The sequence below is a fragment of the Lolium perenne genome, chromosome 4 (assembly GCF_019359855.2).
Source record: "Lolium perenne isolate Kyuss_39 chromosome 4, Kyuss_2.0, whole genome shotgun sequence".
NCBI lineage: Eukaryota > Viridiplantae > Streptophyta > Magnoliopsida > Poales > Poaceae > Lolium > Lolium perenne.
Genome location: NC_067247.2, coordinates 176,917,990 through 176,989,092, shown reverse-complemented (window position 1 = coordinate 176,989,092; position 71,103 = coordinate 176,917,990). Strand labels below are relative to the sequence as shown.

The 71,103-nt window shown below is 48.0% G+C and overlaps 4 protein-coding genes across 4 annotated transcripts; 2 read left to right on the top strand and 2 right to left on the bottom strand.

Annotated features, from left to right (window-relative positions):
* Positions 1 to 10,326: 10,326 nt before the first annotated feature.
* On the bottom strand, positions 10,327 to 16,400 carry LOC139839207 (uncharacterized). Its single transcript, XM_071829258.1, has 2 exons — positions 16,367 to 16,400; positions 10,327 to 11,210 (listed from the first exon to the last, which is right to left on the bottom strand). The coding sequence occupies exons 1-2, from the start codon at positions 16,398 to 16,400 to the stop codon at positions 10,327 to 10,329; spliced, it is 918 nt and encodes a 305-aa protein (XP_071685359.1).
* Positions 16,401 to 26,837: 10,437 nt separating this feature from the next.
* On the bottom strand, positions 26,838 to 30,435 carry LOC127294593 (protein NPG1). The gene is made up of 5 exons (XM_051324444.2): positions 30,104 to 30,435; positions 29,159 to 29,384; positions 27,843 to 29,035; positions 27,610 to 27,754; positions 26,838 to 27,506 (listed from the first exon to the last, which is right to left on the bottom strand). Exons 1-5 carry the CDS (start codon positions 30,278 to 30,280, stop codon positions 27,187 to 27,189), a joined length of 2,061 nt encoding a protein of 686 aa, XP_051180404.1. The 5' UTR covers positions 30,281 to 30,435; the 3' UTR covers positions 26,838 to 27,186.
* Positions 30,436 to 47,524: 17,089 nt separating this feature from the next.
* Positions 47,525 to 49,300, top strand: LOC139839206 (uncharacterized). Its single transcript, XM_071829257.1, has 3 exons — positions 47,525 to 47,587; positions 47,659 to 48,221; positions 49,262 to 49,300. The coding sequence occupies exons 2-3, from the start codon at positions 47,661 to 47,663 to the stop codon at positions 49,298 to 49,300; spliced, it is 600 nt and encodes a 199-aa protein (XP_071685358.1). The 5' UTR covers positions 47,525 to 47,587; positions 47,659 to 47,660.
* A 638-nt stretch (positions 49,301 to 49,938) lies between these two features.
* Positions 49,939 to 55,410, top strand: LOC127294594 (uncharacterized). Its single transcript, XM_051324445.1, has 6 exons — positions 49,939 to 49,983; positions 50,289 to 50,604; positions 50,677 to 50,767; positions 51,065 to 51,145; positions 51,321 to 52,396; positions 53,024 to 55,410. Exons 2-6 carry the CDS (start codon positions 50,398 to 50,400, stop codon positions 55,043 to 55,045), a joined length of 3,477 nt encoding a protein of 1,158 aa, XP_051180405.1. The 5' UTR covers positions 49,939 to 49,983; positions 50,289 to 50,397; the 3' UTR covers positions 55,046 to 55,410.
* Positions 55,411 to 71,103: the final 15,693 nt, after the last annotated feature.

The window sequence follows — 71,103 nt, the reverse complement described above, 5'->3', positions numbered from 1 at the left end:
TAACAAACTTGATGTTGTTAGAAAGCTACTGAAAAGATCTACAACATGGCACTGGTCTCACTGTGAGATCTGTTGTAGAATTAAAGTGACAAAAAGATTAAGTCAGGGACTTTTGCACATTCAAATAAATCTTAAAAATCAACCAAAACTGATATTTAGTTAATTCCAACTCTAATAGCTCATATTTAACTTACACTAATTGTTTCTGCAAACATATTCCATGCTTACTTTCAATGATCATGGCCCAGCTTAATTAAAGGACTATATGGCTATTTCTAGTCAAAGATATTGTCCAAAACTATTAATAAATCACATGGGAGTTTTTCTCTCACTTAAATCTTGTCACAAACATTTCAAAATGAGGTAGAGACTCTGGTTATTTAGGTCTCATATGAATTGTTTGATGATATTAAATCTTTACCATATTAGGATTAAATTGTATGAGATGCTTCACCTCATTTAAATCATTTTCTTAAATGATAAGTATGAAGAGGTTGACTTTGGTCAACCTAGGTCATATATTATTCATGAGAGAAATTAAATCTTAATAATATAATGAGAGGAAATTATTTCTCTAAGTAATTAAAAGTAACACCTTAATTAGTATGAGAGGAACTTATTTTTCTTGAATAAGAAAAAAAAACACATCTACCCACTCCATAGTAATGTGTGATGCTAGTTTAAGTTGTGTAAATTGTATGAAGTGTTTCACTTCATTTAAATCTTTTCCCAAGTACCTCCATATGAAGTTTGGACCCCTGGTCAAAAACTCTCACATGAAATACTTGGAGATTTTAAATCATAATAGGCATTATTAAATTGTATGAGGTATTATATCTCTTTTAAATTATTTTCTCAAATGATGATGATGAATGGTTGACTTAGGTCAACATGATTTCATGTATGATTGTTTGGGGAAGTTAAATCTTAAGAAGATTCAATGAGAGGAAATTATTCCTCAAAAACTAAATGGAAACTATCATTTACAAATTATAATGAGAGGAAATTATTTTTCTTTAAAATAAAACAAAGTAAATCACCATGTTAATGAGATGTGATGCTAGCATAGGCTTGTGTGAATCTTTGGTGTGTTTAGTCTAGCATGCAAGTTTTGTGTGGTGATTGTATCCTCGTATTCGTTTATAGACGCTAGTACCGAAGGAGACGACGAGAACATCTACGGAGAAGAAGGAGGAACATTTTGATCCATACACCAACCAAGGCAAGATAATAGTCTTGCAAAGTGCAAAGCTCGCCATGAGCAAGGCATTACCCATTTACTTTATGTTCATGATCCTATTGCCCAGTTTTACTTTACCAGTTTTACTTACTTTTGTTTTATCAAAGTACTTTTTGATTCATGATTCACTTGGTTAGTATTGGATTAGTACAAAAGTATCAATGTTAGCCTAGAAGCAAAGCAAATTACTTAGCACCCCTCATACTTAGATGCTAGTGCTAAATTAAAATTGACTACTCTAGATGGGAACAGGTGAAATAAAATGACTTTGAAAACCTTGGAATGATGATTCATTCTATTGAAAGATTTTGAAGGTGAATATGACTGGTGAATGACATGGTGAACTTTACAAAAACTGATGGTTGGGTTCGGATGCGATACCATTCCAATTTACAAGTACCCCCACAATACCTGATTATGGGTAGGGCTTAACTAGAAGTTTATGTATCTTAGTATGGGTTCCCTCTAAACAAGCGTCATCGGGGTTATGCCGAAAGCTGCCTCTACAACAAAAGAAATGATGAGAAATGACGTAAAACGAGGTGAATGTCCGGCCCAAGCCCTGTGCAGTTCCCAGGTTGACAGTTGGTCTTCACTGGGAGGCCAAGCTCATGGGGAGAGGTGCCTATACTAGGATATGTAAATGAAAGGTTATGGTTGATGATCCGCGTACTGAGTTACGATTATTCAGGGTTATTCCTGACGGATGTAATCAAATGTTGTGGCACAAGTGTGCAACCTCTGCAGAGTGTAGAACTATTCGAATAGCCGCGTCCACGGTTATGGACGGTTGGAAAGGCCATACTGTTCCGTCATCAGACCATTTTCAAAAATGTGACATATGATTTGTGACTTGAACTTGAAAGGTGAATGGTGAATTTGACTGGGATTACAACAAATGTTGTGGGAATGACACTAATGTTCCCACTTGATTTAATTAGCACAGGAAAGGTATTTATTTCAAATACTTGTGAACTAAAATTGGCTTTATGCAAAATAAACTAGAGCTTAGCAACCCCTTACCAGAAATATTAGTACTTACATTAGTATTAGTTTGCGAGTACTTTAAAGTACTCACGGCTGTGTCCCTGGCTATTCAAATGGCCAGACTATGAAGAGGAGCAGCAGTATGAAGAGGATGGACAGCAGGACGTCTACGACAACTAGGACTACTCCTGACGTCAAGCGTTGGCCTGTGGACTATAGAGTCCCCTTCTATCTACGCTTCCGCTATGTATTTGTGATGTGTGTTGAAACAATAGTTCAACTATTACTGTAATATTGGATCATGTGATCTATTTGTAAGACGACTATGGCATGTAATGAATGATGACTTATGATATTCAACTGTTATGTCTCGCAACAACAATATTCCTGGGATTGCGATGTATGGCATAACAGGCATCTGGACTTAAAAATCCGGGTGTTGACAATATCCTAGTATAGGCACCTCTCCCCATGAGCTTGGCCTCCCAGTGAAGACAAACGGTCAGCCTGGGAACTGCACAGGGCTTGGGCCGGACATTCACCTCATTTCACGTCATTTCACATCATTTCTTTTGTTGTAGAGGCAGCTTTCGGCATAACCCCGATGACGCTTGTTTAGGGGAACCCATACTAAGACACATAAACTTCTAGTTAAGCCCTTACCCATAATCAGGTATTGTGGGGGTACTTGCAAAATTGGAATGGTATCGCATCCGAACCCAACCATCAGTTTTTGTAAAGTTCACCATGTCATTCACAAGTCCTTCAAAATCTTTCAATAGAATGACATGCTCCCATCTAGAGTAGTCAATTTTATTTGTTAGCACTAGCAACTAGTCATGAGGGGTGCTAACTAGCTTATAGCTTTCTAGGCTAGGTTTGATGCCCTTGTTCTACTCTATATCTAGACCAAGTAAATCATGAATCAAAAAGTAACTTTGATAAATTAAAATCAATAAAGCTTGTAAAATAAAAATTTGGGATAGGACCATTAAGCATAAAATAAATTGTGATGAGGCCTTGCTCTTGTAGAGCTTTGCCTAGGGCAACTTGCAAGAATATTAGCTTGCCTTGGTTGGTGTTGTGATCAAAGTTCTATTCTTCTTCCTCTTGGTAGAAAACCTCCTCCTCTTGATAGTCTCCGGTACTAGCGTCTATAAACGAATACGAGGATACAATCGCCAAACAAAACTTAAAAGCTAGACTAAGCACACACATGAGTCACACAAGTTAGGCTAGCATCACAACATTATTATTATGTTGGTTGACTTTGTTTTCTTCTTAAGAAAAATAATTTCCTTTCATTACAAATATTAATTTAGGTTTCTATTTTAATTCTTTGGAGAAATAATTTCCTCTCATTGAATATTGTTAAGATTTAATTTCCTCATATGATAATATATGAACTCATGTTGACCAAGGTCAACACTTCATAATCATCATTTGGGAAAATGATTTAAATGAGGTGAGGTACCTCATGCAATTTAATCCTAACATGGTAATGATTTAATGTCCTCAAATATTTCAATATGAGATAAATTAGACCATAGTCACTACCTCATGTTGGGTTACTTGATACAAGATTTAAATGAGAAGAATACCTCTCTTATGATTTAATACATAGTGTTGAATAATTTAAATATTTCTATTGAAATGATTTAATATTCTCAAGAAGAACATATGGGGTCATGAATACAAATATTATCACCTCCCCTTGAATCACTTGAGAATGTGATTTAAATGGGGTGCTACACCTCATAGATTTAAAATCCTAAATTTAGAAATAATTTACATAGGCTAGTATTGACTACATAGCCAATTTTTGGTTCTAGCCCATGATCATATGAAGCAACCCTATCATATTTTTGCATAAACAATTAGAGTATTTGAAATGTGAATTATGAGAATTTGAATCACCCCAAAAGTCATCATGGTTGATTTTATAAATTTATTTGAATTCTGAAAACTCTTTGTCTTATTATTTTTACTATTTAAATTCTATAATAGATCTTGATGTGAATCCAGTGGGGTTGGATAGAACATTTCATGAGCTTTCCAAAAATATAAAGTTTGTCAAATTTGGTTTAGTAGATTTGAAGTTATTTGATTTTGAACAAAGCATCTGTCAGAAAAATGAATTAAATCAAAATATTCGGATTTGAAATCTTGGGCTAGCGCGGGAAAAAGAAATGGGCCGGAGAGGGTTAAACGGGCCAGCCCAGCTGAGCTGCCACGCGGGAAGAGTGGGGCCTGACGGTGGGGTCCACTGTCAGCCAGTGTTTCCCCAGCCCGAAGCGGTACGCGGTGAGGGCCGTCGGATTAAAAGGAGGATCGACGGCTGAGGGTCGTCCCCTTCCTCAACAGGGCTCGCCGGAGACCTAACCCTACCGGCGACTAGGGGGTTGCGATAGGAGGCTCACCGGCATCCAGCGAGGTCGGCGAGGCGGGCAATCGACATTGTTGAAGAAGGCGAGTCGAATGAGGGTTGCGACGGCTCCAGGGGTGCTCAGGATCGTCGGATTCGTCGAGCTGCTGCAGCGGTGGACACCGGCCAAATTGCGGTGGCGTGGTGGCTAAGGTGGTGTAGCAAGAGGTCGAGGAGAGCGAGTGAGAAGAGGGGAGGCCGATGGTGTGCTCGGATAGCTCGGGGGCGGAGGCGGCGCGGGGGCGGCCGGTCGCGGGAGGCGGTGGGGCACGGAGACGGCGCGACGGCGGAGGAGGCGGCGCGACCGGGAAGGGGCGGAGGCGGCGCGGGGCGGCCGGGCGCGGGAGGCGGCGGGGCCGGGAATGGGCGGGGCGCGGGAGTGCCGGGGGGGTTGGAGGCGTGAGAGACGCGGGAGGCAGCGGTGGGAGGGCGCGGACGGTCGGAGGGGAGGGAGGCGGCGCGGCGGCCGGAGGGGAGGGAGGCGGCTGTGGGAGGGTGCTGCGTCGAGCTGAAAAATCTCTCCCGCGTTCGTTCGCGAAGGGAAACGAGAGGAGTAGGGGTTGTGGCAAAAATGCCTCTCCAACCCCCACTTCTACAGGTTGGAACGGGGAGTAGGGGTTGGACCTGGGATTTTTTTTAGGGGTTTAGGGATTCTAATCTACGCGTTTTTGTCGCTCAAAATTGTAAAAAAACAGTTATTTTTGAGAGTTTGAGAGTTTAGGGATACTACTAGTGATGCTCTTACACTGGCCAGTAACAGGCATATTGGGTCTCAGTTTGTTCTGCTCAGTAGTTAGGCAATTAGAAGCCGCCTTCCACGCAAAGATTTTAACTTTGGAGGTACCAAAAACTGCTAAAAAAAATTCCACCATGAATCATCACCCTCCGGACATCCGCTAGAGGCAGCAAAATTTTGTTGATCAGCCAAAACTTGTATGCACTGCATATAGTAAACATCCCGGATTTTTCAGGTTGCTAAGGCAGTACATCTTCGTCTAAACGTTGCGACGGTTTCATCCGCAATATGGCATCAACATCTATCGGCAGAAAATTTGATCGAACCATATTATTTTTCCACCGCCCAACCTCATCTATCAGTTCAGAAACACGTCGTAGGCGACGATTACGATGGGGAGACGAGGGGGTCCCTATAAAAATAGTGTTAATGAGCTCACCATTTGGGTAGTATCTTGCTTTCTAAACACGAACGACGAGGCTATCTGGAAATGCTAGCAGCCGCCAAGTGCTAGTAATGCTTGATTAAAAACCATCATGTCTCTAAACCCCCAAGTTTTGTACGATGTAGCTTGGCCCAACTCAGCTAATGCATCTTGCGCTTCCCATCCTCTACACCCCACCAATAATCCCGGATGGGTTACGTAAGATCATCACAAAGATCAAAGGGGAGTTTGAATACACCTATGACATATTGATCGCTTGATTGCTTTGATAAGAACTTCTCTTGCACTTTGGGTCATAAGACCCTCTTCCCATTCTATGATTAACTTACTTAGCCGTGATTGTAATTAATAAATTTACCCTTGTTCATACGGCCATCAGGAGTGGGTAGACCAAGATACTTAGCTTCCAAAACTTGTTTCTCAACATGAAGGATGTTTCTGATCCCCACTTGAACACCTGGCAGGTAAGAGTTACTAAACAAGATTGAGCACTTTTCGGGATTTATGAGTTGACCTGTACTCGCTGCATAAGTATCCAAGGTACTTTTCACAACCAGTGCATCCACTTCATGTCTTAGGAGTGTAGATAAACCATCTGCCACAAACAAGAAAATAAAAGTGGAAAGGTGATCCCCTTGCCAAAGACCGCGAGTTGGAGAAATGCTTCCAGAAGAGTTCCGTTAAACTTGATTGAATATCTCACCGTGGTAACACACATAACCTCATTTTATACATTGGACTCTCCAAAAAATGCCAGTCGACCCTGTCATAAGCTTTAGATAGATCCAACTTTTATGAACAAAAGGAGGAGTCAGGGGAAGAACCATGGTCCATATAGTGCATGCACTCAAACGCAAGTAGTGCGTTATCAGTAATCATCCGAGGGATAAAGGCACTCTGATTTTCCCCCGAGAATAGGACGAAGTCTGTTTACAAGACATTTAGAAAATATCTTGTACAAAACATTGTATAAACCAATAGGACGGAAATCCTTCAACTCCATAGAGTTGTCAATTTTTGGAATTAAAACATCTGAAGTGTCGTTAATACCTTCTGGCATAAACCCCGGGTCAAAGAAGCGTTTAACCGCATGAATCACATCGCCACGCATAAGCTCACAGTGTAAGCACCAATCAATCAATCTATCTCTCCTCTTCACGAACCCTAGCGCCGATCGCGTTGCTATCGATGGGTAGACGAACTGAGAAGGAAGACAAAGGTAGTTTTTGGCGCAGCGTTCAACTTGCCGCTTTTCTGTTTCTCCTTCTTATTCATGACGAGCTACAACGAGCTGCCGATAATTGCGCCACGTCCAGGACTGGATCTTGCCATCCCATGATCGAACATGGCGCTCACAGCGATCCTACAAACCAGGTCAAAACACATAGGCGCGTCGACCGGGAGCTGGGCTAAAACCCCAACAGAAACTTAACTGAAAGTGTTTAACGAGACTAACACCTAACTGACTGAAACTGACATCTAACCAACAGCTAGAATTATTCAACATACTCCCCCTAAGGCTAGCTGTCGATACTTACTTGACGTCCATGACGCCAATGCGGGCGCGCAGGTCCTGAAACTTTACACGCCCAAGTGATTTGGTGAGAACATCCGCGAGTTGATCTTCAGTCTTGATGTGCTCAATGTTGATCTTTCCTTGCTCAATGCTCTCGCGGATGAAGTGAAATCGCACCTCAATGTGCTTGCTCCTGTCGTGGAAGACAGGGTTCTTGCTCAGCTGTATTGTGGATTTATTGTCCACAAAAACAGTGGCAGGAACGCCATTGTTCTTCTCCAGCAGCTCGGACAGCAAACTGTCGAGCCAAACTCCCTGGCACGCCGCCGTGGTCGCGGCGATGTACTCAGCTTCGCAGGAAGAGAGAGTCACCACCTTCTGCTTCCCTGATTGCCAAGTGATAGGGCACCCGCCGAGCGTGAACAGGACGCCTGTCGTCGACGTCTCCGGCCAGGTCGGAGTCGCTGAAGCCCTTCAGCTGCAGGTCACCGGAGCTCGAGTAGAAACACCCGTAGCTTCGCGTACCCGCAATGTAGCGCAACAGGTGCTTGACCGCTGCATAGTGCTCAGTCGTGGGAGCCTCCATGTACCGGCTGACATACCCGACGGTGAACGCTATGTCCGGCCTGGTGTTGACGAGGTACCTCAATCCACCCACCATGCTCCGATAGTGCGATGCGTCCGTGGGTTCTTGAGTGCTTGTCTTGCTCAGCTTCAGGCGCAGTTCCATGGGCAAAGCTGCAGAATTGCAGTCTGACATGCTCGCCCTGTCTAGGAGCTTTTCAGCATATGCGCCTTGGCTAATGGTGATGCCGTCGTCACGTTGCTTCACTTCGATGCCCAGGTAGAAGCTGAGAAAACCGAGGTCGCTCATCTTGAAGCGCTCGGTCATCTCCTCTTTGAAACGCTGCACCTCGCCGGCGTCCACTCCCGTCACGATCAGGTCGTCGACGTAGACTCCTAGAAGCAGGCGTGTGTCCCCCGTTCCCCGTGCGTACACGGAGTGATCAGAGGGACAGCTGGTGAAGCCGAGTGAGAGCAATGTCGTGTCAAGCCATGCTCGAGGAGCTTGACGCAGGCCATACAACGCCTTGTGTAGACGCAGAACCCTGTGCTCTTCTCCTTCCTGAGCGAAACCAGTTGGCTGGCTAACGTAGACCTCCTCGGCAAGCTCCCCATTCAGCAAAGCCGATTTGACATCGAGGTGGTGCAGCTTCCACTTGAGCTGGGTGGCAATGGCGATGAGCAGGCGCACCGAGTCCAGGCGGGCTACGGGTGCGAAGACCTCATCGAAGTCCACCCCTTCGCGCTGCACGTACCCCTTTTCCACGAGTCGCGCCTTGTGCTTGATCACTGCACCGCTAGCATCCTTCTTGACCTTGAAGATCCACTTGAGACCTATTGGTCGACGCCCTGCAGGTAACTCAGTTAGAGTCCAAGTCTTGTTGTCCTCGATCGCCGTCATCTCCTCGAGCATGGCGCGGCGCCAGGACTCGTGCGGTTCAGCGTCAGAGAACGACGCCGGTTCGTCCGCGATCAGCAGCTGCTCACCACGGCCTGGTGGTGCTGCAGCCGTGTTGATCAAGTCGGAGACGAGGCGGAAGCGGTGAGGCAGGTCCGCGTCGTCACCGGCGTCCAGCGTGTCCTCGTATGCCGATGGTGGTGAGATGAAGCCCACAGGGCTCGCGCTGCACTCCATAGCGGACCCAGTTGAGGGAGGGCTCGACGTAGCGTTCCCGACAGGTGTGAACCGCTCCTGCTCGACGCCCTGCTCGCTCGGTGGAGAGGGTGCAGGTGTAGGTGAAGGAGCGACAGGTGCAGCCGCTGCTCCCCCGTACATTGTGTACTCGACGGTGAACTCTCCAGGTGGCAGCTCGTCGCCGTCACCAGTCCACGACCATGGTTTGCCCTCGTCGAACACCACGTCACGAGACACGACCATCCGCTTGGCAACTGGATCATAGCAATGGTATGCCTTGCCGCCGGGCTCGTAGCCCAGGAAGACCACCGGTACACTCCGATCGTCCAGCTTCTTCAAGTGTGGGCGAGTGATCTTGGCGTGAGCCCTGCAACCAAAAACGCGCAGAAAGTGCACATCTGGCTTTCTTCCATACCAGGCTTCGAACGGAGTCTTTCCCTCCACGCTGCGAGTGTATGAGCGGTTCAACACAAACGCTGCAGCAGTGACGGCCTCACCCCAGAACCTGCCAGGCACTCCCATGCCCTTGAGCATGCTCCTCGCCATGGCGACGACGGTTTGATTCCGCCGCTCGACAACTCCGTTCTGTTGAGGAGAGTACGGAGCTGTCACGTGACAGGCGGTGCCGCGCTCCGCGCAGAACGCCGCGAAGTCCTTCGAGGTGAACTCGCCGCCCCGGTCTGTCCGAAGTGTGCGAAGTCTCCGCCCTGATTCCATCTCCACGCCAGCAGTGTACTGACGGAGGACATCAGCAACCTCATCCTTCGTCTTCAGGAGGAAGATCCACATGTATCGACTTAGGTCGTCTACCAGTAGAAGAAAGTAGTTCTTCCCTCCCGGAGTTGCAGGCGTGATGGGCCCGCAGATGTCGCCGTGCACCAGTTCGAGCTGGTCAGTAGCTCTGAACTTCGCCGTCTGTGGGAACGGCGACCGCTTGTGTTTGTCGATGAGACGGGCGTCGCAGATCTGCTCCGGATGGCTGATGCGAGGGAGGCCGCGCACCATGCCCTGGCTCGCGAGGCGCTCCAAGCCCTGGAAGTGGAGGTGTCCGAACCGCGAGTGCCACAGCCATGCAATGTCATCGATGTGAGCCAAGAGACAGACAGGCTTGGCGATCTTCAGCGTGGCGGGGTAGAGGGGGTTCCGTGCGCGTGGCACTCGGACGATCAGCTTCTGTGCCCGATCTCGCACAGTCATGTACCCGCCCTCGATGTGAGCTGGGCAGCCGATCTCATCGAGTTGCCCAACGTTGATCACGTTGCTGCGCAGCCTCGGGATCTAGTAGACGTTGGTGAGCGCCCGATGCCGCCCTCCAGCCACGGCGAAGAGGACGGTGCCCCTGCCCTGGATGTCGACCAAGGAGTCGTCGCCGAACTTGACCTTGCCGGTGATCTTGGTGTCGAGTTCGGCGAACGCCGTGGCATCGCCGGTCATGTGGTTGGACGCTCCGGTGTCCGGGAACCACACGGAGTCTGTGTCGTCGACGGCGCGATGGAACTCCACCCGCGCGCACTCCTCGTTGAGGAAGATGCGTAGTCCAGCGGTGGCAGCTGCGTCGAATTCCTCGTCAGGAACGCGCACGGCCATCAGCATGGCTGGATCGGGGTCCTCCTCCCCCTGAACGAGGTGGGCTTGCGCCTTTTCATCACGCTTCTTCTTGCGACATTCTCGGGCCCAATGGCCCTTCTTGCCGCAGTAGCGACACTTGTCATCCTTGGATGCGCCGCTGCCGCCGCATGTGGCGTCTTTCGAGCCGCTTGGACGATCCCGTTGCTGCTTGCCACCGGAGCCCGAGCCTCCGGAGTCATCCGAGTTGCGACCCTTTTGACGGGATCGCCACTCGTCCTCGGTCAGCAGCAGTTTGCCGACGCCGTCCGTAGCATCGTCGAGGTCGTACCCTTGTTCCACCGTGAGCAGGCGCCCGCAAAGGTCCTCGATGGTGAGCTGCTTCAAATCGACGGTCTGCTCAATATCCATAACCATAGGACGATACTTACGCGGCACAATGCGGAGGAATTTGAGGACGGCCTTGTACTCGTCCACCGGATCACCGAGGAGCTCGAGGTCGCTGAGAAGGTTCGTCAGCCGGATCGCGAAGTCCTCGATCGATTCCCCTCGACGGAAGGCGAGGTTCTCGTACTCCCGATGGCGCGTCTGCGCCTCTATTAGTTACCGAGGAGAAAGGGGGCTCAGCAGGAAGAGGATTGTACCATGAGAGAAGCACGGAGGTCAACCCGCTTCAAATATCGAACATGGATTCTGGCAATGCAAGGGCGTTGGGTCCTCATATCTATCTGATCCGAATGAATCAGTCTTTCTACAGAGGTAAATTTGTGCCTATTAGGCAAGAGGATAGCAAGTTCTAAATTCTGTCTCGGTAGGACATAGATTTCTATTACTATGAAATTCATAAATAAAATGAAGTAATTAATGGGAGGGCTACCATTATCCTTTTTCTTGTATGTGTTCCTAAGAGAAGTAATTTGTCCTGATGTTTCGAGGTCTCAAAAAAAGGGCGTGGAAACTGTTATCACCAGATTTTGGCCAAATCAGGAGATGGGCCGTAAGGGAGATGGGCTTAGAAGATTACACGTGGAAGATCTCTGAAGCGGCCTTGCACGAAGAGTTTGGGCTAGTTGCCCCTTGTATCTGTAATATAGTAGATCGCATCTTAGATTAGAAGATAGAGTTTGACCCGTGCACGGTTAGGTGCACGCCTAAATTAGAAAGTCCCCTGGACTATAAATATGTATCTAGGCTTTATGAAATAAACAACAACCAACGTTCACCCCAAATCAATCTCGGCGCATCGCCAACTCCTTCGTCTCGAGGGTTTCTACCGGTAAGCATCATGCTGCCTAGATCGCATCTTGCGATCTAGGCAGCACAAGCTTATGTCGTTGTTCATGCGTTGCTCGTACTGAAGCCTTTTTGATGGTGAGCAACGTAGTTATCTTAGATGTGTTAGGGTTAGCATTGTTCTTCGTATCATATGCTATCGTAGTGCAACCCTTATACATCTAGCCGCCCTTACACCTATCTTAGGTGTAGGGGCGACACCCCACTTGATCATTATTTAGTAGATCCGATCCGTTACGGTTGCTCCTTGTTCTTCAAGGATTAGTTTAATATCTGCAATAGTTAGGCCTTACAAAGGGTTGGAGGATCCAGCGATGCGTAGGGTGTCGTTTGCTAGTACTAGACAGGATGTTCCGAGGGTCAACCTCGTGTTGGTTTTTAGGCCTTGTCTAGGACCGGCTTACGATCACCGTACGTGACCGCGAGGCCCAATCGTGAGTAGGATGATCCGATTATGCGGTGAAAACCCTAAATCGTCGTAGATCGCTTTAGCTTTATCTTGATCAAGCAGGACCACCATATATTCGTGCACCTTGTACGAATCATGGGTGGATCGGCTCCTTGAGCCGATTCACAGGATAACCTGAGAGCCGATCGAGGCTCGTATTTAATGTTTACGTGTATGCCATGCAGGAAACTAAGCGAGGCATCTCCATCACCTTCCTGACCAGGTATAGGTCAGGTGGCATGCCCTTGCACCAGCATCGGACGTGCGTACCAGAGGCTTTGCGGGCCGTCGCTCGGAGGGACCAGGGCCAGCCGCAGCCCTAAGTTGTTCCCGGCTCTACTGTGTTGCCCGTCGCTGCCCGCCGGTGGGTTTCTGACCGCAACACATTCTGGCACGCCTGGTGGGACAAGCTTCGACATCAACCACATCGTCATCTACATCTGAGATGGCGGACGGCACTCCAGTCACGTACGAGGATCTGACCGACGAGCTCAAGAAGAAGTATGACGAGGTTAAAGCTATCCTCGAGGCCGATCTCATCGGCTCTTTTCACAGAACCCGTTCACATGGCATCAGGTGGAAGGGGTTCTAGCCTGATGGTGCGCTCGATGGGATAGACCTCTCTGCCCCGTCAGAAGAACGCACCAGGTCCCTACGTCAGGAGATTAACTACATGGTGGCTCACTCGTTACACCGCCACTCTGAGAACCTGGTGAACACTTTGGAGCGTGTCGCTCTTCGGGTGATCCAGGAGATCATGAGGCACCAGTACTCTCCGTCAGGACCAGCTCTCGGGACACATCAAGGAGAGATGCCACTCCAGTCCCGTCCACCGCTGCCATTTGCATTGGCAGCACCAGAAATGCCGAGCTCACCAGCATTCGTCGTCTACAAGATCGGCGGTGACCCTAGTGACTGCCAGTTCTTGCATGAGGCGCCTAAGGAGATCCCTCACGGGTACATGTGCACATACGTGCCAGACTGCGGTAACTGGGCGCTCACAAACCAGGCCGCAACATCAGGGACTTCTGGGAAAGCAGGAGGAACGTCAGCGACAGATCTTGAGAAGCAGACGTGGCTAGCTAAATATGCCACCCCGACGAACCTCCAGAGCTCAGCTCCTGCAGTTGGCTCAGAGCTGGAAAAGCAAGCATGGCTGGCTAAGTACGCCAACCCGGCGAATCTTCAGAGTTCGACTCCTACAGCCAGCACCGTGGATCAGATCAGTACGATCCTGAGGGACCAGTTCGGCATGGTGCCGAAAAGGAGGACAATCGGCTATTCCAAGCCGTACCCCGATGAATACGAGTTGGTCCCGCTACCACCCAAGTATCGGCTCCCTGACTTCTCCAAGTTCAGTGGATCAGATGGTTCCAGCTCCATCGAGCATGTGAGCCGATATTTGGCACAGCTAGGAACGGCCTCAGCGTCGGATCCACTACCCGTGAGGTTCTTCGCACAGTCCCTCACGGGATCGGCTTTCGGGTGGTACACTTCGTTGCCACCGGACTCGATCCGGACTTGGAAGCAGTTGGAAGAGCAGTTCCATATGCAGTTCCACTCAGAAGCTTCCGAGGCCGGCATTGCCGATCTAGCACAGATACGTCAGAAGCGTGGAGAAACTGTGGCAGAATACATCCAGCGCTTCAGAAATCTAAGGAACCGATGCTATTCGGCTCGTGTGACTGAAAAAGAAGCAGTCGAGTTGGCAGTGGTGGGCCTTGCCTCACAAATCAAGGATATGGCTTCCCAAGCAGACTACCCTTCACTGGCGCACATGGTTCAGAAATTGTCAGCATATGAACAGCGCCATCCGGACTTGTACCAGGACAAATTCAAGCGTGCGGTAGTCCTGGTTGAGGCAGATGAAGATGAAGGCTCTGCCGGAGATCAAGAGGTAGCAGTGGCTGAATGGACTCGGGGGGCAACCCCCGTGTCCTGCAAATGGGTTAAGCCACCAGGTCCGCCCAGAGGGTTTGATTTTGACGTGACCAAAACTGAGCAAATCTTCGACCTTTTACTCAAGGAGAAGCAGTTGAAGATACCCGAAGGCCTCAAATTCCCCACGGTACAGGAGCTGAACGGAAAGCCATACTGCAAATGGCATAACTCGCTCTCCCATGCCACCAACGACTGCAGGGTGTGGCGTCATCAGATCCAAATGGCGATAGAACAAGGACGTCTGATTTTCAACCAGTACGCCATGAAGGTCGACACTCACCCCTTCCCCGCCGTTAACATGGTGGGGTGCACTTACCCTGAAGGTTGCCAGCCAGGATCCTCGTTCAGTATCAACATGGTAGGACTTGGACACCACGCTGGCAAGGATGGAGACGAGGGCAGCTGCTCTCGTAGCAAGGACACAGAGGAGGCCGCTCCACGCGATCGGCTCCGTCACGATGGCAAGCGCTACGTCACAGAGGGAGAAGTGAAGAACATAAGATATCAGCGACCCCTCTCTGATCACCTCCTCAACAAGTATGTGAGTCAGTATGACCAACGCCGACGATCCAGCGATGATGATGAAAGAGATCGTCTGGCTAGAGAAGCCAGAAGACATCGTCGGCAAGATCGCAATGAGGAGGAGTACGAGCGCCGTGCCAAGGAAGAATCGCGGGAGCGAGATGACGAAGATAGGCACTGGGACTGTCCCTTCTTCAGACACTGCTGGGATTCAGGAATGAGCTGATTGCCTACAATCGGCAGTTGCCCAGAATGTAACCAGAAGAAGAAGGAGGCAGCCAACGTGTCCGTGTTCCAACGCTTAGGGCCTCTCCCGCCTCGAAGCAAACACGCTGAGTCCCCTCGGATGGAAGATCTCGAGGATCTGGAAGACGACGAAGAAGAAGAAGAGGACAGGTACCACCGGCCAAGGTGGTGCCCTGGTGGACTCAGCCGTTCCCAAAAGCGTAGGGTTCAGCGATTGCGCGGCTTGGAGGAAGCCGAAAGGTTATATCTGCACACGCTAAGGAAGGCGCGGCCTGATCTGGCCGCGAAAATTCAGCGAACCCTGGACGAAGAGGGTCGGCCACAAAAAATGGAGTGGCGCCCCAAGCAAAGGAAAGCCGATGATGAAACATCGGCTGGCACAAACATGGTGCTCGTCCTTCCGACGAAGTTTAGTGCTCCAGGATTACACGAGGCACCCAATTTTGACGTCTGCGAGCACATCAACGCGACACAGGATGGGGTTAGGTTGGTCTTCCCCACTGGCCTGACTATGTAGCAAGAACCAACCGATGAGCAAACGTGGCGAGGCCGATCCTTGGGATCGGCCCCAGAGATCTATGAAGGAACATTACAAAACCTTCATTTGAGCGCTTCGATCAATATGGAGGCCGATTCCAGCAATCGGCCAAAATTATCCTCACCACATGTTCTGCTTGTGTTCAACATCAATCTACTTGGCAGCGGTTTTACGTCGGCTGATGAGTTAGGAAGAATCAACATTGGTCCTACCAGAGCCGACGTACAAATACATTGCCTTGGCTAAACTACAGAGCCAATATCTGCAGTTACCTGACAGATTCGGCTAGGGGGGCACCTAAACCAGATGAACATGTGAACATGTACAGGTGAACATGTGTGCAGTGAAATATTGGGGGCCGATAGAAAAAATCGGCCAGTAAAAAAAAAATTTCATGACATACAGCCGATGCGGACATCGACTTTAGAACTAAGAGAGAAAGCCGATGCACAGCCATCGACTCTAGTACATCCAAGTCCAGTTCAGCTGTGAGACCTTCTGCGTCCTCGAGGGAGTGAACAACGAGAGCTTCTTCAGCTGCGATGAGCCGATGTCGGTGCCTGAGTCTTCTCGTCGAGGGTTCCCGAACCCTTTGCACTAGTTCAGCAATACTAGCAGAAACGTCAGTTTTGGCACAAAGCAGCTCTTGCTCATTAAACTGTTGATACTTCATCTACAACATCGGCGTTCAGTGGAAGAAAGCTGATCAATGGGGGCAAATTTGGCTGACTCTTCATGGTGGCTATCTCGGATTACCAGATTACCTGAGGTCAGAGCCTTTTTGTTCGACCAGTGCATCTTCGCCGGTATTCTCGCCTGGATTAAGGCTCGGGGGGCAGCTAACTTGTAGGTGCTCTGTTTTTTGGGGAGCCGATTGAAGGTGCATCGGCTGACCCTGCATCGTAACCTTCTCCGAGAGCAGTGAGTTGTTGCAGAAGAAGGCTGCTAAAGCTACGGGGAGAAGCCGAAAAGGGGAGCCGTCGTCTCTTACAGGGTTTGGACCGTCCTGTTGCTGCAAGAAAAGGAAAGGGACTGGATTCTCAAAATAGCCGAGGAATAGTCATCGGCTATAGGATTGCGAAATATTATGGTCAGGTATCAAATCACAGTCTGAATTTGAGAAGTGCTTGACTGACGGTCTAATCGATATTTGAGTCCGGCTTCATGGGCGTCTAAGGGGAAAAAATCCTATACGTTGCTATCGGTCTTGGTGTGGCAAGCGGAAGGATTGAAATTGGATTAATTGAAAGATAAATTGGAAGAACAATTCTCATTAATTCAAAGGAGCAGCTTTACAAGAAAGAGCCGATGGCTCTCAAAAGGAGGATCTGGTGCCTAGTGCACTGCTACTACTAGTCCTACTCTACTAGTCGTCGCTGTCCTCATCGTCACCATTGTCGATGCCGTCGGCGCTGCTCCCAGGAAGTTCCTCGTCGTTGCTGCCCCAGCCCTCGGCCGGAGCTTCGTCCTCCTCGTCATCATCATCGTCTTCGCTGTCCGCCCAAGCGCGGAATCGCTTTGCCGGCGGATGCTTAGCGGGGGAGGAGGGATCATCCTCCTCCTTTTCCTCTTCTTCCTCTACTTCTTCTTCTTCCTCCTTCCCGTCGGAGGAGGTGGGTTTCACCCAGGGATGGAGGTCGTCCTCGCTTTCACTCATCAGCTCCCTTTCGATGAGGAACTTGAGGTCGTCTTCCCCATCGGTCAGAGGCAGGTCACCATCTGACCCGACGAATGCTTCGGGTGGACCGTCTGGCACATGGTCGAAGTTCCACTCCGGCTCGCTTGAGGAGAAAGACTGGAGGGAGAGGCCGGAGGAGACGGAGGAAGAGGAAGACATTGCTACAGGGGAAGAGGGTTTTTTGGTGCTAGAACAGAGGAAGGGGATAAAGAGGGCTAATCAATCGGCATGGTTAAATAATGAGGAGCCTAGTGGGGATTTAATGCCATTGCAGTTTCCAAGGAAGTGATGCTAAAGCTATCGAATTTTGCAGAGGAGTTGAGAAGACAAGGCATCATGATACTGCGACGGTTCTGCTCTGCCACGACATGACCCTTCGAAGGAAAAACAGTGTGGTTTTGAAATTATCATTACCAAAACCAGGGGGGCATGTGTTATCACCAGATTTTGGCCAAATCAGGAGATGGGCCGTAAGGGAGATGGGCTTAGAAGATTACACGTGGAAGATCTCTGAAGCGGCCTTGCACGAAGAGTTTGGGCTAGTTGCCCCTTGTATCTGTAATATAGTAGATCGCATCTTTGATTAGAAGATAGAGTTTGACCCGTGCATGGTTAGGTGCACGCCTAAATTAGAAAGTCCCCTGGACTATAAATATGTATCTAGGGTTTATGAAATAAACAACAACCAACGTTCACCCCAAATCAATCTCGGCGCATCGCCAACTCCTTCGTCTCGAGGGTTTCTACCGGTAAGCATCATGCTGCCTAGATCGCATCTTGCGATCTAGGCAGCACAAGCTTATGTCGTTGTTCATGCGTTGCTCGTACTGAAGCCTTTTTGATGGCGAGCAACGTAGTTATCTTAGATGTGTTAGGGTTAGCATTGTTCTTCGTATCATATGCTATCGTAGTGCAACCCTTATACATCTAGCCGCCCTTACACCTATCTTAGGTGTAGGGGCGGCACCCCGCTTGATCATTATTTAGTAGATCCGATCCGTTACGGTTGCTCCTTGTTCTTCAAGGATTAGTTTAATATCTGCAATAGTTAGGCCTTACAAAGGGTTGGAGGATCCAGCGACGCGTAGGGTGTCGTTTGCTAGTCCTAGACAGGATGTTCCGAGGGTCAACCTCGTGTTGGTTTTTAGGCCTTGTCTAGGACCGGCTTACGATCACCGTACGTGACCGCGAGGCCCAATCGTGAGTAGGATGATCCGATTATGCGGTGAAAACCCTAAATCGTCGTAGATCGCTTTAGCTTTATCTTGATCAAGCAGGACCACCATATATTCGTGCACCTTGTACGAATCATGGGTGGATCGGCTCCTTGAGCCGATTCACAGGATAACCTGAGAGCCGATCGAGGCTCGTATTTAATGTTTACGTGTATGCCATGCAGGAAACTAAGCGAGGCATCTCCATCACCTTCCTGACCAGGTATAGGTCAGGTGGCACGCCCTTGCACCAGCATCGGACGTGCGTACCAGAGGCTTTGCGGGCCGTCGCTCTGAGGGACCAGGGCCAGCCGCAGCCCTAAGTTGTTCCCGGCTCTACTGTGTTGCCCGTCGCTGCCCGCCGGTGGGTTTCTGACCGCAACACATTCTGGCACGCCTGGTGGGACAAGCTTCGACATCAACCACATCGCCATCTACATCTGAGATGGCGGACGGCACTCCAGTCACGTACGAGGATCTGACCGACGAGCTGAAGAAGAAGTATGACGAGGTCAAAGCTATCCTCGAGGCCGATCTCATCGGCTCTTTTCACAGAACCTGTTCACATGGCATCAGGTGGAAGGGGTTCTCGCCTGATGGTGCGCTCGATGGGATAGACCTCTCTGCCCCGTCAGAAGAACGCACCAGGTCCCTACGTCAGGAGATTAACTACATGGTGGCTCACTCGTTACACCGCCACTCTGAGAACCTGGTGAACACTTTGGAGCGTGTCGCTCTTCGGGTGATCCAGGAGATCATGAGGCACCAGTACTCTCCGTCAGGACCAGCTCTCGGGACACATCAAGGAGAGATGCCACTCCAGTCCCGTCCACCGCTGCCATTTGCGTTGGCAGCACCAGAAGTGCCGAGCTCACCAGCATTCGTCGTCTACAAGATCGGCGGTGACCCTAGTGACTGCCAGTTCTTGCATGAGGCGCATAAGGAGATCCCTCACGGGTACATGTGCACATACGTGCCAGACTGCGGTAACTGGGCGCTCACAAACCAGGCCGCAACATCAGGGACTTCTGGGAAAGCAGGAGGAACGTCGCCGGCATCTTGAGAAGCGTACGTGGCTAGCTAAATATGCCACCCCGACGAACCTCTGCAGGCTCAGCTCCTGCAGCTTGGCTCAGAGCTGGAAAAGCAAGCATGGCTGGCTAAGTACGCCACCCCGGCGAATCTTCGTAGTTCGACTCCTACAGCCAGCACCGTGGATCAGATCAGTACTATCCTGAGGGACCAGTTCGGCATGGTGCCGAAAAGGAGGACAATCGGCTATTCCAAGCCGTACCCCGATGAATACGAGTTGGTCCCGCTACCACCCAAGTATCGGCTCCCTGACTTCTCCAAGTTCAGTGGATCAGATGGTTCCAGCTCCATCGAGCATGTGAGCCGATATTTGGCACAGCTAGGAACGGCCTCAGCGTCGGATCCACTACCGGTGAGGTTCTTTGCACAGTCCCTCACGGGATCGGCTTTCGGGTGGTACACTTCGTTGCCACCGGACTCGATCTGGACTTGGAAGCAGTTGGAAGAGCAGTTCCATATGCAGTTCCACTCAGAAGCTTCCGAGGCCGGCATTGCCGATCTAGCACAGATACATCAGAAGCGTGGAGAAACTGTGGCAGAATACATCCAGCGCTTCAGAAATCTAAGGAACCGATGCTATTCGGCTCGTGTGACTGAAAAAGAAGCAGTCGAGTTGGCAGTGGTGGGCCTTGCCTCACAAATCAAGGATATGGCTTCCCAAGCAGACTACCCTTCACTGGCGCACATGGTTCAGAAATTGTCAGCATATGAACAGCGCCATCCGGACTTGTACCAGGACAAATTCAAGCGTGCAGTAGTCCTGGTTGAGGCAGATGAAGATGAAGGCTCTGCGGGAGATCAAGAGGTAGCAGTGGCTGAATGGACTCGGGGGGCAACCCCCGTGTCCTGCAAATGGGTTAAGCCACCAGGTCCGCCCAGAGGGTTTGATTTTGACGTGACCAAAACTGAGCAAATCTTCGACCTTTTACTCAAGGAGAAGCAGTTGAAGATACCCGAAGGCCTCAAATTCCCCACGGTACAGGAGCTGAACGGAAAGCCATACTGCAAATGGCATAACTCGCTCTCCCATGCCACCAACGAGTGCCGGGTGTGGCGTCAGCAGATCCAAATGGCGATAGAACAAGGACGTCTGATTTTCAACCAGTACGCCATGAAGGTCGACACTCACCCCTTCCCCGCCGTTAACATGGTGGGGTGCACTTACCCTGAAGGTTGCCAGCCAGGATCCTCGTTCAGTATCAACATGGTAGGACTTGGACACCACGCTGGCAAGGATGGAGACGAGGGCAGCTGCTCTCGTAGCAAGGACACAGAGGAGGCCGCTCCACGCGATCGGCTCCGTCACGATGGCAAGCGCTATGTCACAGAGGGAGAAGTGAAGAACATAAGATATCAGCGACCCCTCTCTGATCACCTCCTCAACAAGTATGTGAGTCAGTATGACCAACGCCGACGATCCAGCGATGATGATGAAAGAGATCGTCTAGCTAGAGAAGCCAGAAGACGTCGTCGGCATGATCGCAATGAGGAGGAGTACGAGCGTCGTGCCAAGGAAGAATCGCGGGAGCGAGACGACGAATATAGGCACTGGGACTGTCCCTTCTTCAGACACTGCTGGGATTCAGGAATGAGCCGATTGCCTACAATCGGCAGTTGCCCAGAATGTAACCAAAAGAAGAAGGAGGCAGCCAACGTGTCCGTGTTCCAACGCTTAGGGCCTCTCCCGCCTCGAAGCAAACACGCTGAGTCCCCTCGGATGGAAGATCTCGAGGATCTGGAAGACGAAGAAGAAGAAGAAGAAGAACAGGACAGGTACCACCGGCCAAGGTGGTGCCCTGGTGGACTCAGCCGTTCCCAAAAGCGTAGGGTTCAGCGATTGCGCGGCTTGGAGGAAGCCGAAAGGTTATATCTGCACACGCTAAGGAAGGCGCGGCCTGATCTGGCCGCGAAAATTCAGCGAACCCTGGACGAAGAGGGTCGGCCACAAAAAATGGAGTGGCGCCCCAAGCAAAGGAAAGCCGATGATGAAACATCGGCTGGCACAAACATGGTGCTCGTCCTTCCGACGAAGTTTAGTGCTCCAGGATTACACGAGGCACCCAATTTTGACGTCTGCGAGCACATCAACGCGACACATGATGGGGTTAGGTTGGTCTTCCCCACTGGCCTGACTATGTAGCAAGAACCAACCGATGAGCAAACGTGGCGAGGCCGATCCTTGGGATCGGCCCCAGCGATCTATGAAGGAACATTACAAAACCTTCATTTGAGCGCTTCGATCAATATGGAGGCCGATTCCAGCAATCGGCCAAAATTATCCTCACCACATGTTCTGCTTGTGTTCAACATCAATCTACTTGGCAGCGGTTTTACGTCGGCTGATGAGTTAGGAAGAATCAACATTGGTCCTACCAGAGCCGACGTGCAAATACATTGCCTTGGCTAAACTACAGAGCCGATATCTGCAGTTACCTGACAGATTCGGCTCGGGGGGCACCTAAACCAGATGAACATGTGAACATGTACAGGTGAACATGTGTGCAGTGAAATATTGGGGGCCGATAGAAAAAATCGGCCAGTAAAAAAAAAATTCATGACATACAGCCGATGCAGACATCGACTTTAGAACTAAGAGAGAAAGCCGATGCACAGCCATCGACTCTAGTATATCCAAGTCCAGTTCAGCTGTGAGACCTTCTGCGTCCTCGAGGGAGTGAACAACGAGAGCTTCTTCAGCTGCGATGAGCCGATGTCGGTGCCTGAGTCTTCTCGTCGAGGGTTCCCGAACCCTTTGCACTAGTTCAGCAATACTAGCAGAAACGTCAGTTTTGGCACAAAGCAGCTCTTGCTCATTAAACTGTTGATACTTCATCTACAACATCGGCGTTCAGTGGAAGAAAGCTGATCAATGGGGGAAAATTTGGCTGACTCTTCATGGTGGCTATCTCGGATTACCAGATTACCTGAGGTCAGAGCCTTTTTGTTCGACCTGTGCATCTTCGCCGGTATTCTCGCCTGGATTAAGGCTCGGGGGGCAGCTAACTTGTAGGTGCTCTGTTTTTTGGGGAGCCGATTGAAGGTGCATCGGCTGACCCTGCATCGTAACCTTCTCCGAGAGCGGTGAGTTGTTGCAGAAGAAGGCTGCTAAAGCTACGGGGAGGAGCCGGAAAGGGGAGCCGTCGTCTCTTACAGGGTTTGGACCGTCCTGTTGCTGCAAGAAAAGGAAAGGGACTGGATTCTCAAAATAGCCGATGAATAGTCATCGGCTATAGGATTGCGAAATATTATGGTCAGGTATCAAATCACAGTCTGAATTTGAGAAGTGCTTGACTGACGGTCTAATCGATATTTGAGTCCGGCTTCATGGGCGTCTAAGGGGAAAAAATCCGATATGTTGCTATCGGTCTTGGTGTGGCAAGCGGAAGGATTGAAATTGGATTAATTGAAAGATAAATTGGAAGAACAATTCTCATTAATTCAAAGGAGCAGCTTTACAAGAAAGAGCCGATGGCTCTCAAAAGGAGGATCTGGTGCCTAGTGCACTGCTACTACTAGTCCTACTCTACTAGTCGTCGCTGTCCTCATCGTCACCATTGTCGATGCCGTTGGCGCTGCTCCCAGGAAGTTCCTCGTCGCTGCTGCCCCAGCCCTCGGCCGGAGCTTTGTCCTCCTCGTCATCATCATCGTCTTCGCTGTCCACCCAAGCGCGGAATCGCTTTGCCGGCGGATGCTTAGCGAGGGAGGAGGGATCATCCTCCTCCTTTTCCTCTTCTTCCTCTACTTCTTCTTCTTCCTCCTTCCCGTCGGAGGAGGTGGGTTTCACCCAGGGATGGAGGTCGTCCTCGCTTTCACTCATCAGCTCCCCTTCGATGAGGAACTTGAGGTCGTCTTCCCCATCGGTCAGAGGCAGGTCGCCATCTGACCCGACGAATGCTTCGGGTGGACCGTCTGGCACATGGTCGAAGTTCCACTCCGGCTCGCTTGAGGAGAAAGACTGGAGGGAGAGGCCGGAGGAGACGGAGGAAGAGGAAGACATTGCTACAAGGGAAGAGGGTTTTTTGGTGCCGATAGCTAGAACAGAGGAAGGGGATAAAGAGGGCTAATCAATCGGCATGGTTAAATAATGAGGAGCCTAGTGGGGATTTAATGCCATTGCAGTTTCCAAGGAAGTGATGCTAAAGCTATCGAATTTTGCAGAGGAGTTGAGAAGACAAGGCATCATGATACTGCGACGGTTCTGCTCTGCCACGACATGACCCTTCGAAGGAAAAACAGTGTGGTTTTGAAATTATCATTACCAAAACCAGGGGGCATGTGTTATCACCAGATTTTGGCCAAATCAGGAGATGGGCCGTAAGGGAGATGGGCTTAGAAGATTACACGTGGAAGATCTCTGAAGCGGCCTTGCACGAAGAGTTTGGGCTAGTTGGCCCTTGTATCTGTAATATAGTAGATCGCATCTTAGATTAGAAGATAGAGTTTGACCCGTGCACGGTTAGGTGCACGCCTAAATTAGAAAGTCCCCTGGACTATAAATATGTATCTAGGGTTTATGAAATAAACAACAACCAACGTTCACCCCAAATCAATCTCGGCGCATCGCCAACTCCTTCGTCTCGAGGGTTTCTACCGGTAAGCATCATGCTGCCTAGATCGCATCTTGCGATCTAGGCAGCACAAGCTTATGTCGTTGTTCATGCGTTGCTCGTACTGAAGCCTTTTTGATGGCGAGCAACGTAGTTATCTTAGATGTGTTAGGGTTAGCATTGTTCTTCGTATCATATGCTATCGTAGTGCAACCCTTATACATCTAGCCGCCCTTACACCTATCTTAGGTGTAGGGGCGGCACCCCGCTTGATCATTATTTAGTAGATCCGATCCGTTACGGTTGCTCCTTGTTCTTCAAGGATTAGTTTAATATCTGCAATAGTTAGGCCTTACAAAGGGTTGGAGGATCCAGCGACGCGTAGGGTGTCGTTTGCTAGTCCTAGACAGGATGTTCCGAGGGTCAACCTCGTGTTGGTTTTTAGGCCTTGTCTAGGACCGGCTTACGATCACCGTACGTGACCGCGAGGCCCAATCGTGAGTAGGATGATCCGATTATGCGGTGAAAACCCTAAATCGTCGTAGATCGCTTTAGCTTTATCTTGATCAAGCAGGACCACCATATATTCGTGCACCTTGTACGAATCATGGGTGGATCGGCTCCTTGAGCCGATTCACAGGATAACCTGAGAGCCGATCGAGGCTCGTATTTAATGTTTACGTGTATGCCATGCAGGAAACTAAGCGAGGCATCTCCATCACCTTCCTGACCAGGTATAGGTCAGGTGGCACGCCCTTGCACCAGCATCGGACGTGCGTACCAGAGGCTTTGCGGGCCGTCGCTCGGAGGGACCAGGGCCAGCCGCAGCCCTAAGTTGTTCCCGGCTCTACTGTGTTGCCCGTCGCTGCCCGCCGGTGGGTTTCTGACCGCAACAGAAACAGATAGAAACTCTTGAATGGAAGTGGAAAAGAAATGTAGCCCCAGTTCCTTTGGAAATGGTAAGATCTTTGGGGTAAGAAGAAGGGGCGACCCATAGCATCTTGACTTGGTTCTGCTTCCCCTCTTTTTTTAAGAATACCGAGTCGGGTTCTTCTCCTGCCAGTATCGAATAGAACATGTTGAACAAGATCTTCTTGATGGAAACCTGCTCGATTTAGATCGGGAAAATCGTATAGATTTTATGAAACCATGTGTGATGGCTCGAATCCATAGTCAATCCTATTTTCAATAGGACCGGTTGACAATTGAATCCAATTTTTTCCAATTATTTGACTATCCATAATAGTGCGGAAAGAAAGCCCGGAGGAAGAGTGGCCTTGAGTTTCTCGCCCCTTTGCCTTAGGAGTTAGGATTCGTTAATTCTCTTTCTCGATGGGACGGGGAAGGGATATAACTCAGCGGTAGAGTGTCACCTTGACGTGGTGGAAGTCATCAGTTCGAGCCTGATTATCCCTAAATCCGATGTGAGTTTTTTCTATTTTGAGTTACTCCCCCGCCACGAGCGAACGGGAATGGATAAGAGGCTTGTGGGATTGACGAGATAGGGTAGGGTTGGCTATACTGTTGGTGGCGAACTCCAGGCTAATAATCTGAAGCGCAAGGGCCTCGCGGATGCGTTCGCACCCGAGGCGCATGGTTTTGAGCGTCTCCCACACTCCTTGTGCGGTGTTCTTCGCCGCGAGGGTGCGAACCAGCTCCGGCGGGACGGCCCGCAGGAGCGCCGCCAGTGTCGGACGATCGTCTTGCTCGTCTTCGACGCCGAACTCGATCGCGTCCCATAGGTGTGCGGCCTGCAGCTGGATCCGCATCACCGTCGCCCACTCCGCATAATGGGAGCGGGTCAGCGTGGGGTACTGGGCGGTGCCGCCGCCCTCCCTCACCATGCGCTCGCGCACGACCAGCTCCAGGCCGTCGCGGCGCACCAGGCTCCTCCCACGGCGCGGTGTTGGAGAGGCAGACGTGCGACGTCGTGGCGGCGGCGCCCTGGCCCTGCTCGACGTGTCGCCTTTGTTCTTGTCCTCCTCCGACGCGGCCGGTGGTGGCTTCGACATGGCTCTGATGCCAACTGTAAGCACCAATCAATCACTCTATCTCGCCTCTTCACGAACCCTAGCGCCGATCGCGTTGCTATCGATGGGTAGACGAACTGAGAAGGAAGACAAAGGTAGTTTTTGGCGCAGCGTTCAACTTGCCGCTTTTCTGTTTCTCCTTCTTATTCATGACGAGCTACAACGAGCTGCCGATAATTGCGCCACGTCCAGGACTGGATCGTGCCATCCCACGATCGAACATGGCACTCACAGCGATCCTACAAACCAGGTCAAAACGCACAGGCGCGTCGACCGGGAGCTGGGCTAAAACCCCAACAGAAACTTAACTGAAAGTGTTTAAACGAGACTAACACCTAGCTGACTGAAACTGACATCTAACCAACAGCTAGAATTATTCAACACACAGCTGGTAGAACCGAGCAGGAAAATCGTCCGGACCGGGAGCTTTAATAGAACCAATCTGAAACAAAGCATCACTTATTTCCTCATTGGGGAACTCCTTGCATAATTGAGTATGAGTTAACTCAATCAATCTTTCACAGTCCACAGAAGGATCACGAGTGTATAATGATTTGAAATAGGACACTGCCATTAGTTGCATATCCGTTGGGGCCGTTTTAAATACCCCATTATCATCCCGAAGCCATTCAATTTTATTTTTGCGAGCCCTCCAAACAGCACAATGAAGTATATGACGGCTAATTTCATATGGAGTATGGATTATAACAAGCATCAGACCAAGGTAAAATATACATAAAAGGATCCTCCCTTCCTGTTGCGAAAACAACATACTAAGAAATTGTTCCTATACACATCGATTTACTTCAAAGGAATCTACCCCCACAGCTGATAAATAATCTCAGCTAGGTGCTAGGCAAATAATGAAGAATAAGAGTTGAGAGCAATGCGGAGAGTAAAAGTATTTCTGGGTCATCTACTATTCAAAGTTTGCCCCAATTTGGTAGCGGTCGTGCAGCCCGTACTCAGGCAGTGCTTCACCCCTAGATATCCAGTCAATGAGTTTATGATGTTGCGAACATCTCATGGGAGTGTCCTGAAACATTCTACAGGATCCGACTCTTCAAGCATCACCGCTGCCTGGAAGCAGTCGGCAGCATCAGCGATTCTCCCGTCGAGCTTGTGCACCTTCCCAAGGTGGAGCCACGCCATCCGGTTTGTCGGCTCGACCCTCAGAGCGTCGGAGAGGAAGGACCTCGCCGCCGGGAGGTACTTGGGCCCCTGCTTGGAGCACAGCGCGCCGATGGCCACCTTGGCCGGCACATGCTCCAGCTCGGTTGACGAGGCGTTCACGTAAGAAGCCAGTGCGTCGCTGCTCTGACTGCGCGCCTCGTGCATGTAACCTGCATTGCATTAAATCATACAACGAAGAGAAAATTTGTAAGAGTTTGGTGACATGAACCTTCTCTTTTTGTGGCATGGATGTGGTTTACGAGTTTGTCTCACCTTCGGCTTGGAGTGTCGCAGCAGAGTATGATTTCAGGGCTCTGGCTTTCTGCAAACATATTTCGGCGTCTCTGTGTGAGAGGCTGGAGTACAGATTTGCAAGACCTTGCCAGATTTCAAACTCTGTAACTCCATCAGCCTCTCCCTGAAGCACAGTAGGAGAACTAATGAAGAAATTAACAGCAGAAAAATAGTATATGAATGGTTTTCTGCAGTTGATCAAGGAAACAAACCTCCACTTTTTTAGGGGAATTCTTTTGAGCCTGAACAAGAGCAAGAAGGACCCGGTATGCTTCCACTGCCTCCATGGGTGATGATTGAGCGACCTTCAACTTAGCCTTTATCCTGAGCAATGCACCTTGATCCCACTTTGCGGTCTCGTCTAATGCGGCATTGGTCGCCACTTCTGCTTCAGAGTATCTCTGCTGCGCGGAGAGGACCAGCGCTAGCAACCTCCAACCTTTCGAGACCGATCCACCAGTTGTGTCAATAAACTCCTTTGCACATCTCAGTGCTGCATTCATGTTCCGCTGCTCAGCATATTCAACTCCCATATCGAATATTAGGTTCGTATTCTGGCGGTCAAGAGTCATGGACTCCGTTAGCGACTTCATGGTTTCTGTCTGCAACAGAGATCTTTGGTGGTCGGATGAAACAGTCTTAGCCTTCTTACCCTGGCAACTCCCTAGGAAATGAAGTCCGGTGCTCTTCAGATGAACATCTAATGATTCAGTATTTGCAATTGCTCTTCTTGCATATTCGACACCCTCAGAAGCAAGATGGCGTTCCTCACTGCATATCTTAGCAGCTAACAGCAATGCCATTGTATCTTTCGGATTCTCATGCTTATTCAAGGACTTCCTCAGAAAATTCAGAGCGACTTCTTTCTGACCAACACCGTAGTAGCAAAATGCTAGTGTGTTCCATCTCTCTGTACGAGGATATATCCCAGGTAGAACCTCCTCAAGATGATTTGCTACAAGAGATGGTTTGCTGCAAATCGACAATGCGTAAGTCAAATGTTCCATCACTGAGGGGTCCCAGTGGGTCTTTCCCTGATACCACTTCTTCAGCAGTATCGTGAGGAGTAGAATAGCCTCCTCAATATTGTTCTTTGGAACAAAAATGCCTTCAGGCTGTGAAGCACAGCTGGGCGGGCTCCCCTCCACACAGCCATAGAGCAGGAAAACAGAAAATCTCTTCTGGATCCTTGTGACGCATTCCTCGTCGAGGTTCCACGGGCTGAGAAGAGCGCGTCGGTATGAAGCTAATGCTTCCTGAAGATTTCCAGCTTTTTTCCATGCCTCTGGGAGAAGTTCCACAGATTTGTTGATAGTTTCCTGTAGCTTTTGCTCGATATCAGGGGTGCCATTCTGGAACATGCTTTCAACAGAATCAATGACGCTTTTGCATTGTTGAGCGGCCTCTGCATGCTCGGCAAGTATTTCCACGAGTCATTACATAGTCAAACATGAGCTTAAATGAAAACATTTTGCAAACGATTTTTTTTCTTGGTCGAACAAAATCGTGATATATAGCAATTTGTTACCTGTTGATTTTCCTAGCTTCTGAAGGGACAATGATTTCAAGTAAATGGCTTCAAGAACAAGAGTAGCAGCATTTGGCGGGTCAGAATCTTTTGTTGGGCCTTTCTTCGCGGGGGATGGTTGGAAGCGCTGAATGGCACCTTGAAGGTCTATTCCATCAAACACACAAAGTGCAGCTTCTACATTGCCCTTTTGAAATTCCAGCCTTCCCAATAGAGCTCTCGCTTCCTATTATCAGTAGAGATATGAATGAACTTGGTATTGCGGTGTAACAAACCAGAAAAAAAGTGGCAGCCCGAATTCTCCATGAGATAAGCTAAGTTTCAACTTCATTTAAAAAAAGTAACAACTGTCAGTATACATCACATATTTGAAACAATAAATCAACTCATCATAATCATTGAAACTGGTGTCTTTCCTACTTTCCTTCCATGTAGTAAGTGAGACATTTGGCAGGACGTGGTACACAGAAACACATTGTTTTTTTTTGTCTTGCTAATAGAAATAGGAACAGTTCTTCTACGCAATTTTGACAAGAAAAGTACCATTCTCCATATAATTACGGGATATTCATTAAGTCTTGATACTTATATTGAGATTGAGATTATTAACAATTCACTCACCCAATCAAAAGCAGTTCTTTGCTACCATTGTATTATCATATTTCAAGAAGAACAAAAAACCACAATTCAGAAATGGACAAATGGAGCAATGAAATTGTACCACGATTGGAATGAAATCACACTTGGGAACTTGGCATGACATCCCCAATAATTTCTCACACAAGGCCTCTCAAGCAATCAAATGTTTCAGAAAAATGCACCACACTGAATTCGAGCATGGCCATTTCTTTTCAACCAAATTCACAGCATGAAAGCATTATCCAGGACAACCACACCCGGCTGCCAGGCACATATTCAGAAAAAAGAAGTTGAGAGATATCGGACCTCATAGTTGAGGGAGAGCCCCTCGCCCGACGACGTCGGCGGCTCGGCCTCCTTGGCCTTTCCCTCGCCCGCGCTCGGCTGATCCGCCGGATCCTCCTTAGCCGGGGGAGACGGGTCGGCCGCCGCCGCCGCCTCAGGCGGGGCCACCTCGCCGCCGTCCTCCGGCTCCGCCGCCATGCCAATGCAGCAGAGGGTTCGCACCGACGGGCACCCGATCTCGTCGACCTGGGAGGTGCTCGGTCTCGTCGTCAATGGAGAGAAGCGGAGGCGGCAACGTCTTCCACCGTCCTGCGCCTTTCCACTGATGAAATTTTCCTCTTCTAATTTTAGTCTCTCCCTCCCTCCCTCTCTCTCCTGTCTGCTGGTTTCTGCCACGTGTAAAGCTCACCAGAGACACCGCTAGAAAATTTGATGGGAGTCCTTACAATTTTTCTTGGAAAATTGGCATGCGAGTTGATCAGCTAATAATAGGGAAAACTGGCTCTCTACCAGTAAAAGATGCACACTTTGGAAAAAAAGCACTGAAAATTTTGGCTTTAGAAAACTACCATCCAAAGATTGCTCCGTTACAGGATTTTACCATGACCGTCAGCAGGACGTGAAACTCAATCTGAAAAAACGAATAGAACACCTCTGCCGTGCCACACTTCATTGCCACCGCCCCGTGCACTCATGCTCCCGCCACCGGAGGTCCCTGCGCTTATGAGGTACTACAGCAACGGTGGCTCGCTTGGCCTCCATCGCGTGCGAGGCCCACCACTCGGCCTGGAAGCATGGTGCGGCCGCTGAACTCCCCGCGCACTTGCTCCCGAAGACGTGCACACGTGAGCGCTGAGTTGCGCAGACACCGGTGCTGGCGCCAACCTGCAGCTTGCTAGAGAGCTCCACGCAGGGGTGTGCGGGACATGCTCAACCATGCGCGTGAGCTAGCTCGCAGGGTGGGCGGCAAGGTCGATCTGCGATGTTGGCGCCGAAATGTGCGTAAGTTGACCCTGCTCAATGCCATTGCTCTTTGCTCTCTTGGTGCTCAGACCCACTCTGGCTTGCTTCACAGACACCAACTAACAGCGAGACCTACTCTTGTGGAGCAGATGCTAGCTTGTTCAAGCGGGAAGGAGATGGAACCTAGAATATAAAGATTAAATATCTTATTTTGCTGATCGATTCGTTTTTTTCCAGATTGGGTTCACGTAATCACGTCCACTTCACGGTCATCGTAGAATCCTGTAACGGAGCAATCTTTAAATGGTATTTTACTAAAGCCAAAACTTTCAGTGGTATTTTTCTAAAATGTGGATCTTTTAATGGTATAGAACCAATTTCCCCCTAATAATAACACTGGAGCAACTTTTTTAGAGAAATACAGAGTGTAAGCCAACTACACTCTGTTTGCCATCAAAGACCGATATTTATTTATCTGTTGGCCTGTTATTATTGGTTGCGGTGTTAGCCGGCGCCCCCAGTTGCCTCTATATGGATCGGGTTAGCTTGGACCCGCTGGAAAAAAAATCACGCCAGTGCAAAAGTTATTTATAAGGGATGTGGGCCACGGCTGGTTGCTAGTTCTTGAAATAAGGAATCATGCTTGTGTATAGCTTATTTCAATTAGAAGTATCTAACTTTAGTAGCCAAAGGGGTTGACAAACATATAAATTAAATCAAATATATGTATAATGTGTTGTATTGAAAGCATTGAACCTGCGATGCAGCCCAGATATTCGGTTTGCTCGGTCCGGTCATTCGGTCTTCTAGAATTTCGGTTATCCAAAAACGCTACCCATATTACATTCGGTCTTCCGGTCTTTTTGTGTTCGGTCTTTTGTCTTTTTTGGTTCAGTCTTCTGCCATGACCATATAGACCAAAAAGATAATATGGCAGTGCAAGTATATAAGAAATGGCAGCACAACACGATGATCATTACAAGCACTTCACTTTGTGATTTGCGGTACAAAAACTAAACAAGTATTTCACTTTTCATTCCCTTTACATTTGCAGTACAAAATGAGAGTACAAGTATATAAAAAATTGGTTCATCACGTCCTCATGTACATATTTGGGATTCTGTGCAAAACATCAATACAAAACACTATGTATTCCAGGGTACACAAAATTGATAGAAGTGTAGATCCAGAAAGAAATGACACTACACATTTTAAAAACTCCAAAATTTATCAAATTTTGTTCATTTTTATATAGCCCAAAACACGAAGTATTTTGCCTTGAGATTTTGCATGACTATAGTATACACCATTGACCATCCCTACAGAATATTTTTCAGATTTTTTGAAACTTCAAACTATTATTTTTTATTTATTTTAAATTATCAAGCTCCATAAATCTCGGGAGACATATTATTTGTCTACACACCCTAGTGTTGGGTCATGGATATGCCACTCCTCCCCCGTCTCCCGGTAGCACATCTCATTGTTCCAAAATTAGTTTCGGCTACGTCTTATGATCTCCTTTCATGGAGTTGAAATTTTATGTTTATACATTAGTCATTCATGCATGCTTTTACACCTCACATATAGACATAAACTTTTTGCACACCATCTTACTAGGGCATACCTTTTAAATTAATAAGGCACCAATTATTGATTCAAGATTATTATGTAAACACCCCCATCATAAGATTTTTAATATAATTGATGATGTTGTTGTTGAAACAATGACATAATGTCCTACTTAGTCTCAATTCAATGTAAGTAAAGGGTGTATGACAACCTTATGATGAAGTTTGGGATACGCTAACATTATTTGACACAAATTTTTTATAAGTGCAGTTGCCTCGTTGGAGCATAACTTAATCATATGTAGACACGTCGTTGAGGAGAGGCTAAGTGAAGGATTTGAGCCAAGGACATCTTCCCAAAGTAATCACTTGTTGATCATGCTCAATGCTGGTCTAAGTCGTGCTTGACTTCTTGGATCCAATATTAGATTCCATGAACTCATCACTATCATCCTCCTCTTGATTTCATTCACGCGAGAATGAGCTGAATAGGTGACCAGGGGGCTATTCATGTCCAGTAGTTTTTTTACAAATGACCGAGTCAACTCTTGTAATGGTAGGTGGGAGAGTTTGTTAATGTAATCTTTGATTCATGGGTCGATGGTGAACTAGGGAGGGGTGTTGTCCATGGTCCGTTGTGGACTAGCCATATGTCTACCCTTCTCTTCTTATATCTTCCTTCTTACTTTGATTTGTTGATCATACTTAGATATGAAAGTGGGTCACCCTTATGGTACCCTCTACGCGCTTTAGTTCAAAAATGTGAACTAAATTTTCCAATGACATCATCATTTTGGAAAAAAGTAGTTTATTTTTAAATCTAAATAGCATAGATGGCACTTGCATCTCTAATAATTCTTGTTGCTTGGACTTTTTTTTTACTTGTATTGAAGTTGTCACTTGACACTTGGTTGCCTCAGAGGATTGGGTAGCACCCCTAGTATAAATATTTATTCCGACACAAATTTAGGCAATGGTCCAACTAAACTTGAGGTCGAAACAACATAACCATGATAATTTCTTACATTAAAAATGTAGAAATCTACATAAATCTATAACATAAGATGAGAAAACTACATCTAGCTCCTAAGCTACATGTGGTTCTCTATTTGCAAAACAATAAATCAAAATTATATTTTAAACAACAGAATTTTGTTGTACATATACATTACGAAGATTTCAATGAACGATGTAAATTTTTGTTAAAAATACATTGTATTTTGATCTACAGAATAACCACAAAAATAGCAGAAATAACTAGTGGAGCTCAGGTTTATGTGGACCTGTTTTTCAACAATAGAAAAATGCTACTCAGGAAAATTTGACTTTTTTTGCATGTACATATTATTCAAGAAAAAAAAAATGTACATGCTTGAATTCTTTTACTCAAAGCTGAAACTCCGAAATAGTTTTCTCCACGTTGTAAAAACATGCATTCCTACACCTGTTTCGCTCTAAGTAGGCACTAAAATTATTTTTAGTCGTCAAAATTTTCAGGCAGGTCACAAATGAAAATCTATTTTGACTGAAATTGACAGGACCGGCTAGACATAGATATGTGATTTTGAAGTATGTTTTTTTGTACGTACTTGTGGACTGCAAAATCGTATTGAAAAAAAATGTTGTATGTTTAGCTGTGCAAAAATCTAAAAAGGAATGTGGGACTAATAATATATAAACAAGTAAAATTTTGCTACAGGACATTGTTATTTTTTGGCGTTTACTAAAACACACGGCTCGATTATATCTTTGCCAGATACCATTATGATTTTGTGGCACATTTGGCAGAACACACCACCTGTCTAAAAAGGAAAAAATTTGCTCTTTGGCTGGGATGACCATGCTATGACTGATGTTGAAGAAAAAGTGCAAAACTTTCCGTTTTTTTTATAGGGGGTGTGTTCTGAAAAATGTGTCACAAAATTGTAATGGTACCTGCCAAAGAAATAATCGAATGATGTGTTTTAGGAAACAACTTAAAATAACTGTATTCTGTACTTCTTCTAATTCGTATAACTTGATTCTAATGTAAAAGTATCTAGACACATTTTAGTTGTAGTTGTAGATATGTCCATTTTCCGTGTAAACAAACATCTTCGTCAATAACTAAGACATTTGTTTTTCACCAGATTGTTTTGCTAGCAACGACTGCACGAGAGAGCGAGTAGCTGGGCCTTGTATCTTTCGGCCCATCAATAAGCGGGGGCTCGTATATCTTCCATATTCCTTTGGTTCTTCGCCGCTGGAGCAGTAGTGGGTCACACCTGTCTCCTCCAAACCCCACTCCGCTTCCATTTCGAGTCGGCCGCCGCCAAACCCGCTGTTTCCTCGCCGCGCGGCCTCCACCTCGACTGCGTGTGCTAGCCCGCCGCCACCCGCCACTACCCCGGCTCGCCTTCGGAGGAAGCGATGGTGGTCGTCGCCGCCGCCGCGGACGGCAAGGGGTCCGTCGCTCGTGCCCTTGGTTGCAGCCGCGAGCTTGGAAGACGGCTGCGCACACGAAAGAGCCGACCATGGATTTATTGCTTGCTTAATTCGCCCGCGCGGACGTAGCCTGAGCACATGAAAGAACTAATCACCATGATTGAGGCTGGTCATAGTGGGGAGTAACTTAGACTAGTAACATATGTCATGTTACTAGTTTAGGTTACTACCTTCATAGTGGTCATAGTGGGTAGTAACTTATATGTGGTGTCATGCATTGTATCATTTATCATGTTGTAGACTCATTTTGCTTTGGGGTGTGTGATATTATGGTAACATAGCTAGTTACCACCTCACTCTCTTTCTTCACTTATTGACATGCCATGTCACCAAAATGCTTTGAAATGTGTGATGTTACTAGCTATATTACTCCCACTATGAGCAGTCTGATTGCTTCCCCGCGCGGACGTATGTAGCCTGGGCACACTATGCACATCGCAAGAGGCTAGCTCTTGCCCAATTAAACATGAATACTAATCAATCGTTGTTGCTTGGCCGCCGCTGCTAGCTGCTGTTGCTAGCTCCGGCCGCGCGTTGCTGCTTGGCCGCGCTACTAGCTGATGTCGTGCCGCCTGCTGCGTCCATCCGCCGCGCGTTCCGTCTCCAGCCATGAGCTTGGTCAGTGTATAATTTTAACAAAGCAACCAGAAATCACCGGCTGGAGGTGGTTGTACGGACGGCGGCGCTGGAGGAGTGGTGAGAAATCCGTTCAGTTTTGGACCTGTAAACTGCTATTGGGTCTGTATTAGTAGGGATCGAGTGTTAAACTTTTCGGGCCCCTAAAAAAGTTTTTCGGGCCGGACAGCGAGTTCAGTCTCTGTTCTGCGATAGTTTCAACCGGAACCCGTAAATCGATCGGAAAAATACGGTTCGGCGTGATTTACGGGATCCGTTAGAGATGGTCTAAGAGCATCTCCAGTCGCGTCCCCCAAAGCGTCCCCCAAAGGGATTTGGGGCGCGCCGGACAAAAAAAGCGTTCCAGCCGCGTCCCCCAAAGCCCATTTTTGTCCGGCGCGCCCCGATACGGTGTCCGGCGCCCCGAGCCCGTCCCGTCCCACAGGGGACGCTCCGGGGACGGCGGACACAACGAAAAGCGAGGCGGGCTCCCACATGTCGGCGACTATTTGCATAAACCGTTGGTTCGCGCCTCTTTTCTCGTCGCTCCTTCCTTCCCGCGCCTCCCACCCCACCGCCGCCGCTGGATTTCCCGGCCGTTTGGGCGTCTGATCTGTGCTGCGAGTCAGCACCGTTGTCGCGGCTGGGGCTCCCGCCGGTCGTGCCGCCGCCGCCGCGTCGCCAGCGCCACTAGTAGGAAAACCATTATAGGTAGAAACAACAACTGTGGCGCAGCGTATTAACAATGCGCCACAAAACAATTTCTGTGGCGCACCATCCTCTATACGCCACAAAAATGGAGCAACTTCTATGGCGCACATTCAGCGCATGCGCCACAGAAAGAGGACATTCTGTGGCGCACTATGGCCGCTGCGCCACGTAGTTAGTGGGGCCCACGCGGGGTCCACCACGCACATGGGCGAAGGATATTCTGTGGCGCATGGGGCAATGTGCGCCACAGAAATTTAAACTTCTGTGGCGCACATTGCTCCATGCGCCACAGAATATCCAGCGGGGACCACCCCCCGGCTCACGCCACCAAGATTCTGTGGCACATATGCTGATATGCGCCACAGAAGTTCATGTTTCTGTGGCGCATATCAGCATATGCGCCACAGAATGTGCACAGTAGATCTGGCTTTTAGGGCAGCTTTTCCCCTCTTCTCTTCCACCCACCACCCTTTCCATTCTTGTCTCCTCCAACCAGCTCGTGTTGCTCCTCTCTCCCACTCCATTTTGGTCATACTTTCCTCCATTGTTGATAGCTCTAAGCCTATTTTGTGGGCATATTTGTGAGGGGAAGCCACTCCAACTTGTAGAGGGGTACTAAAAACCACAATTCTCTTTCCCTCCTCCTCCACTTTCCCTCTTGCATGGTCCATTGTTTTCTCTCCACCACCCCATCCTCTTGCTCCACCATGATTGGTAGATTTGTGAGAGGTTGAGTACTATTGGATGCATGTTTTGTATGTATGGATGTTTTGTAGGTGAAGATTATCGCGCTCCCGGACGGTTTGCGATGGCGAGACGATGATGTTTATACTTGTTGAGCTTTGTGTTGTGGTTGAATGTTTGCTTGCGAAGAAGCTTATTTGTGTTGTTGGTGTTGTTGGTTTGTGCCGGCGTGTGGTGCATGGATGTTTGCCGAAATGTTGATTCATTTCCATTTCGGCAAATTTTTGCACTAGCCATATGTCCTACTTTTAGGATAGGTCATGCCGAAATTTTCCGGCGATCATGCATGCATGTGTGTTTGTGCATGATGTGTGTGGTTCTAATTAACTCTCTTTTGCTCTATGTATGACGCGCAGTGAACCATGGTCGTCCATATGAGGGAAGGCCAAGTGGTTAGATACAAGGTGAACGCGAAGGCCGACATGGTTAGGAACAACATGACCCTGATAAGATGTCCGTGTCGAAAATGCGGACTCCGGCAGTGGATCGACCCTGATTCTGGACAACTGGAGGAACACCTGCTCAGGCGCGGTTTCATGCTCGGCTTCAATGAGGAGCCGGCAGCAAATGTTGGTCATGAAGAAGAGGACGACATCGGGCGAGAAGACGAAGAGTCTCCCGAACATGGTGTTCATCATGAGGCTGATGAAGGAGATGATGATGCCGGAGCAGATGGTGGTGGAGAAGCCGAGAGCACGCAGACGCCGCTAACGTCGGCCTTGCGGGACCCTCATGTTCAAGAGCTGCTCCTGAAGGACACGGGCAACGCCAAACCTGAAGCCAAGCTGGCACAAATGGAGGTAGACGGGATGACTCCATTGTATCCAGGGTGTCGGCCCGAGGATACACGCTTGAGTGTAACGCTCGAGTGTCTGGAGATGAAGGCGGAACACAAATGGACCGACAGCAGCTTCAGCGATAACATGAAATCCTGGCATGCTCGTCTTCCCAAGGACAACACATTGCCAAGAAGTATCGACGAGGCCAAGAAAATAGTTTGCCCACTCGACCTACCGCACGTAAAGTACCACGCATGCATCAATGATTGTGCACTTTTCCGGGATGAGTACAAGGACAGAACCACATGTCCAGTGTGCGGGCACGGACGGTACAAGAGAGGGAACAAGAAAGTTCCTCTGAAAGTTGTCTGGTACTTTCCTATCACTCCCCGTCTGCAGCGGTATTTCGTAGATCCTAAGGAAGCAAAGCTCATGCAATGGCACGCGGAAAGGGAGAAGCCCACATATGATCCGGAGAAGGGCAAGATCCTGACACACCCTGCAGACGCTAGCCAGTGGAATGCGTTGGACATTGAGTTCGCAGATGAGTTTGGGAGCGAACCGAGGAACGTTCGTTTGGGCATGAGCACCGACGGACTCAATCCCTTTGGAAACCAGAGTAGCACGCATAGCACCTGGCCCGTGTTTGTATGGCCATACAATCTCCCCCCCTGGCTGTGCACAAAGCAGCGGTACGTACACATGAGTATTCTTATTCAGGGGCCGAAACAACCGGGTGTGGACATGCATCTGTATCTCAATCTGTTGAAAGAGGAGTTAGCCACGCTGTGGGAGACGCCGGCCCGTACTTGGGACGCGTACAAAAGAGATTATTTCCCTCTCGTAGCCGCATTGCTAACGACAGTGCAGGACTATCCTGGTTACGCATATGTAGCGTGCCAAGTGAACCACGGATTCAACGCATGTGTCAAGTGCATGGATAAGACCCCGCATCTGCAGCTGCCGAAGGTGCCCGGGTCTTCTAAAACTGTGTTCCAAGGGACTCGAATGTGGCTTCGCTTCGATCACCCGTGGAGAAAACGCAAGGATCTGTTCAATGGCGAAGAGGAGTTCGAAAGAGCCCCACGACCGAGGAGCGGCGAAGAAATATCCGAGCTTTTGGAAAATTGGGAAGATTGCCCCGCGCCGGGAAAGAAGCGACCGAGAGAATCGCCGTTGCTAGGCGTATGGAAAGCGAGGTCCGTTTTCTGGGACCTGCCGTACTGGAAGGTCCTCCACACGCCCCATAGCCTCGATGTCATGCACATCACGAAAAACGTTACCGAGAGCCTACTTGGCACTCTGATGAACATGCCAGAGAGGACCAAGGATGGCCCGAAAGCAAGAACCGACCTGAAATTGCTTGGCCTCAAGAAAGAACTTCAGTACCCCACCGATAGTGATGATGATGAACAGACGGAAACGACTCAGGGTCGCCACAAAAGGGCTAAGATAAATGAGGTGGTGGTGCTTAAACCTGCCTGCTTCACTCTGAGCGATGAGGAGCTCGAGAGGTTTTTCGAGTGCCTCCTAGGAGTCAAAGTTCCTCACGGTTACTCTGGGAAAATAAGCAGATATCTGGACGTAGCGAAGAAGAGGTTTAGCGGGATGAAGTCTCATGACTGTCACGTCCTGATGACGCAGATACTTCCCATTGCGATGCGAGGGATAATGGACGACCACGTCCGCGAGACGCTGTTTGGCCTCTGCAACTTCTTCGACGTCATCTCTAGGAAGTCCATCGGCGTTAAGCAGCTCAACAGGCTACAAGAAGAGATCGTCGTGATACTATGCAAGCTCGAGATTTACTTCCCGCCCGCGTTCTTCGACATCATGGTGCATCTGCTTGTCCATGTAGTGGATGATATCATCCACCTCGGGCCGACATTCCTGCACAACATGATGCCATTCGAAAGGTTGAACGGTGTCATCAAAGGATTCATTCGCAACAGGGCCCGTCCAGATGGAAGCATAGCCAAGGGCTTTCTCACCTACGAGTGCATCTCCTTCGCGTAACTACCTAAGCACCGAGAACGAGGATGTCGGTCTGCCCACCAGGAAGCACGTCGGCAGGCTAGAAGGGTTTGGTCACCGCGAGGGCTACCGTGCAATGCATGTCGGCATCGCTGGTCGACGCGCCGACTTTGACAGGGCACACCGAGTCGCGCTACAACACATAGAATTGGTCAGCCCTTGGGTGGATAAGCACAAAAGCTTAATCGAGCAGGAGTTCATCGACCTAGGCCGGCCGAGGAAAACGGGAGACGTTACGAAAGAGCACAACTCCAGCTTCACGGGGTGGTTCAAGAAAAGGCTACTGGAAAGTCCCACACCGACGCCTTGTACTGAAGAGCAGAAACTCATATTCTCCCTGTCACAGGGACCCGGGCACAACGTAAGGACCTATCAGTCGTACGACATCAACGGCTATAGATTCTACACCGAGGAGAAGGACAAGAATAGCGAATATCAAAACTCAGGAGTAACTATGCTATCCTACACCGATGACAAGACTGATGTCAAGGAAAGATTCTACGGAAGGATCGAGGATATTTGGGAACTCGACTATGTTGGAGAGACGATGCCGATGTTCCGTGTGAGATGGGCCAAGAGCGTCGAAAAAGATGGACTGTATTTCACCACCATGGTTATACCCGATGCCAAATCGAAGACCCCCTCCGCGAAAAATGAGCCGTGGGTGCTCGCTAGCCAAGTTGACCAATGCTTCTTCATTACCGACCCGTCAAAGCCCAGCCGTGTGGTCGTGAGGAGGGGCAAGAGGAGCATCATCAGAATGGAAGAAGACGCCGACAAGCAAGACATCGACAAGAACGGCGATCCGAAGATCGAAGAGGAATTTGACAAGTACTTCGACAAGCCTACTACTTATTCGAAAGTAAGAAGGAAGACCACCCTACCGGCTAAAGGTTGCCCGTACACGAGAAGAAATCTCAAGGTGGCCGGGCTAAAGTATTCAACAACGGCCGCGATGAAGAAGGGCAAGAACATTGTCAAGAAACGCTAGCTAGCCACCAATCGGAACCGAGAAGTTCATTGTGCCTTTTTTTTTGTACTCTAATTCACACATATATGTACTTTGGCAAAAATCACATGTGTGTACATGTGTGTGTATGACACAAGCACCATGCATGTGTGTGATGTGGTTTTTTTGTTTACTCTAATGCAGACATATATGTTCTTTGGCAAAAACACAAGTGTGTATATGTGTGTGATGTGATTTTTTGAATTATCTATATTAGGGACATATAATGCAGGGGAGAAATAAATTTTATAAGGAAAATAACTTCTGTGGCGCACTGCATACCGATATGCGCCACAGAAGTTTCACACTTAGCCATATTATGGGAAGCCAAAGGCTCCTCCATAGTTCCGTCGAAAAAACTTCTGTGGCGAATATGGGGCTTCGTGCGCCACAGAAAGTTGAAATTCTGTGGCGCATATGGGGCTTGGTGCGCCACAGAATTTTAACACTTAGCCATATACCGCTTTCTCCTCGCGTCCCTGCTCACTTCTTCCCCAACACCGCCCAACCCTAGCTAGCGCTGTCGCCCAACCGCCCACTGCCCGCCGCCCGCCGCCCGCCGCCCGCGCCCGCCCGGAGGAGCAGTAGGAGCGCCGCCCGCCGCCCGCGCCCGCCCGGAGGAGCAGGAGGAGCGCCGCCCGCCGCCCGCGCCCGCCCGGAGGAGCAGGAGGAGCGCCGCCCGCTGCCCGCGCCGCACCGTCGCCTCGTCGACGACCACCACGCCCTCGCCTCGCCGACGACCACCGCGCCCTCGCCTTGCCCTACGCCCGCCCCTGGTGAGCTTCTCTCCCTCTCCCCTCTCTCCCCCTTCCCTCTCCCCCTCCACAAGCAGGTTTAATTTCTGGAAGAGATTACGGTTAGGTTTAATTTCTGGAAGAGATTACTTGCTAGCTGCTAGTATTGTTTGCTGATATATCTTGCTAGGGTTCTTCTCAAGTATTGTTTTCTACTATATGATGGTAAACAGGCAACTGGGAAGAGCTAATGCTCAGAATTAGGCAACTCATGCTAAACCATGAGAATACACTATCTGTTTGATTGAATGCCAGGGCTCCTGCCTCTTTCCTTTAACATGATAATGATGTATATAATCAATAGATGCACTGGTTTATTTACTGTAATACACTACATAGATTGGTATGAACTATTGAAGGCCTGTCACATTGTTTACGATTTGGCAGCAATAAAAGTATTCAGTGGCAAGCAGAAGCATCTGCACTACTGTTTTCATCAATTTATTTATTCCATTTTCATTTTGCATTGTTCACACATTAGAGATTACTTCTTGATGGTCAAAATGCTACTGCAGTTTTATAGCCTGCTGCTGTTTTATAGCATGTTTCCTAGCAGCTAGCAGTACTGGGACATAACATTTATAGCCTGTTGGTGTTGATGGCTGCTGTTGATGGCTGCTGGCTATTGCTTTCCTACTGCTGTTGCTGGTGCTGCATGTGTTGCTTGCCTGCTGCTGTTTGCTGGTGGCTATTGATGGCTGCTGGTTGTTGCTGGCTGCTGCTGTCGCCGCCGTCCTGTGAATTATGTGAATTGGTGCTGTGTATGGACATGGTGGTATGCATGGTGGCATTTTATTATGTGAATTGTTGCAGGGATTTCAAATGAGCTGCCCATTTCTCCCGAAACGTTGATTCACTTCCGTTTCGGTTGAGAAATGGGGCTCCTATGTCCAAAAATTAGCAAAGGTCATGCCGAATTTTCCGGCCGACAATTGTACTAATAGATTTCTTCCTCTTGTTTATAGAAAGTGCAAACATGTCGGCCAATGACAACGTGGCCGGCACTTCTAAGGCCGCCATGAGCCTCGAAGAGGAAGCTAGAGCGGCGAACGTCGCGTTCTGGGAAGTCGGCCCCTCCCATCGACAAGAGGAGGAGGAGGTGGACTTGGCGGCGGAGGAAGTCGGACCTGACCGACAGATGACTGAAGCCGGGGAGGAGGAGGAGTATGAACCCACCACCACCGACGGCGGCGACCACACGGGGGGTGACTCCACCGAGTGTGCCGACCACACGGATGATGACGGCAGCGGCAACCCGGCTGCTAAGAAGAAGAAGAAGCCGCGGAAGGATCGGAAGCCGACGGTGCTCGCCAACACCACCAGCGAGATCACATTGGTCTCCGAAAGTGGGCAGCCCTTGGAGCCTATGGATGTTGCCGCTGGGTACGGCATGCAACTCGGGTGCATTGTCCGGGAAAGCATGTCGATCAACACGGTGAACCTCCGAGGTGAAGGCAAGGAGAAATTGGTCGAGCTCTGCCTTCGGAAGCTTCACCGACGGTACACATTCCCAGCGCCATACAATACCTTGTCAACATCCAACCCGGTGAATAAATTGGCCATCACGAAGATGAGCAACGCCCTGAGCAGCTGGAAAAGCCGGGTGAAGGCTAAGATCGACAAAGGTGAAAGCTGGGAGACTATTAAGAAGGGTGAGCCGATGCTCGATGAAGCGGAGTTCACGATATTCAAGGCGCAGGTGGAAAGCGACGATGCCAAAGCATGGACAGAGTGGGGTAGGAAAATGCATGAGCTCAACTTAGGAGCACATCACCTTGGAAGCGGCGGTTATAGAGGAAAGATTCCCATTTGGGAAAAGGAGGACGAAGAGCTTGCACGTCTTTGGGAAACCGAACCCATGGTTGAAAATGACCAACTTGCGGGTGAGGTACTTTTTCCGGGCCCGCTTCACTCTGGACAGGAAGACCATGGAATTCGTTACCGAGGATAAAGAAGTGAAGAAGTTTGAGGAAAAGCTGGTAAGGGAATTTACCCGCGCGGTCCATTGCTGCACATATTACATATATGAGGTGAAGGCAATGCCCTAAATGTGTTCACCATATCCTTGTCTGCAGAACGAGCAGTTGGCGGTGGCCGATCGCCCCGAGGACGAATCATCATCCCAGGGCTCGACGGAGCCGTGGGACACGCCTTTCAACAGGGCGTTGAATTCCTACAAGAAGAGGCCATTGTCCGAGCCGCCGACGTCGGCTGGCCGTGTCTGCGGCTTTGGTACAAGCATGAAGTTTCGCGAGTACTACAAAGAGGACAACAAGAAGAGAAGGGAGAGGAGGAGCGATAAAGCCGAGGTGGAAGAGCTGAGGCAGAAGGTCTCCATGCTGGAGGCAAAACAGGCAACCTCGATGGATAAAGAAGAGGTAGACAAGCTGTTTGAGAAGAAGCTCCGCGATTTCCTACCCCCTCAGCTCATCGAGGGGATAGCTGCGTGGAATGCGGCCGGTCAGGTGTGGCAGATACAAGTGCCTAGCGCCGGGGGCAGCAACTCGACCTTCAACGTGTCGCCATCTCCGGATGTGGTTACCCCGCCGCCCACCATCGCCGCGGGGCAGCCGATGGAGTTGGATGAACCGGTGCCCCCTCCTGTCAAGGCTACCAAGGGGCAACCGGCGGCGGTGGTGCTTCATAATGCACCCGAGCCGCAGAAGATTGATCGGCCGGCCGCCCCTGTCTCGACATTAGCAGAGCTCAACGCCATCACCAAGGTAGTTAACTAATTAGTTATTCCATGCTATCTCCTTCATGCGTTTTGATACCCGGCGATCTAATTAATGATGCCCAACATTCTCAGGACACTCCATGCGTGCTCCTTCATTGTGCGCCCGGCGGCAAGTTGAAGGATGTTGCCACGGGCATGATCATACAACCGAAGAGCACCACGTTGCACACCGTGGCTATGGACGCTAACGTCCTGAAGGTCACTTTGGGTCGGGTGTTGCCGAGGTGCGAAGACATGGACCCCCCAATACAACCCGAGGGAGCCGACGAGCGCCTGACACTTGAGAACTGCCATGGCTATACCATGGTATGGCCAAAGACCCAGATCCGTCTTGGGGGTCGCTCCACCGGCGCCTCCTCGATCGCCCGACAGCCGATCGTCCGGCCGCCTCCTCGGAGGGCAGCTCCTCCCGTCCTCGCCGCCACAACAAGCCGCCACAAGAAACTGCTGGGAGCGTCTACACCTCAACCGCCACCGGCGGAGCCTAAAGGCAAGGCCGCTGCACCGCTATCGCCCATCCCACCACCCCAGGAAGATGACATCGATGATGATGGGATGGTCGACGTCGATGCCTACCTCAACACCGACACCGACATAGACGATTTGTACATGGCGGGCGTGGATGAAGAACCATTCCGCGCTCGCGACGAAGAAGCTGACCCACCCAAGGCAACCAAACAGCGCCTGGTGTTCCGCGGCTTCTCTGAAGAGACGCCTCCGGCCGCCGATACACAAGAGCCATCCACCGCAAACATCTTCAGCCCTAATACGCTAATCAAGAAGGTCAACGAGCAGTTTGAAGCGTCAGGGGCCGTTGCTCCGAAGAAGCCCCGTAAAAGACCTAGTAAGAACAAGGACAAGTCTGCGAGCCAGCCACCTCCGACGATCCGTTATCGGGACTCCATTGTACCTCCCAGCAAGGATGGCTTGACCAGAATGCATGAAGCTGGCAAACCAATAATGGGTCCGGAGCTGCGCCACCTCGCTTCCGGAGATATCTTTGCGTCTGCAGGACAGTGTCCTTCACCTAGAGAGTGTCCTTCTTAAGGACAAAGATCCAAATTACCCGGTCTTCACGGTCAGGGTGCCAACAGATGTGGGCTTTGTCACTGATGCCCCCGCGGATATATTCTTTATAGCGTACGAGGACATCTTCAAGCTATTCCACTCGAGAAGGCTGGACTATAACTTGGTCCGCCTATTCACGCTCAATCTGGCGATGAAGATCAAGAGAGAGAGTACCCCGGACGTCGCGATAGCGGATCCCTACTACATGCGTGAAAGCCGCTGGCCTTATCGGTGGTGCGGGTCCGGGCTTCGTTGTACCTACGAAGTGCTTCTTGGACAACAAGAGGAAGGACAACATCCTTTTGGTTTACTTTCCCGAGTAAGTACACATCCCGCTAGCCCTGTAATAAATTTCTTTTCAATTGCTCATTTCCAACATCGATCTTGTTCCAAATTTGTGTTGCGCAGAGACACGTACTGCGTACTCATCTCCATCGCCCCGAAGTATTCTCTTGCCACCTATTTCGACTCGGGAAGTGCGAAAAAGAAGAACTACAGCAGAATAAGGGGTGTGCTAGATGATGCTCTCGAGGGCTACTTCAAAAAGGGAGGCGCCTTCAAAGAAAAGGCGGTATGTTTCAGGATGATGGTAAACACAAGTTCAAGCACGTGTTCGAGTTCCCCCGTGTCAAGCAGCCTGAAAACAGCACTGGGAGGCCTTCTATGTCATGCATCACCTAAAAGGGTTTGTCCGGGATAGCCAGAACTTGTTGCTGCCATCTGCTCTCCGAGGATGGTCCGAAAAGTTGGCGCGGATCAATGATGATGACCTCAGAGAAGACTTCCATGCTACCCAGGTCAAGTTATCACATATCATCATTGAAGACGTCATCACAGGGGGAGGGCTCTTACACCAGGGTAGAGAGTTATGCAAGAGGGACATCGAACAACGCCTCAAAGCGCAGGGTGACAGGAGGACGTGGAATACGAAAGATCTGTACAAGTTGTTCCCGGAGCCCTGCGAGCCTTGACTTAGTGTGTGTGGATCATAAACTCTAAGTACTAGCTATCTTCATCGGTTAGTTTGTATATATTGATGGACGTCGTCTTGTGTGTGCGCCTCGCAAACTTATTGTTGACGTGTTCAACTTTACTATATGCTTTGCTCTAATATTTATGAACATATATATATATATGCGTGATGTACTAATATGATATACTAATATGCCTTGTCAATACAGATGCCGACGTACGTTGTGTACAAGGGTCGGGTTCCAGGTGTCTATGAGGAGTGGCAGGACTGTCTCGAACAGGTGCACAAGTTCAGCGGGAACAGCTACAAGGGATACGCGACTAGAGAGGAGGCGGTAGCACAGTGGAGGGCACACGTGGGGAAGAAGAAGAACCGGCTGAAGTTCTTGGTCCCCCTCTTACTCACCGCCACCGCGGTTGTACTATACTTTACTTTATTCTAGGTGGCCGGTGACGATGCATGTGTATGCGACGATGAACACATTTGTACTTGTGTAATAATTTGGATCTAAATGATGTAATGATGAAGATTTGTTCATTTGTGAGTATTTCTGTTATTTCTGGATTGTGCTATGTATTTCCTGTGTATTTCCTGTCAAATACCAGTATATACTGCAGAAATGGGAAAAATTCGAAAATCCAAAAATTAACATTCTGTGGCGCATGCAATGGTAGTGCGCCATAAAAACTTATAAATATTCTGTGGCGCACGAAAGCAGATGCGCCACAAAATCTGCAGCTAAATTCTGTGGCGCATGTTCGCAGGTGCGCCACAAAATTCTCAAAGATTCTGTGGCGCACTGGTGCGCATGCGCCACAGAATTCCAAACTTCTGTGGCGCACCAAGTGCTGCGCCACAGAATTGTAATACTAGTCGCGTGGCAACTGTGGCGACGGCCTCGTGCGCCACAGAAAGAGGAAATGGTGCGCCACAGTTAGCCCTTTTCCTAGTAGTGCGCCTCCCAGAACGCGCCGTCAAATCCGCCCCACCTCCGCGCACAGAAGGTGCTCGACGACTTGCCAGGTAGGCGCGATTGGTCGCTGTTTGTTGCGTCGTCTGCCTCGGCGCAATTTTAACCATTGATTTTGCTTTAGCCATGGACAGCGACGATGAGATGGTTGCCCTGCTGCTGGAGGACGAGCAAGCGTTCGACGACGACCTGCGGGAGCATTTGCTGATCATCGCGTCCCTCCAGGACATGCTTGACGCTGAGGCGGAGAAGAGGAAGAGGCCGCGCCGCGGAGGATCAAGGCCGGGAAGAAGGAAGTCGAAGCCCCGGCAGAGGATGGAGGGGCATGCCATGCTGCACAACGACTACTTCGCCGACGGGGCAACACATGCCGACAATTTTCGGCGCCGGTACAGGATGAGCAAGGGCCTGTTCATGAATATCCTCCACGGCGTTCGAGAGTTCGACCCCTACTTCAAGCTCAAGGTCGACGCTGTAGGCGTTCTCGGGTTCTCATCCATTCAGAAGTGCACCGCCGCCATGAGGATGCTTGCATACGGAGCACCTGCCGATACACAGGACGACTACCTTCGCATGAGTGAGTCTACTGCCATTGAGTGCATGTACAAGTTTTGCCGAGCTGTGGTGGGAAAGTTTGGCAAATACTACTTGAGAGGGCCAACTGAGGAAGAGACTGCAAGGATCATGGCACAAAATGCTGCCGAGGATTTCCGGAATGCTTGGAAGCATCGATTGCATGCACCGGGCATGGAAGAACTGCCCGTTTGCTTGGCAAGGTATATACAAAGGGCGTCATGGATATTGCAAAGTGTGGTGCTTGAAGTCGTGGCGATTATGACCTGTGGATTTGGCATTCTTTCTTTGGCATGGCGGGATCACACAATGACATCAACGTGTTGCAGCGGTCTCCGGTGTTCAGCAGACTAGTGGAAGGGCATGCTCCACCATGCAACTATGAGATCAATGGCCACCAATATACCAAAGGCTATTATCTAGCCGATGGTATATATCCAAAATGGGCCACTTTTGTCAAAACAATCTCGAATCCATCAGGTCTGAAGAATTCTCACTTTGCTACACGACAGGAGGCTTGCAGGAAGGATGTCGAGCGGGCATTTGGTGTGCTTCAAGCACAATTTGCCATTGTCCGGTACCCTGCTCTAAGCTGGTCTCACGACCAAATGTGGGAGGTGATGCAGGCTTGTGTGATCATGCACAACATGATCATCGAGGATGACCGCAAGAATCATGTTAGGTCACATGTTGGTCCCTATGAGTGTCAAGGCCCTCTCGCGGAGGTTGATCATGAGTTGCCTGCAGATTTTGCTGATTTTCTCGCCATGCACGCAGATATCCGTGACAGCAATGTGCATGAGCAACTTCAAGCTGATCTCGTTGAGCATTTGTGGAGGATCAAAGGAAATACCGTGGCACCTTGATGTATCATCTAGCCCTTTTTATTATATTTGATTACTTGTTTTATTGTTTGTTGTAATTTAATTTGAAAACAATCCTCGAAAACATTTTTTTTCATATGCTACATTTGATATAAATGGTTTATGTGTTAAAAAAATTATTTTAAATGTTTGGGGGACGCGGCTGGGGAGCGACGTCCCCCAAACGCGGCACGAACAAAACACGTCCCCCAAACGCTCAATCCGGCGCGGTTTGGGGGACGCTTTGTGGGACGCGACTGGAGATGCTCTAACACATTTGTTTTTCACCAGATTGCTTTGCTAGCCACGACTGCACGAGAGAGCGAGTAGCTGGGCCTTGTATCTTTCGGCCCATCACGTATATCTTCCATATTCCTTTGGTTCTTCGCCGCTGGAGCAGTAGTGGGTCACACCTGTCACCCTCACCCTTCTCCTCCAAACCCCACTCCGCTTCCATTTCGAGTCGGCCGCCGCCAAACCCGCTGTTTCCTCGCCGCGCGGCCTCCACCTCCGCTGCGCGTGCTAGCCCGCCGCCACCCGCCACTACCCCGGCCCGCCTTCGGAGCGAGGAAGGGGAAACGATGGTGGTCGTCGCCGCCGCCGCGGACGGCAAGGGGTCCGTCGCTCCGTACGTCGTCCCATCCGCGTTCTACTACTTCCCCCTCATCTCCTTCTTCCGGTCCAAGAAAATCTTTGGAGGTAATTAATTCCTGACGGGTTCAATGATCGTGTTACTATGTGCAGATGGGCGGGGGTTCCTCCGACGAGGAAGCCCGACTACGCGAGGGCTCCTAAACCCGTCAGCTTTCCGGGCGAGAGGTAGCATTTCTAACCCTAGCGCTTTTTGGCATCTGCTGGGTCAAACTCCTGATTGGGGGCACTTGCGTCTGCCTAATACCTGTTTATCAGGGAGTATCTTCTTTCGTGTGCCGTGAAATTGATGTGGCGAGTCTTTGTTTGCCCAGGTTGGACAGTCATGGCCTAAACAGCCGCAATGAGGAGACTGTTCCAAAGTAAGATATTCTCCCTTTGAAATCATTTTACAGTGGGGGAGAATTATGCTCGCATGTCTTTGACATTGACTTATCTGGTTTATTAGGTACAGAAAGGAAATTATGCCAAAAGCATCACATATTAAAGTTTGTAAAGGTTTTGGTTTAGATTAGTCAGTAGCTTTGCTTCGGCAGCGAAACTGTTGCCTGAACTGAGCGCAGTGCATTTGGATTCCTCTGTATATTGTCCAGCCGCTTTGTTTGCGCGAGCTGAGAGGATGCTTCATTCTTCTTGCTGTCTGATGGAAGTTCTTCATGGATTTTAGGGGCACTGCCGCATGGGGCAACAAATCGGCGCTCCCATCACCAAATGCATGGGGTTCACCTTGGCTCCTGGATCACAAGAATGATGGAGCTCCTGTCCCACCTGGCCACATGGATGGCCGTCCTTCTTCCCGAGGAAGCTCGATGTCATCATCGACAATTGGAAGTGACTTCCTTGACTTACCATCACACCATTTGCCAACTGCTGCAAGTCGTCCTCTAAGCACAGAGACGAGATCAGGGGGCTTGCAACTTTCTGGTTTTCCAGATTCTTACACCAATGTTCTGAAAGCACCATTCAGAAACGTTGGCAGACGGGTATGCACCTCATCTCTAACTCAAGTTGGCAACTAACTGAGATATATCTAATAGTTCATTTTGCCAATGTAGGCACCTACATCACGGGGGAAAGGTTTCAGCCTAAGTATGGATGACTTCCCAGAACTTGGCTCCAAAAATTCCGCGTCAAACAGTCAACAAGGTAAAGAACTGCGCCATTTCATTTGGTTTGCAGAAAAGTCTGTTTGCACTTCAGTTACTTACACTGTATTGTATCTTTTATTTTTTTGGAGGGTATACTGTATCGTATCTAAGCACATACTGTTGTTTGGCAACAAGTTATTTGGAACAAAATAGATACACTGCTGGTATTTTACTTTTTGGACAGGTCTACATGTTCTGTTAAACTGATGTTTTCTTGCTCAAAGCTTTAACAGTTCCATACAGTTAATTAGTCTCCAATTTTTTTTCTGCTTACTCATTGTCTTATGAGTTACAGGACAAAATTCAGGAAGGTGGCCAACTGTTGGTTCTGGTATGGCGGCGACACAAGATGAGCAAGGAAAGAACCCGATAACTGGTATACACTTGCTTCATGAATGCTATGAGCCATCCCACTCTTTCACACTTCATATCTCACAAGACTGTCATAGGTTCATAGCAATCTGTGTTCAATAACTGTAATTTCCTTTCCATATGATGCGATGTGTTTCTTTCTTATACGGCATAATAACGAAGATATTCGTGTTTGACAGGAACTGGTGAGGTAATTTCGTCTTGGAGTTATGAGCATGAAAGTATCTCAGGAATGAACTACATGTTCAAAGGTGGTGATCCTATTCCTGCTGCAAAGTTGACAGGGGGTGCTGAGCAGGCTCAACTGCATGGTCCAAAAGGTCCTAATATATGTATGCCTCCTCCGTGGGTGGATTACTGGCACCCTCCTCCTGATCAACCTCCAGATGAAGATGGCATATTGCACAGAGGAGAGGCACAGTATGGTCCATACAAGAATGCAGACCCCATTGGCTTCCCTGCTGAATCGCTTGCTCATGTTGGTCAGTCCACACTCAACAAGAAGGCGGCAGCAAGGCAACATACTGGACATGGTGGGCACTTTTCAGACAACTGGGATCCATCTCATCCTCACATGCCCGCTGATTGTTGTGCCACAAATCAACCTTGCCACGTTCTTCTAAAGGTCAAGAATGGTTGTGCAGATGTACTTGAGATTGAGAAGCAACCTATCATCAAGAAGGATCTGGCCCTCTTAGAGAAAATAAAGTGTCTAAACATCAAAGCTAGAAATCTTCGTGCTCTTAACTTGGCCAATACACATTCATCTCTACCCAAGGAATCCAAGGTTGAACACCCAAAAAGCATTAATGTCGAGGCAGGTCACGCGGCAGAATATGTTCCCTTCAGTGCTGTCACCAGTGAGGTTGGTCCTGCATTTGACAAGCTTAATTCTGTTTCTGAAAGCAGCAGTTCTGTGCCAACTAAACCATCAAATGTGCCTGCTAAGGGTGTAGTTGTTGTTGGTTTGTCAGAAGAACAAGTTACTGAATATAGTGAACCAGGAAAAGCTGGTAAATCTGCTAATTGCCATCCATATGGAAGAGGTGATATCTCAGGATATGGGCTTGACTGTTCTGCTCAGGACATACCTTCTAATGGACATGGATGGGAAGAGTACTCGATGGTTGACTCTTCACACGGAGTTGTTACGGCAGATGCTCAACAGGACCAACTTTTTTCTGGGAACGCCTCGCAGCAGGCACATGTGACAGCTGCTGATAAGGTGTCAAATTGGCTCGATTGTGAATTCCAGGTATGTGGCTATTATCTCCTTTGTACCTCGTGAGTAATGAGATGTATAGAAAGATAAAACGTGGCTAAACATGTTTTTCTTCTGTACTTCTGTAAATTTTGATTGAGATGGTCATACTAGGGTTAGGGGTAGACAAGTGAGCATCCAGGGAGATTTGTACGAGATGAATTATTCAGTATGTATGTCACTTCTACTGCATCTACCTGACAACGGTTCATGTGTTTCTTTATCCCATTAAGTTGCATTGGTTTCGTAAAATTCCTGGTTATCCACTTTTAATCGAGAACCGATTCCTTCTGCAAAACTTGCTATTTGAGGTTTTTTTGTTACTCCTTCCAGTATTGCTTTTTACCTGGTAAATTCATTTATCTTTGTTACACCTTGCTAATGTACAGTGTGTTTGTTCCATTTATAGTTGTTAAGTTCCACATAATTTCTTGAGACACATCCTTTTCCTTTTTCTTATAATGTTATTCAGCTTCTGTTACCTGCAATCCGTTAATAGAGTGCCACACACGCACACACAGACAAACACAGAAAATTGGGAAGCAAATACTACGAAAATGTTACTAAGAGTGTTGTTTCCCATGTTTGTTACTTAACTAGTGTTTCTCTTGGTGCATTCAGCATTCCAGAATGAGAGATTTGTCTTCTCAGGCTGCCAAACAACTACATGATGCAGAGAACTGGATTAGTCAACAAAAAGCAAATGCTATTACAAAACTGGAAGAATTGAGGATATATCAGTCAATACAGAGTCACAAGTCCAATGATGCACCCCCAGATGCAGATAATATGTACTGCAAACAGAAAACACAAGGTGATGGGACTACTAGTTCAACAGCAGGTACACATTATATTGTCTCTGCTGATGGTCTTAGTGTGCCTCAACCAGTAAATGGAGTCAAGGTAACGGAAGTTTCTATTGGTTCCGGCCCAGCGTCAAATACTTCAGGTGTTATTAAAGGTCCGTGGATTTATAATGTCATGTCTTCAGCCAAGAAAACAGAGGTTAACATGATAGAATACATTGCCAACGAAAGTACCCCACTTTCACATGATAACAGTACTCCAGAGCACCTACGGATGGAGAATAGGCGAAGGCATTTTGATTCACGTGAGAGAAATATGACCGATAGCAAGACTCTTGCAGACACAAAGGGTGCTGAAGCTAAATCTCACGAGGACCTCTTGACCAGGAACAAGAACATCAGGAGGGATTCTGAAGCGATTAGGCCTGCAGCTACACTTGTGTTTGGTAATCAGAAGAATTCTACAAAAGTCTCGAGTGTTCATAAAACTGCGATCAATGGTTCTACAATTCCTACCAAGGTTACCTCCGTTACAGGTCTTATTGTGGGTAGTATAATGATTGAGGATGTCGCCACTAGCCTCTCAAGGCTGAAGCAGGTCAAGAAATCAGAAAAGAATCAGCATGGTCTACAGCTTGCTGAGGATTCAGTTTCGAATGATAGTGCCATGTACAAGACGATTAAACAGACAGGCAAGAAAGAATTGCACGCAGAAGGATGTTCAAATGGTATGGCTGTTGCTGCTGCCACAGAACCATCTGAAAGTCACAGTATGGTTTTGGAGAATGTGGCGACAACGAAAAAGAGTGAAGTAGGATGGTATGCCCATGAGCCTTTACATGAAGAGCTGCAACAGCAGAATGGGGTGCCAATATTACCAGGAGAGAACCAAACATCTTATGGTAATAGAGCAAACTCCAATTTGGAGACTACGTATCATGATAAAGAAGCACCTGCTAGTTGTACTGAAGTCAAAGTTACAACTGAGCTCAACGACTGGCTGGATAGGAAAACTACCTTGGATTATCAAGGGAGGCCTGGTGGTCCTTGGAAACAAAATAGTGATGGACTGGCTTCAAGGGTGCAAAATGTTGCTGAACCGGCTGACTACTTCAATGTGGCAAACGTTGTACAGCAGTCTTCTGATCAGTGGCTGCAAGGAGCGGAGCAATTTGAGTCCAAGACCGATGATGGTACTGTGGAGCATTCAAAACAAACTCACATGGTCCCCTGGCCTGACAATACTTGGGTAAAGCATCGTGCAACTGGCAATCCAAGGCGCTACCATGTTGAGGGCCAAAGAAATGCGGTGAGTCGCTCTGGCTACGAGGAGAGGGCAAGCAGGAGACACTTGTTCCATGAATCACCAGCTCCGTCTAGGCTTCGCTGGATGCCTAAATACACCTTCCATCCTCCGAGCGATGCACAAGACAATGGCGTTCCCGAATGGTTTCATGATTCTCACCAAATAGCTGAAGGAGATAGTAGAGTGGATCTGCAGGGTGGAGAAGGCAATGTAAGCATGAGTTTCGTAGATGAAAACTTGATGATATGGAATGAAAAAGAGTGGGAATATCAGCAGCCCTTCCCAGCACCACATCGCCTTGGCCAGCAACAGGGCGGTAGGGGCCATGGCTGGTACCAGGGGAGCGGCCGCGACACAGATGTTGACAGTCAAAGGGGAAGAGGCAGACACTCTGAGTACCACTTTGTGGAGCCGGTAAGATATCGTCATGCTGCACCTGACATCCAGTGGAACCTCGGTGGTGCTGACAATTATCGGCCGTTGGTCTCACCAAGTGCAGGAGTGCACATGCAGCGCAGATACTACATTTAAGGGTTGTTGTTGGATATCTGTGCTCCATAGAATCATCATCAATCCAGTCCTGTATTCTATCCATGAATGTTCTTGTGTGTTGCTGAAGCTTAGATACCTTCTCAGCTCTGTTTCTTTCTTTTCGTGGGCATGTGAATTGTGATACATTTACTTGCGAGATGCTAGTCCTGGCGTCCTGCTGGTCTTAGGGTAACCTTTATATAGTGTAAGATCTGCGAAGAATATTCTACTTGCTGTGGTAGAATTCTCATCGAATCGTTGTTTGGGTGTCGCGAGAGAGAACTTTGCTGATTGATTTGTTCAGTTAGCGGTATTTCGAATCAACTTCACTGAGTTGAAGGCAACGAAGTGTATCGCTTTTGTTCTTCTCATGGTTTCCCTCTCTTATATACTTACTAGTACACATGCCCGTGCGTTGCACCGGGAGTTGCAAAAATAAACTTTTCATCAAAAACATCAGACGATCCAAAATTTGCCCCAAAGTCTAAATTCACATAAAACATAAATACAAACAAAAAATAACATTTCAACCTTTTTTCTTCACGGTACAACATAACTACTATGTGAGTATATTGTTGTACACAGTATGCTTTTTAATTTGATGTCATGACCTGAATTTTATGATGGCCTTACAACACTTTTTTTAAAGCTAAGTGGCACGCACATATTTGGACTTTGGGGGAAAATTTGTAAGCCAAAATATATATTTGCTCGATGATCAATTTTTCATCAATTTTGCTACTCGCGTACCAAGAGAAAATTTAGATGCTTAGGCTGATCACCAAATTTAAAGTGTCCAAGAACACGGAAATTCAATTCGGCTCCTGGGTGCGTATGCTCCCTCTACCAACAAAACATATTTCGAAGTGTGGAAAAATTTTGACAAAAAATTCTACATGTACATCTCCATAATATATGTGTATGCGTCAAGTTTCACGAAAAAATAATATTTTTTGTGGCCTATGTAAAAAAGAGAAAACTTATCCTGTGAGAAGCATTGTTTTTAGCACTGAATTTTGTCTTTTTTACACACGTCACATGATAAGTTCATTTTTTATAAAACAACTTTATGAGCGCGTATCACGTGAAGATGTACGTGCGAATTTTTTGTTTCAATTTTTTTGAAAATTTAAAATATGTGTAAGATGCATTTCAAAATATAGGGAGCATATGCTCCCAAGAACAATGCTATAGTATTTCTTTGTTCTGGCCAAAAGTAAATTCTACATGTAGAATATAGTATTACGAACTGGGAAGTGTTCATACCGATTCTCCATTAGAACTCATAGTCTCCTCAAAGCAATCTTGAAAGCAGAAATACATATTTGCTCTCTTATGTGATGCCTAGGTTAAATATGTGAAAAGAAAAGGACAATACTTGTACATACCTGCAAAAATATATATTTTCTCGATGATCAATTTTTCATCAATTTTGCTACTCACGTACCAAGAGAAAATTTAGATGCTTTAGGACGATCACCAAATTTAAAGTGTCGAAGAACAATGCTACAGTATTTCTTTGTTCTGGCCAAAAGTAAATTCTACAAGTAGAATATAGTATTACGAACTGGGAAGTGTTCAAACCGTTTCTCCATTAGAACCATAATCTCCTCAATGCAATCTTGAAAGCAGAAATACATATTTGCTCTCTTATACGATGCCTAGGTTAAATATGTGAAAAGAAAAGGACAGTACTTGTACATACCTGCACTGAAATCTACCAGTACCATCGTTCATGTGATTCAACCACTTGGCGTCCTACAGCATGATCTCCCTCACAGCAACTCCCTAGGTTAATCTATGCACATAAATCTCATTCACATATATGCATATCTTGAAGCACTTGGCGTCACACAATATGATCTCCTCACAGCAAGTCTCTAGCTTCATTCATACACATCCCATTCACATGTATGCATATCTTCAGTTATGAGGGTAGTGGACAGACATCCCGTGACATAGTATCTAAGTAGTCGTTAGAGTAAATCTTCTTGATTCAAATATATACATAATTATATACCTCGAAGTAACTTGGAACAAAGAACTGCTAGTTCCCATGCGCGGATGGTAAGAAGTCCGAGGTCACCTGATCCATCAGAGTCCTAGGCTCGTACCGTCCGCGGGCTGCCGTCTAGCCGGCAACGCAGTCGTCAACGCGACGAAGGTTCCGTGACTCAGTACCGCGGGGAGGTCGGCATCGAGCCCATTTGTGTAGTAAGTAATAGCTAGATTTGTACGTTGTTGCAACTTGCAAGCTAGCATCCTCATGAAAATCCATCAACTTGCTTATTCCAGCTATGCATCTTCGGAGGCATCACAGCATCCGTCTGTTGTGGTTGGCCGTTGGCGATCACCGGGTCAGCGGGCGAGGGCACGTACCGTAGCTTCGAGCTCTATGCCGTCAAGTCTGAGAAGATCTGTTGTGAGACCGATCGATCTAGCACAGGAACCCGTCGCGAACGGGGATACTCGGAGATACTCGTCTTTCTGTCAGCATTGTCGAGAAGGGCAGAGTCTTCACGTCAGCTTTGAGACGAACCGAAGGGATCAACATGATCGGGACCGCCGTCGCTTCCAGCACGGCTCATCGGGCCGCGAGCCCGACGGCGTCCCCGCTTCTCCGTCCCTCCTCCGCGGCTCATCGGGACCACGAGCCTGGTGGAGTCCATGCAGCGGAAACCCGGAATCAAAACCCTACATAGAACACGTACAAACACCCCTGCTAGGCCTCGTATTTATGGATATGCACGATGTATGATCTTATTTGGATGAATTTGGACGGAGGGGGATAGGGGACTCTGGTCGTGAGCAGAGGATTGGGACGGCGGCGGAGGCTGTCGTTTGGGGAGAGAGAAAAAAGGAACCAACCGGTAAGATGGCATTACGTTCTATTATGCGATTTGGTGGGAGGGCAAAACAGTCCAAAAAAAAGCGTTGACGAAACTTTTTGGCAGAAACCTTAGCTCCTTTATTATTACGCATAGACTAGGAAATCATGCCCGTGCGTTGCACCGGGAGAGAAAAAACTTTTTGTCAGCACTATCCAAAATTTACCCCAAAGTCAATTAAATCTGTAGGTCATGCCTTTGAAGTGAATCGGAACTGAAATAAAATGGTATTAGCAATATCTTAAATGTGATGAACTTTGAGAAATTTAATTTTCCACTAATTTTGTCTATTCAGGTGTCTTGTTCATTACAAATTAAATAACATTTCAGTATTTTATCCCACATATAAACATAATTCACATTGATATAAAGGAAATAGCCACATATAATCAAAATAATAAGATTCTGATTTGTTTAATTAAAATGTACGTATGACAAAGAAGTGCAGTAATTAACTTGCATGCTTAATTTATTTGTAATGTCGCAGTACCATGAGTATAATCATTCCTTGTAAGTGATGTCGATTGTAACGGCCATATTAGTTTCGTTGCTTGTTTTTCTTTATTTTCCGTCATCATGGCATCATCCATATTTTTCGTTGCTTGTTTTTCTTTCTATCTGTCATCATGGCATCATCCATATTTTTCGTTGCTTGTTTTTCTTTCTATCTGTCATCATGGCATCATGCATATTTTGTCCCATTCCTAAAACTCTATTTTATTGCTAAAATTAGCTCCCTCTTATTATCTAAAATGAAAACATATTTTTTCTTCTTATTATGATATATAAAAATATTTAAAAATGGCTTTAAAACAAAAATAGGAAAAATAATAAAGAAAATGTTTTATAAAAAAAGGGGAGAGACAACCTGGATGAAACCAGCCCAGCGGAAACCAAGCTAGGCCCACCCCGACTGAAACCCTAACCCCACCGCAACTCCCTCTGGTCTTTTTGCACTCCGCCCCCCCGGCTACCGTCGTTGCCGTCGCGCAAGGCGGCGCCGCTCCGCCCCAACAAACTATCATACGTTTTTGCAGAGTGTTTTCCATGTGCGTAGCACATAATTCCACTCATTTAATCTTGCATCATATGGGCCAACTCCCACAATCCCTCCTTTCCTTTAATATTGCACCCAATCAGCATGCATAGAGGTTTAACTCCGCCCCAGCAAACTATCATACGTTTTTGCAGAGTGTTTTCCATGTGCGTAGCACATAATTCCACTCCTTTAATCTTGCATCATATGGGCCAACTCCCACAATCCCTCCTTCCCTTTAATCTTGCACCCAATCAGCTTGCATAGAGGTTTAATTAGGCTCCAACTCAAACAGCGCTGAAGCTGCTTGTTGATTCAGGGATCGGCTTGCTGATGCTGTAGCCAGTTCGGAAGCGTATATAAATCGGTAGTTCTGGACATAAGGGAGCAGGGTGGGACTAAAGACGAGTCGTACCAGTTCTTGATTCCACGAGCGATGCGATGGTCGAAGCGGCCTAGTTCGATTGATGTTGGTGCACAGCAGCACAGGCCTGTACGCACGTCTGGGCCGGCTCGCGCTGCAAGCAACTCAGATTGGACCAGGTCGCTCTCTATCCTCTCTCTCCCATGAGCCCCTGCCGCGAAGAGCAACTCCTCCATTGACAACGCCAGGTCGCTCGATGCGAGTAGCCCCGCCGCCTCTGTTCTCTCCCGCGAGCCCGCACCTCTTCCTTTCATCTTCCCTAGCGCGTCTCCTTGCTCGGCTCTGGCGGAGCGGCCGAGCTCCCCCTCCTCTCTCCTCTCTCTTCTCTTACTCATCTCTCTCTCCCCTGCTCCCTGCCGAGCGTCGGCCGCAGCCTGCCGTTCTGAGCGGTGCTGCTGGACTCTAACCTGCTCGCGCACACTCTTGCGACTGCGAACTCGGCTGCCAGCCGTGGAGAGCACGTCCTCCATTGACAACGCCGCCTCACCCCGCGCAGGTGCTCGTAGTAGACCATGTCTAGACTATTTGACGGCAAGGTTCGCTACTGCCTGCCATTCTGAGCGCTGCCGCGCAGATCTACCCTGCTCGCGTGTACCTTCTCGTGTGTGCTGCGCAGAGGTGTTGCTCGCGGAGGGGGCCTAGCCAGAGGTTGGCCGACGGCGGGAGGTGCACGCATCGGCGCCGGCGCGGCAGAGCTATTCTCTGCTTCTCTCTCGGCTAGAGGAGGAAGGAAAAGGAAAATATGAAACGAAACGGTACGGTGGCAATTCTGTGTATTATGCAGTTTGGTGGGAGGGCAAAACGGTCAAAAAAAAGCGTTGACGAAACTTTTTGGCAGAAACCTTAGCTCCTTTATTATTAGGTATAGATATTCACTTTGTTTTACAAAATCAGCCCCGTAAGCGTAACTTGGAGGCAACAATGTTGAGTACTACTATTACTCACGACAAGTAATCTTGTTGCAAACGCTGCATTACCTTCGAGTTCAATGTTTATTTCAGGATGACAAAGATTTAGCTAGATGAGAAAAAAAATCAGTAGCTCGACTCCAAATAAGAACCTGGTGTATACTACTAAATGATATTAGCCATGTTTCAGCAACTATTATTAAAAACTTTTATAGCTAAAAAAAATCCATCAAGCGTCCGCAGCTTGCAGGGTCTAGAGAGGCTGGAAGAGCCGCACGTAGTGTCCATCGGCGTCGTAGGAGTGCTAGCGGTGCCAAACGGTGGCCAGATCGGGGGATGACATGCCGACGGGGCCGATCTCGCGCGCACGTAGCCGAACTGGTTGCAGTTGTTCTCGATCTCCTCACTTGATAGAAGCTCTAGAGGGGTAGTCCTGTAGCACGGTGTTATAGTGTGATCTTAATTCATATACTAAAGGGAGGCTAATTTCTGAGCGGAGCGAGACCCGTCGTCGGTATATTTGAGTTTATCAGAATATATGATATCACACGGCGTTTGTAAACCGCCTATATATAAATCGTGTAAGCTGGTTTATCAGATTATAAGATAACACACGGCGTTTGTAAATACTTCCCGATATAATGAAGTATTTGCTGGCTGGCGTCCGTGGTTTTTCCCCTTCTGTGTTGGAAGGGGCTTTTCACGTTAAAATCTTGTGTCTCCGCTGCGTTTTCCTTTATCGTTCTTCGTTATTTGCTTGTCGCGTTTATAACACACGGTGTGGACAACGTGGTGGAGCGTCGCACGTCTGGTGTTGGTGTCTCCCCCTCGTGCAGGAGCTTCACCATGGCGTCGTCGAGCTGGAGCGGCTGCCCGCCGATGGCGGCCTCCCGGTGGTCGGGCGTGCGGAAGCGCATCATGGCGTCGGTGCCGTGCTGGGGCGCGCGGGAGGAGCTCGAAGGTCTGCGGCAGGTCGAGCGTGAGGGTGCGGAAGATGAGGCGGATGAAGGGGCCCGGCTCGACGCGGCACGGGGAGTCGGTCGGGGTGATGTAGGAGTACGCGTAGCGCCGCCCTTGGTAGTCCGCCTCAAGGTCAAGGGACTCGGCCGGGGTGAGGTACGCCTTTGTGGGGGCTTTGAGGTCTTCCGGCGGCAGGACGACAGCGGTGGCGGGCGGAAGGCCATCGTGGCAGGGGCGGTTGACGAAGGCCGGCGGTCTTTCACTGAGGGTATCTTTAGCGACGTGGCGCCCAGCGGCATGAAGAGGTAGGCGCTTGGTGGCAGCGTCTCCATCTCGGTGAAGCTCGTACGGGACGTACGACAGGGTGGATCTGCGTGTCAGCGTGAATCAGGGAGCGCTAGCGCTTATGGCTGCTGGGAGTAAAATGACAGGCGAGATTAAGGCGGGCTATGTTGCGAGATTATAACAATTCCAATAATATAGCCAATTGCTGGCTATAACAAGATGCCATGTCATTTGTAGTCACTATATAGCTAACATGTATAATAGTTAGTTATAAGAATGAAGTACTTTACAAACATATGAACCACATTTCACTCTCACAGAGTGCTTAGGAGCACGTGCAAGAGCTGGTTATTGCATAAGAGCTTACTCATCTTCTCTCTCCTCTTCTCTCTCCTCCAAATCATCTAAAATATATTATTTAATATTTTATAGTCAGCTGACTGGACTCTATTATACTTGCTCTTAGATAACTGACACCATGCACGCATGCTTTGACTTCCTCCTATTGTTGACTTCAATTCAAAGGGCTTGGTACGGGATATTGCATGACAAGATCTCACCAGTTTCGAAACCATTGTTCCATTGTCTGTTTCTAGTACGATCCGCCGCTTCAACTTCAGCTTCTTAAAAGCAACTCCAATAGTATAGATGGTTGTTTGCTATAAATAAGATGCCATGTCATCTATAACCAATATGTAGCCAACAAGTATAATAGTTGGCTAAGTGAATGTTCTAGGACGTCGCCTAGAGGGGGGGGGGGGGGGGGTGAATAGGCGGTGTATAAAAACTTCTACTAGAGAGCTAAACTAGGCGGAATAAAACTACAAGTGTTTACTAGTTTAGCTCAAGACCTAACAACTAGGGGTTTACCTAAGTGCTCCAATAAACTATGCTAGCATGATGAGCGACAAGGAGATAACAAGATATGTATAGCATCAAGCATGATAGATATCACAATGTAAATCGCATAGGTAAAGGAGCTCGGGTTGAGAAGTAACCGGTGCACGAGGAGATGACGATGTATCCCGAAGTTCACACCCAAGGGTGCTACGTCTCCGTTGGAGCGGTGTGGAGGCACGAGGCACTCCAATGAGCCACTAGGGCCACCGTATTCTCCTCGAGCCTTTCCTCCAAGGAGAAAAGCCTCGATCCACTAAGGGACCCTTGAGGGTGGTCACCGAACCCGTACAAGTTTGGGCAAACTCCCAAGTATCAAGCTTGAGGCAACTCCACAACACGGAGGCTCTCAAGTACAAGGCCACTAGAGGCTACAACACGCCACACCGGCGGCAAGGCCACCAAGACACCAACTCCACCAAGGATGCTATGCACCACACGAGGCTAACACACTCCACCAAGGAAACCAACTCCACCAAGGATGGAATGCGCCACAAGAGGCTAACACACTCCACCAAGGAAACCAACTACACCAAGGATGCAACGCGCCACAAGAGGCTAACACACTCCACCAAGGAAACCCAAAATATAGCTGTTGGGGCTGAGAAAACGGTCAGATTCGCGCAACAGCGGTACTACCGCTGTGCAAAGCGGTACTACCGCTGTGCAAAGCGGTACTACCGTTTTGCCCCAAAAACCAGATCTGGAAATCGCCCTAAAACCGGTAGTACCGCTGCACAGAGCGGTACTACCGCTTGTGCTGAAAACTGAATCGAATCTGAAACATTTGCGCGTGAGAGAGGAAAAAGACAACAGCATGCAATGTAGTGCAGTAGTGCGGTGGGGCCAGGCAGAGCAGCATGCGCGGATTTGGCGAGAGCGGGGCGTGCGTGGCGGCAGGCTAGGCGCGTGTGTGTGCGGGGCGGCAGCATGGGGATCGAGGCCCGCTCTCCCCCGCGGTCAACACATCGATCGATCGATGCGGGCGCGAGAGAGAGCGACGCGGGCGAGCAGCGCGGCGAGGCGGCCTAGCGAGCGGCGGCCTGTGGCGAGCTGGGCCAGCTCGGCCTGATCGGGCGGCGGCCCAGTGCGGGCGCGGGCAGGAGCGGCCTAAGGCGGAAGCTGGGCGCGGCGCGGGTGGTGGGCCGGACTGTCTGGGGACCCCCCCCCCCCCCCCGGGAGAGAGAGGCTGGTGAAGAAAAAGAAAAAGGAAATAAACGGGCCGGTAGTACCGGGCCTGGTACCAGCCTGGTACCGTAACTAGGTTACGGTACTACCGGCCCAGTACCGGTTCGGTACCGGATTGGATCCAGTAAGGAAATACTGCCCGAGCGGTACTTAGGCCGGTACCGCTCGCGGTAGTACCGCCCGGCCCAATATGCAGTTTTTCTTTTTCTTTTTATGCGAAATGGAAAATGCGATAACTCGGGCTAGGAAACTCGGAATGCAGTGAAACCAATTTTGTTGGAAAGAGGACGACAAGAGCTACCTTCTCACATGATGAAATCATGCAAAAGAGTAGATGATGATTTTCTCATGGTCATAGAGGTGTAACCTCTCAATATGGTATATCGGGAAAATCATCACCCTTGCGCGTGCAATATGCAATGCAACCAAAATCCGTTCCATGCATAAGAACACGATGCAATGTATGCAAGGTTTGAGCTCTGTCCAAAGATACGACCCACTATCCTATCGAGCACAAACCTAGCCCTTGCGCGTTCTTCTCGAGTCGGCAAGCTCCGTCTTCACCCTTTTCATCATTGTCCATGCCACGGTCTTCATCATTGTCCATGCCACCGTCTTCCTCCAACATACACGCCACCGTCTTCTTCCATCTTGTATGCACGCCACCGTCGTCATCCATCTTCAACGCCGTCTTCTCTCTTCATCTTCTATGCCGTCTTCTCTCTTCATCATTGTACTCCGTCTTCTCCATCTTACAACCTTGAGTCCAACATGACTAGGGACTTGACCTAAGATTGATTCTCAATGCAACCGTTAGTCCATAGGGATTTTCATCAATTACCAAAACCACACATGGGGTAAAGGACATGTTCTTACAATCTCCCCCATTTTGGTAATTGATGACAATCTCTTTGAGAGGGTTTGGATATGGAATTTAGCGAACAACCCAAGTTGAATATTTAGAGCAAACTCCCCCATAATATATGCATGTGTGAATGAACTTGAATTTCATTGCATATACCGGCAATTAAAGCCTAGCGGAGTATCCTCTAAATATTCAACCATGCGAAGCAACGAATGCAAGGCATGAAAGGCAAATGCTTAAGAAGAACAAAAGCAATTCCCTTAAACCCTCCAAACTTCTCCCCCATTGGCATTAATTGCCAAAATGGACGAAAGGTTTGGAAGGCCAATATAGGGAGCGTTCCTCCATAAGTTGTGCATTTCTCATAATTGTGAGTGAAATCAAATGCACATATTCAATGACGAATATTCGGAGGAAATCAAACTATATTGAGGATCAAAGATTGCAAGAGGATACGAAGGTGAGACACTATGAAGCAAGCAATCAATGAACCAACACTATGCTCTAAGTAATATGTGGAAGCTCGCCAAAGTTTGTGCACAAGATAAACAATTTGCATTGAAGAATAAGGTGCACAAGCATGGTATCATTACTCCCACAAGATCACTCAAAGCATGTGCCAAAATCAACTATGAGTGCTTGAAGATGCAAATGATATAAAATGATCACTCATAGCCAAGTTCTTTGTGAAGTCATTAAAGAGTGAAAATAAGAATGAAGGAATAGACTCCAACCAAGAGGGATATCAAAAGATATGCACCATCTCTTATGTGTATAAGTTTCTCTAAGTGGACAACATCACGGAGACGTTTATTCACAAAGAAACATGCACACACAAGATAGGTACAAGAGAGATAGAGCAAGATATCCAAAACAAGCATGCTCAAGGACTTATCTCATGTTAAGAATCTAAACCAAATATAAGAAATGAGATAACCCACTCCCAAAGAAAGCAAGGTTCTAAATAAACCAAACCCTCAACACTTTTCATGATGGAACAAATGTACCGAAAAGAAAAGGTTTGTCTTCCAAGGTCAAATTCTTGAAACAAGGGAGTGTTCTAGCAAACATAGGAGAGCTCCCCCAAAATTAGTGCACCATTTAGAATTTTGCATTTGAATACAAAATGCACAAATGTGGGATTTGCTCAATCATGTTTGTCAAAACACCAACAAGGTTCAAGTGAGATAAGGAGATCCAAAAGAAGCGAGGAAGACAAATGGGAGTCTAACCCACAAGGACAAATTCTTGGCAAGAAATGAAGCAATTGAGCACATGAGCCAAGTGTGAGGATGATCCGGAAAAATACTACACAATTTATTACCAATCGTCAAAGGACAAGAGGTGTATAGGAATTATCCATATGTAGTTTGTGAGTACGTCCAAGATTATCTTCACAACAATAAAGCAAATGGTAAACTGGGATTTGTTTGAGCACACATGTCACATAGGAACAAGATAATCTATAATATCAACTCTATGTGACACAACCTCAAATATTCACATTTTCTAGGCTTGTAAAATGCATAAGGCACAATACTCCCCCATAATGTGATAAAGACATTTTTCGTGCAAGAGGCAAATAAGAACCAAGTGAGATAATTAATGGACATTATAGAATTTTAATTCATCACGTCACACATTTTGGGATTGTGAAATGCACGAAGCATATCACTCCCCCAAAATGGGATAGTCCATTAATTTCTCACATGAGCCAACAACTAAGATATGAACAAGATGCAATAGGCTCAACAAAGAACAATTGTGCATGATGTGCCACCCAACATATAAGAAGCAAGATAAGCAAGTAGGAAGCACAACATACACAATCACATGCAAGGTACAAAACCAACACATGTAAAAGGGGAGCTAGTAACTTTTCAATGTAAAGGAGTTGAGGACTCGTTACCGCAAGGAGGTGCATGGGTAAAGGATAAGAGGAATAGAACTTGACTTGAGGAAGTGAAAATGACGAAGATCCCCTAAGTCTTCATGAACTAGTCAAGCCTCCATGCCCTCCACTTGTACCTATTGATCAAGTTTTGGCTTGTTGGTCCCCAAATAAGTTGGGTCCTAAGAAGTTAGTCACAATAGGCTTGGCAACCCAAATGGTTCTTTGTGCGAAACCACTTTGAGTGCCAACATATTTGGCAAACACATCGCCAACCTTATCCTTATGTAGAGAGTAAGCACCATGGATCAAGATAGGGTTGGATGAGTTACCACTTGTGCAAAAGGAGGAGATGTGGCCCTTCTTACGGCATATGTAGCATCTTCTTCTCTTCTCCTTCTTCTCACTTGATTTCTCCACAACGGGAGCCTTGGCTTGATCCTTCTCGGGAGCGGCCCTTCTTCACGTTGAGGTAGACCTTAAGCTTGGCCTTGAGGTAGACCATGAGCTCCATCTTGAGGCCGCTTCCCTTGTTTCTTCTCGCCAAGTGGCTTCTTCTTCAAGGGGCACAATCTAACATGATGCGCTTCAATCTTGCACTTGAAGCACACGATCTTGGCGGGGTCCTTCACATACCCTTGGCCCTTCTTCCGCTTGTGCGAGGTGGACTTGTTTTTGTTGTTGGAGTTGAATCCAAGTCCACTCTTGTCATTGGGGAATTGCTTCCCCTCATGACCCTTTACCAAGTCCTTCTTAAAAGAAGTGACTTGGGCCTCGAGCTCTTCGATTTCCCCTACATGGTTAGTAACAACACAAGTACTAGAGGAAGTGGAAGCTTTATTGTTAGAGCAACAAGGCAAGGTATGTAGTTCACCACAAGATATAGCAATAGCATGGGTGGGTGATTTACTAGCACTAGCACATGGAATTGTAGAACAAGGCATAGAAGGTAGTTCACCACAAGATAAGTCAATAGCATGAGTGGGTGAACTAAAAGCACTAGCACATGGCAAAATAGCATTTTGAGAGGTAGTGCTAGTACTCACATGAGGCACACAAGATTTTACCTTTGTGATGATAGCCTCATGGGCTAACTTTAGCAAATTCTGAGAGACTAGAAGATCATCATGGGAGCTAGAAAGCTTTCCATAGTTCTCTTCCAATTTCTCATAATTGCTTGTTAGCAAAGCAAGTTGAGCCCTTAGCTCAACATTCTCTTTCAATATGGAAACTTCACAAGAGGTAGAGTTAGTAGCACAAGCATTTTCAATCATATTACAAGGAGAAGGCAACTTAGCAAGCTCTATTAGGTTGAGAGCTTTAAATTGCTCAAGAGACTCGGTGAGTTTGATGAGCTCACTCTCAATAGCCCTAGAGCTACTTTTGAGAAGCTCAAAATCCTCAAGGAGTTTATCATTAGCACTAACTAGCTTCTCATTTTTAATTTGAAAATCATGTGCCACCTCTAAAGCTCTATCATGAGATTCCCTTTCCATAAGTATCCTCATAGCAAAGTTCTCTTCAAGAGTTTCTTTGGTGGCATCTTGATCTTTAAGAGCTTTACCAAGTTTTATAATCTCGTGTGCATACTCGCGCTCATGCTCTTCCTTTTTCTCAATAAGTTTTGTGCTCTTAATGGCAAAATTGAAGATTTTCATGAAGTTAGAGCGAACAAGTTTCTTCTTAGGAAGAGTATGATAAACCGACTCTCCCAACTTGTTTAAGGAAGCAACATTAAGTACTTCCATATCATCATCCTCATCATCACTAGATAGATAGGGTTCCAAGGAAGGAGATACCTTAGAAGCCTTAGCCATAAGGCAAGTGTAGGAACCGTGCGATGATGAAGAAGATGAATTCCTTGAAGCTCCATCCAAGATCTTATCTTGGCCCATAGTATCTTTGGTTTCCTCTACATTGTTAGCACAAATACTAGAGGAAAGCAAAGTATCTTCATTATGGCAACAAGACAAGAGAAGCATATCATCATGGGATGAAGATATGCAAGGACTATCAACACTAGCATGTAAATCATTTATAGTGCAACAAGTGTTAAAGTCCAAAGATGAGACATTGCAATGGGATAGAGATGAAGAATCATCAAGAGAGCGCTCACCATCAACAATGCAATGTTCATCACCACTCACCATACCATTACCTTGTGTCTTACCACACGTTGGTGAAGTGGAAGGAGTGTGATCATCCTCAATGGTCTTGGATCCACCATATGTATCTCGAAGCTTTGTCCAAACCTCATGAGCACTCCGGAAAGGCGCAATGGAGGAAATCACTACATGACTCACAACACGGCAAAGGACTTTAGTAGCTTGAGCATCTAGATAAGAGTTTTTCTTGTCCTCAAAAGTTGGATTTTGTGGATCCTTGGGAGGAGAAAAACCCATATCAAGAATTCGCTCCACATGTGGGTGCATGTCCCTAAAATAATCAAGCATGTAGAATTTCCAAGCATCATAATTAGTGCCATCAAATGTATAGGGAGAAATGTGCACTAATCCTCTAGCCGACGTCATACTCTCTAGGCGGTGAAGCCCAACAAGATAAGAGAGCCCTAGCTCTGATACCAATTGAATGTTCTAGGACGTCGCCTAGAGGGGGGGTGAATAGGCGGTGTATAAAAACTTCTACTAGAGAGATAAACTAGGCGGAATAAAACTTCAAGTGTTTACTAGTTTAGCTCAAGACCTAACAACTAGGGGTTTGCCTAAGTGCTCCAATAAACTATGCTAGCATGATGAGCGACAAGGAGATAACAAGATATGTATAGCATCAAGCATGATAGATATCACAATGTAAAGCGCATAGGTAAAGGAGCTCGGGTTGAGAAGTAACCGGTGCACGAGGAGACGACGATGTATCCCGAAGTTCACACCCAAGGGTGCTACGTCTCCGTTGGAGCGGTGTGGAGGCACGAGGCACTCCAATGAGCCACTAGGGCCACCGTATTCTCCTCGAGCCTTTCCACCAAGGAGAAAAGCCTCGATCCACTAAGGGACCCTTGAGGGTGGTCACCGAACCCGTACAAGCTTGGGCAAACTCCCAAGTATCAAGCTTAAGGCAACTCCACAACACGGAGGCTCTCAAGTACAAGGCCACTAGAGGCTACAACACGCCACACCGGCGGCAAGGCCACCAAGACACCAACTCCACCAAGGATGCTATGCACCACACGAGGCGCGCTAACACACTCCACCAAGGAAACCAACTCCACAAAGGATGCAACGCGCCACAAGAGGCTAACACACTCCACCAAGGAAACCAACTCCACCAAGGATGCAACGCGCCACAAGAGGCTAACACACTCTGTCAACACCCGAATTTTTAAGTCCGGATGCCTATTATGTCATACATCGCAATCCCAGGAATATTGTTGTTGCGAGGCATAATAGTTAAGTATCACAGTCATCATTCATTACAAACCATAATGTCTTACAAATTTGAATCACATGATCCATATTACACGAATAGTTGATCTATTGATCAACGAACAAACACAAGTTCATAGCGGAAGCGTAAGATACAAGGACTCTCTAGTCCACAGGCCAACGCTTGACGTCGAAAGACTCCTAGTTGTCGTAGGCGTCCTGCTGGTCATCTCCTTGTTCATCTTCATACTCTGGCCATTTGAATAGCCAGGGACAAAGCCGTGAGTACTTCAAGTACTCGCAAACTAATACTAATGTAAGTGCTTAGACATTTCTAGTAAGGTTTGCTAAGCTCTCATTTCTTTGCATAAAGCCAATTTTAGTTCACAAGTATTTGAGTAAAAGCTTATTCATATGCTAACTACCCAAGTGGGAACATTAGTGTCATTCCCAACATTCAAGTGGTGATTTCAATTCAATTCACCACAAGTCATTTCACCATCCCATTTCAACATCATTTTCAAAGATATGACATCGGAAACTGTATGGCCCTTCCAACCGTCCGTAACCGTGGACGCGGCTATTCGAATAGATTTACACTCTGCAGAGGTTGCACACTTGTGCCACAACATTTGATTTCATCCGTCGGGATTACCCCGAATCATCGTAACACAGTACGCAGATCATCAACCATAACCTTTCACTTATAAATCCTAGTATGAGCACCTCTCCCCATGAGCTTGGCCTCCCAGTGAAGACCAACTGTCAACCTGGGAACTGCACAGGGCTAGGCCGTACAATTCACCTCAATTCACATCATTTCTTAACAACAGAGGCAGCCTCAAGCGTAACCCCTATGACGTGTGTTCAGAGGGAACCCATACTAAGATGCATAACCTTCCAGTTAAGCCCTACCCATAATCAGGTATTGTGGGGGTACTTACTATTGGAAAGGTATCGCATTCAAACCAATATCATGTTTATCAAAAATCACCATCTTCTCTTGGTCATATTCACTTTCAAAAATCATTCAATGGAATGCTTCATGATTCCAAGGTTTCAAATTCAAGTCACATTGTTCCCATCTAGAGTAGTCAAGTTTTATTCATTAGCACTAGCTCTAAATCATGAGGGGTGCTACCTTGATTTGCTTCATGGAGACTAACTTTACTACTCTAGTGAATTTCTCTATTTTGACCCAAGTTAACTATAAAAGTAACTTCTTGAGAAAACAAGTAAAACTTGTAAGGTGTAAACTTGGGATAGGCTTATGTAAGAAAAGATAAGATTCATGGTGCCTTGCCCCAAGGGGGTGATAACCCACAAGTATAGG

Excerpts from the sequence above, each read along its gene's own strand:
- LOC139839207 (XM_071829258.1), bottom strand. The coding sequence starts at position 16,400 with ATGCACTGGTCGAACAAAAAGGCTCTGACCTCAG. Across the intron at positions 11,211-16,366 it reads CAAAAAGGCTCTGACCTCAG|AGGCGCAGACGCGCCATCGG; the intron begins GTAATCTGGTAA and ends GGTAACTAATAG.
- LOC127294593 (XM_051324444.2), bottom strand. The coding sequence starts at position 30,280 with ATGGCGGCGGAGCCGGAGGACGGCGGCGAGGTGGCCCCGCCTGAGGCG. Across the intron at positions 29,385-30,103 it reads GGCTCTCCCTCAACTATGAG|GAAGCGAGAGCTCTATTGGG; the intron begins GTCCGATATCTC and ends TACTGATAATAG. Across the intron at positions 27,755-27,842 it reads ATTCCCCTAAAAAAGTGGAG|GGAGAGGCTGATGGAGTTAC; the intron begins GTTTGTTTCCTT and ends ACTGTGCTTCAG.
- LOC139839206 (XM_071829257.1), top strand. The coding sequence starts at position 47,661 with ATGGACAGCGACGATGAGATGGTTGCCCTGCTGCTGGAGGACGAGCAA. Across the intron at positions 48,222-49,261 it reads AAGAGACTGCAAGGATCATG|ATTGCTTTGCTAGCCACGAC; the intron begins GCACAAAATGCT and ends GTTTTTCACCAG.
- LOC127294594 (XM_051324445.1), top strand. The coding sequence starts at position 50,398 with ATGGATGGCCGTCCTTCTTCCCGAGGAAGCTCGATGTCATCATCGACA. Across the intron at positions 50,768-51,064 it reads CGCGTCAAACAGTCAACAAG|GACAAAATTCAGGAAGGTGG; the intron begins GTAAAGAACTGC and ends TATGAGTTACAG. Across the intron at positions 51,146-51,320 it reads AGGAAAGAACCCGATAACTG|GAACTGGTGAGGTAATTTCG; the intron begins GTATACACTTGC and ends CGTGTTTGACAG.